A 72,089-nucleotide genomic window follows, 5' to 3' on the forward strand; every position below is an offset into this window, starting at 1 on the left:
TGCAAAAATCATTTGTAGTTCAAAAAAAATTGTTCATTACACTTTAAAAAAAAATGTGACAGATAATCAGACAAAAAAATTGTTCATAAAATCGTTGGTAACAAAATCATCTGTGTATGCAGCTTTAGTGTTTTGTTTTTTTAGTTTTTTTTTTTAAATTAAATTTGTAAAAATCTCAAAAAAAAAAATAAAAAATATTTACACGTTGTCATTATGGGGTATTGTGTGTAGAATTTTGAGGACAAAAATGAATTTATTCCATTTTGGAATAAGGCTGTAACATAACAAAATGTGAAAAAAAGTGAAGCGTTGTGAATACTTTCTGGATGCACTGTAACAGAGTGACATCACAACTGGACCATATACATATGGTACATGTGAAATTCCCCCATTCATATGGTGCATTACAATGTAATATCCCACAGATACATAGTACATTGCAGTGTCACATCCCCCCATACATATATTGTCTATAGCCCAAACACTCAAATAAATTCTTATAATTCTTAGTACTTGAAGGAACCAAAAGAAAACGACCTATCAGATACATTACCAATTTTATTCTAAATCCATTTATAATACCGCAAAGATCAATTTTATAGGTAAGAGAACACCAGCAAGAGAACAGGGATCTCCCAGTGACAGTCTCAGGGATTAGCTGATGCAGGATTCCAGATATTAACCAACGACCTGGAAAACCCCTAACCAGAGAAAGGAGTCCCCTCTAGGGACACGCCATGTGACCCTGTCTATAGTGAATGAGGCGGGGATAGTAGGACAGTCTACAGGCAGTGGGCAAAGCCTAAACGTGGCGGCAGAGGAACGTCTCCATGTAACAGTGCAGGTATCGAGACACCTATTCCCTGCAGTAAGAGGGGCTACAGCTGTAGTATCGCACTTTTCGGACATCAATTTAATGTCTGGAGAATACTTCATATATAACACAGAACAAAGCTCCAGAGTATGGTGCAATCCCAGCCGGAGAGGGTTAAATAAGGAAAGAACTTCGAGACAGCGACATTCCCGACATTCTGCAAAGAAACAGGAGGATGATGTTCCCAAGCTGTATAACATCGCAAATACACACAATCGAACTTTACTGTGCACACACACTATAGATTATATTAAATACATGTACGTGTAATATAAAAACAATACAAATTACTGGAACTCATATACAGTAGAATAATGTTACATAGCTATACATGAGTGTTAATAGATACAAGCTTAAGTCTTTTGTGGCTTTGTGCCAAAATAAATTAAAAACATGCTTATATGACACAAGTCAAGGGGTCTTCCCAATATAATTCCCCCCGAAGGAACACACCATTTCCAAACAAGCGTCCTCGGTTTTGTGTTCAAGAACAAAGAAAAGAAATGTATGCAAATGTCATCACAGCGGCTATCCCGTACGCAGCTGCTGTGCGAACATATATCGCAGACGGTGAGGAATGCATTGAGGCGCCCACCTGCGGCTTTGTAAATTCCAGCACAAAGACGCAGCATCGGTGGCAGAACATTCAATTAACGACCTTCTGAGTAACACACTATGGTCACGCACAATGGCCGAGGCAACTGACACGGAGCCAGTTTTATGGCTTCCGGAATCGCAGATGCAGGCTGGGACACACCCCGAAAACTGTTACCTCTCCCATATTCTCCCTTATATCACACCGAGTAAAAGGTCGCTGCAAGAGGCTACGGTTATGCACGTTGACGAATGCGCAGTTTATTGATAATCGCTCATCTGCATAAATATCGGCATTGTGTACATCTCCGGATCAGGCCCCAAACTGTTACATTCATGATGTACCATCCACATTACTTGTTGAGCTGAAACGCGTCGGGAAGGTTTTCCTCTGATCGGAGGCCTGACTGCTGAAGTAACTACACTGATCAACATTTCTTCTAAAGTCAGGAATGGAATATTATGGGCCGGCTCTCTTAATAAAATGTGTGTACTAGCATTACTTGATTACTTTATATGATATAGTGTAGTGTAGTATATACTCTCTTTTTCAGTATTCTGTATTATATACAGTACCGGAGGAGAGATATATATATATATATATATGAGAGAATTGAAAAAGAGGGGGTGAAGATACATGGGAGAGGGAGGTAGATAGATAAGTGCTACTTACCACTAAATGACATAAAATTCACATATCATCCAGCGATTCGGTTTTGTCGGGGCAGGGCTCATACAAGTAGCACCCCACGTCTCCAATATTCACCCCTGTGAGAGGAGGTAGAGTTGTAAAATTAATCCTCAGATCTCCCCCACTACTCACAGCTCTAAGATTCATTGCTCCTTGTATTGCTGTCAATGACCCAATACTGTATATATCATGGTCTCCTACAGAACTGCACAGCAACTCCCATCTATCTAGAGCAATGGTTCTCACGTACCTCCAACAGGTCATGTTTTGTGGATGTCTTTAATTATGCACAGGTTAATCTATTTAGCTGGGTCAGTAATTCTTCCACTAACTGAAATCCTCAAAACATAACCTGTTGGGAAACTTGAGGGCTGAGGTTGGGAATCGCTGATCTAGAAGAGTCTGCAATTGACCCCTCACTCACTTATACATACTAACATAGGCAAGCATTCACAAGACTGAAACAGAAAAGGTCTGATAAAAGACCTTCCAATAATCATTTAACAGCTCATATTCCACCATAGAGGGCGCTCATACAAGCCTGCAAAGTCACATCAGCCTGGTAACTGTAGAACGGATTGCAATTACTCATTATACAGATGCACCAGGGAGAATATGAATTACACTCACTATACAGAGATGGAGAAGCAGTACTGTGCACGTGTACAGAAAGGCCTGTAAACACAATGCACTTTAACACTTCATGATGGGAATAAGCCCATTATATGAAATATGATGCACCTGCTATAAGAAAGAATGTATTCTAATTAAACCCCTTTACATCTGATTTGTATATATTATTATATAGATCAAGCAGATTAGTAGCACATGGCTGGAAATCGGCCATTGCTTTGGGGTGTCTGATCCGGACTGTGAGATTAGGGTGGAGGGGGGACACTCCTATATACGAGTGATGGGCACAAGATGAACACACGAGACTACTAACCTTTTGGCCCAAAGAGATGTCCATAGCAGGGTACATGGCAGTACGGCAGCCCATCGTGCTGTAAAGAGACTTCAATATTAATATATAGCCATTTGCCCCACAGATGAAGCTCAGCAGCTTACAGCAGTTACCACAAATATTGGCGCCCCTGCATTTTTATAAAAATAGTCACAATTTCCTCTACGCAAAATTTGACAGGAACAACAGTATTTGGTCAGAATAATGCTATTACACAACCTTTGTTTAAGATACAGGATAGACTTAATGTTGGGTAGCACAGACAGTGGTCAATATAACTACAATCAGCAGCTTCCTATAACCATGGAGGAGCTGCCTACACCCCTCTACTGGTGGTTTGCCTGCTCTTCATGTGCAAACTGCCCCAGGGTGCGGTTTGCCATAGGGTTTAGATCTGTACTCATTGCTGGCCACTTCAGAAGGGTTCCTGTTCTTTTCCCGGACCACTCCTGGGTGCTTTATAAAGTGTGTTTGGCAATTGCAATGGATGTCACAGATTTAAATGGCCGCACCTTGCGCCTGAAGGTCAGCATGGTTGTGTTTGGCAGCTGATTATTTCTGACTAGTTTCAAACAGGTGTATAATAACCCAACAATCTACTGGAAGGAAAGGGTCATAATTAGAAAAGACGGCAATAACACTGACACTGACACACACACTCTTTAGAGCACAGGTTCTCAAACTCGGTCCTTAGTACCCCCAAACAGTGAATGTTTGCCAGGTCCACAGAATCACAAGTGAACTAATTAGTTCCACCTGTGGATCTTTAAAAATGTGTCAGTGAGTAATGAGCACACCTGTGCTGGTGACCTGGAAAACATGAACTGCGTGGGGTCCTGATGAGAGTTTGAGAACCACTGCTTTAGAGCAGTGGTTCTCAAACTCGGTCCTCAGGACCCCCACACAGGTCATGTTTTGCAGGTCACCCAGCAGGTGCACAGGTGTAATCATTACTCACTGACACAATTTTAAAAGGTCCACAGGTTGAGCTAATTATTTAACTTGATTTAGTGTGGAGACATGGAAAACATGCACCGTTTGGGGGTCCTGAGGATCGAGTTTGAGAACCTGTGCTTTAGAGGAATGTAAGCAGTATATACACACACTTCTACAAATACTACAAAACATTACTGATATTACTAATAAATGTTAGTAATGTTTTGTAGAACCTGTAATGTTCTGTAGGATTAGTAAGGCTACAAATACTACAAACATTACTGCCACCAGAGAACGTTACTCATACCCCTTTTACACCTAAATTCCGGGTCTGACCTGGAGTTGGAACAGGGTTCCAATCCAGATCAGACTCGGAATTTAGCCGGCGCCGACCCAGGATATTCCAGAGTCGGCGCCATTCACACCGGAGTCGGGTCTGCATAGACCCAGCTTTTCCGACGTTGAAGTGGACGCTTGGAGATGACGTAATCTCCAAGCGCCACTGTAGCCGGACCAATCGGCTGGCATGCGGCGCACTCCAGGTCATCGTCACCCGGAGCGCCCCGTTCACACAGCAGGGTTTCACGGGTTACTCCCGTGTTAAACCCTGCAAGTTACCTGGGTTGGATTGCCTGGTCACTCGACCCGGCGATCCAACCCTCTCCCCTTTTACACCAAGGAGCTGCCCGGGTTAACCCTGCAATAATCCAGGTTTTAGCTCCGGTGTAGAAGGCTGCTGCTACTACATTTTACTAATACTACTACTAAAAGATACTAAAGGCGCATACACATTTAACGATTCGCTCCATGAGCGATATCGTTAAGTGTTAGTCGGGCTCAATGTCTTTACACTGAACGATATCGTTCAATAACGTCACCAGCAGCATCCCTGAAAATGCACAACCTGATGATAACGTCATGTTGGCCTGCATGTTCAGGCGATGAAAGATATAGTTAACGATCCGCGGGAGCACGCATCTTTAACGATATCTTGCATACACTCTGGACGATATTGTGAACGATATCTTTCACAATATCATCCAGTCTGTACGCGGCATAAGAGCTTTACTAGTGGTGCTGTTAATGCTACACATTACTAATACTACAGAACATTTTAGATACTACAAAACGTTTCTACTGATACAAATACCATTGCTACCAATACTACAATTACTACTAATAAATTATACTTATAATACAGAACATTACTGACATCACAAAATTTTACTAACGTTACAAACACTAAACAAACACTACTAGCAAACAGATGTGGTATATTTGGTTGACATTCATAACGTCGACAGTCTGCATGTAGACATTGACCATGTCGCTTGGACACCTGTGGAGGAATTTTGCTTGAAGTCTATCTCAGCAGTAGGGAACCTGTGGCACTATGGGGTCTATTTACTAAGCTGTGTTAGGAGATAAAGTGAACAGTGATAAGGTACCAGCCAATCAGCTCCTGTCATTTTGTCAAACACAGCCTGACATGGCATTTAGGAGCCGATTGGCTGGTACCTTATCACCGTTCACTTTATCTCCTAACAAAGCTTAGTAAATAGACCCCTATAGCAGTTGTGGAACACCACATCTTAGCATGTCATAATGCTCTAACGTACAACTGTTAGAAGGCATGCTGGGATGTGTGGTTCCACAGCAGCTGGAGCACCATAACAGTTTGCCTACCCTTACAGTCTATCCCTTGGCCAGGGAATGTGGTCCAAGGATCTCAGATAAGCTTAATAATAATTTCCTTCCCCTGTGCATTTGCCTTGACTGACTGACTCATCGTGGCTGTAGCACAGTTCAGAAATCAAACACCAACTGTCACCCCAAATGCTGCCAAACATCACTGGCACTTGGTGTGGCTCCCGTATATTTGAATAGTGAGGGAAGGGAATGTGTTACTACAGAGGTGAGACGAAAATGTGTTACTACAGGCAGGGCCGGCGCTAGGCTTTGCTGCGCCCAGCGCCGTCCTGTGTTGCCGCCCTTTCCCTCCCCCGCTCCCTCCCCCTGAAGCTACATAATCACTATAGCGCCAGGAGGGAGGGTGGGCGTTTCCAGTGCCTGCCGGATACCATGGCACTCCGGGCGACGGCCTGGCTTGCCCGGGCCTAGAGCAGCTACTGACTACAGGGGTGAGCGGGGGTAATGTGCTACTCCATATATAGTCCAGCTTTTGGTATGCACAAATGCAATTGTTACTTTAAAATAGTTTTATCATGTTTAATGTATTTTGGGCGTTCCCTCTTTTCTTTTTGTAATTTTCCAGATATATCTGCACTGAACAGGTGTCCTGTCCAAGTGTATAATACCATATATTATGTGTCATAATTTGACTGGCACCGAGCTTATTGTACCTAAACGCTATTTTGCGCTTATTCCTTGTACAATATAGATTATATACAGAATTTTACCTCATCTGAATGCCTGACAGTAATCATACTGAAGAACACAGTAGCTAGACTCTAAGAAGAAATAAAGACTGATACCAGAGAACAGTAGGCTGTAGTAGTTTGTAACTGCAGAGTAAATGTAAACAGAATGTCAATCAGCTTGCTCTTTTTTAACTTCTGATTGGTTAATGGACATCAATCAGAGTCTATTATTTTATTATGTGCGCCCCGCCCGCCATGCACACAGTGTTGTCTTTCCTCTTACCTCTGCGTGACCGCCTGCACTCAGCGTCTTGTTACAGCGCTGGCATCGGAGGCATGGGCGGTGCCAGCTCCTCCCCAGGGACATCACCTTTTCAGCTGCAAGACCAAGCAAACATCAGACTTCCGCAGCGGCACGTCAGTCTATACCTCAATGTAGCCCACTTACCAAAGAAAACGGCTTTTCCACAGCCTAGACACAGGGCCGTCTCGCCCGCAAATGTTCTGGTGGGGGTCACGACTACAACAATGACAACAACAATGAGACATTGCCCAATAGTTCCATCCTCTATCAGATAGTTATCACGTTCATCTTACTTACCTCTAGTGACCGGCTTTGGGGAACGGTTAATGGGATGGGCTGTAGTGCTGGAGAATGGAGGCATCTCTCTCTCTGGGGCTCTAGGTGTAGTATCATAAATATAGGAACCGACTCCACCAATGTTCACCCCTACAAAAGACAAAAGAGAATGGGTAAGGAACAAACATAGGGCCCAACTCCTCCAATGTTCACTACTAGGGGTAAATTTACTAAAGTGAGAATTTTTAGAAGTGCATTTTAGAAGTGATGTTGCCCATAGCAACCAATCAGATTCTACTTAACATTTAACTAGCACCATCTAGAAGATAATAGCTAGAATCTGATTGGTTGCTATGGGCAACATCACTTCTAAAACTCACTTCTAAAAACTCTCACTTTAGTAAATTTACCCCCTAGAGCAGACAATAGAGAATCGGTGAAGAAGGAGCCATATATGTCCCAACTCCACTAATGTTAACCCTCTATACTGAACAGAGAATGGGTAAGGAACGGGCAATATAGGTCACAACTCCGCCATTGCTCCCTCATAGGGGGGATTCAATTAGGGACGATTCAGCTCGCCCCATTAGCCATTTGCTGCACTTACAGTAGCTCCAGACTTGCTGACTTTTTTTCACAGCCCCATAGGGCCGTGTATATAAATATGTAAATCTGGGGCAAGATCGGGCACCATAGGTGCAAGATGAGGTGTGTGGCATGTGTCACTGGTCATCATTAGCTTATGTCCAGGTCTGCACTGCATGAACACACTATTACTACAGTATCCCTACATGACACCACAGTACCGCCTCTTTGTTCATACGTGTAGATACAACTGAGTATAACTCTGCTTTCCCCGTACTTGCATACACCCATTTCTGCTGCATGCATAATGAGAACTCACAGGAGGTTCGCTCTATAGACGGGGGTACATTTAATTCTGCGTCAGCCCCAAAGTCTTGTACAAGGGCATTTTGATGGTTAACAGAAGGAGCCATAAAGCCTTTCTTTCCTGCAAACGTGCCCCATCTACCCCTAGAAGCTTATTTCGAAACACTAAATCTGTTTTTCTTGTGTGTTGGTGCTATACCAGGTACATAAGTGCCCCAATCTCTCAGCTTTACCCATAAAATGCAAACTTTGCACTGACTCCTGCAGGTGCCATCACCCCATTTAGGTGCATGTGCTTGGTACCACAATTTGTGGGGCAGGTCTGCAATTTTCCACTGTGCATCCAAACTCCATTTCAGCAGGATTTAGCCCCAATATCTCATTATCATTTCCGAATAGTAATGGAGTTACCACTGATTACTGCAAATGGGGGGGAGGGGGGCAGAATTTATACATCTGGGAGGATGTATTGATTGGATATATATTGGAGCTTGGCTGTTTTGTAGCCATCCCCTCCATTCTTTGGATAGGAGTGCTGTACAGCCTTGGATCGGCCACTGAAGGTACCAGAGCCATGTAATCCTACACAGTACATCAAACATGACTATGTGGTAGAGGACACAGGGCCTGATTCAGACCAAGTCGCTAAGCTGCGCTCGCTAGGGGCGATAATTGCACATCTGTGCATGCGTATAATTCGCAGTGCACGTGCGCTAGCCAGTCACTGCGATCGGGAGGCGGGCGCTTGCTGTACACAGACGGAGTGCTACTTTGAGTGACAGATAGTGCCGTTTGTGGGTGGTAACAGGGGGAAGGTGCTTGTGAACGGGGGAGTGGTGGTCCGAACGCAGGCGTGTCAGCTTCAAAACGGAGTTTAATGGGTGTGCATAATTAGCAAAGTAGTGTCATTGAACACGTCACTTGGTTGTTTTTTACCCTGAAGTGATCGCAGTGCTTGCGGTGGGGTAGGGTCTACCTCAAGGGCTGTGAGCTGCTCCGATGGCTCTCGATGTTACCGATGATTCATACACTTCCTGGAGATGACGTGGGTTAAGAATGAAAAGTGGGCGTCTTGAAACACCAGCGTACAATCGCTGCCGTCGTGCTCTAAGACATAGAGGGCGTCCTTAAGCCAGACAATGCGAGCATGGGATTTGCATAACCGGCCCCTTTTGGAAACGAGCGAGCGCAGCTTAGCGACCGGGTCTGAATCAGGCCCACAGTGCGGTTAACCAGCATGAAAATGCCAGATCACTGCCAACAGTATGAACAGCGAATGATAAGTGTTCACTGCCAACGTACAACTCAACACTAGTGTGCGTAATACCAACTATGGTTTCAGAACTCAGGACACAACATTAAACAGCCGAACTACACATCTGACATTAACGGCATCAGTTTACTCTACAACATACACACATTATTCTGTATAATAATACTGCACAGATACATACACAAGATTACAGAGCTGGAAATTATTTTGGGTGTAAACAGACCGAGACTCCGGTTTCCCAGTGGAGACATCCAGATTCCACCTAACTTGGGGTCTCATACAGCGATTACAGAACACTAACGATAACTGGCTTTGGTAATGAGCCGTCTCCTTAACATGTCAAAGGTTACAGATATATTGTTCTGACGAAAGACTATTGTAAATTGCCGTCATCTTCAAAATAAATAGAGTGCATAAAAGTTACGGAGAAATATGACCCTCAAGCTACAGATGTGTCCACATACATATATCCTCCGTGCGCTACAAGTCGCATTACACATAACGCTTCACTGCCGCGCGACTCGGTAGCGCAGAGTGTATTTTCATGCAACTCTTCCACTTAAAATGCGTCTTATTTGCAAAGTGATGTGAATAGGACTTATAAGCAGCTAATGCTCATTACAATGGATATGCGGCATGCCCATGTTCTGTGCGTGGCTGCGGCTGTATCTGCATGCAAAATGCTAAATTAGAGTGTCAGCGGCTGCGACGCGTAGTATTTCACACGCACATACAAACGCAGCTGCACACAGAATTTAGGCATTCCTGTTTAATGTACAAGGAGGCTGGATGTATGAGGACACCGGTAAATCTATCCTCTGGATCAATGAGGATGAAGACAAAAACATCATAAAAAAAAGCATGGTCTAGCAACAGTGCGGTCTGGAGTGTAAGGACGGTCAGAATGCGGAGCCGCTCTCTGCGGCAAGAAAACTGTCACTGTGCGGAGCCGCTCTCTGCAGCGCAAAGACTGTCACTGTGCGGAGCCGCTCTCTGCAGCGCAAAGACTGTCACTGTGCGGAGCCGCTCTCTGCAGCGCAAAGACTGTCACTGTGCGGAGCCGCTCTCTGCAGCGCAAAGACTGTCACTGTGCGGAGCCGCTGTATGGTGGCTGGGGAAGGGAATTAAGATGACCCTGCAAGGTTAAATAGGCAGCTGACTTTGTCAGGAGGAACGGCAACAAAGTCCTGCTATACATGCTTAAGAGACGAAACGCGTTGAGGATGCGGTGACCCCCGCTATTTGAACTTGCTGCACTTTCTTAGATAAGCCTATTGAAATGTTTTTAATGTAATTATTCACTTTAATGTTTTTTTTTTTTGTGCGAGATGTATAATAAATTGCATTTAATTGCTACACTATGAGAGCGCTGGACAAAAGCATTCCATATGCGGAAAAGGTGCCGATTGTGTGGATCAAGAAGACACCACCACATGCCTATATATAAGGTGCATACGGTACACATTTAATTGTATCGCAGTCTGCCAAGAACCTTTGAACTCATAGTATACTATAAGGCGCTTGTTCACACCTTTTATAATATATACTCAGGTTGGACCTTTCACAGTGTAACTGGCATCTGTGATGAGTGTCAGCACTAGATAAGCAATACATTCCTTCCATCTGACACCAGTGTCACCCAGCATTGCAGGAATATTATACACAAGGATGTGTTAACAGAAGGTCAAGAGGCCCCTTCTTAGATTAATTATTAGAAAAACAATGTACAGTATATTAAAGAGCTCAGTGACAGCAGAGATTCAGATGAGCCTTCCTCATATTAACACAGCAGAACGTGACACAGTACGGCAGTCACCAACATGGGAAAATATCACTTTTGTTAGCTCCAGGAGCAGACATAGGGGTTCGGTGATCAGAAATCAGATGGTGCCCAAGAGAATGCTACCCTGAGCCTGTACAGTTACCATGTGCTTTTCACCATGGAAAAAGACAGAATAGTTTTGGTTGTCTAACGCCTTTAGGGAATCAGCAGAATAGACATAACACAAATAGGAGGATGATACAGAGCTGAATGCAGGTGTGGCCACACTGTCCCCAACTATCCGCTTGTGAGTGTAGGAGTCGTCACTACCAGCGCCAGCCCTACACATGATCCTTATAGTGCCATGGGGAGGTTTCTGGGGTATCTCCTAGGTGAGTCAGCTCTCAGCTTATACGTGTGCTGTTATTATGTAGTACACTAATTTGTAATTATATGACCCAGAGTGGGGGCTACTATTATGTAGCAATAATTATTTTGGGGTGAGCGTTTGGGAGTGGGGCCCCCGAAGTTGTTCTGGCTGGACCTTTTCAGGGCATCACCACTTAATTCACATAGATATATTTTTCATCACTTTTCTAATTGTTTGTTTATTATTCATGTCATTTTAATTCTAATTATTTCTAATTTCATTAACACTTATTGATTTAGCCTTACACATCTATCCTTTACACTTCACTATCACCTTTTTTCCCCCTGTTCGTGTGATGCCCTGGGGATGGTCCTTGGCTGGAATTTATTGGGGTACCTTGCTTCTCGGGCGTGAACCCCTTAATGTTAGGGATGCCAGTATAGAGGAGCCTTGACGATGGCCTGGCGCTTATTCATATACCTGCAAATGTATGTAACTAATACCTCTGGATCTTTATTATCATGTAGGATTTAAGTATTTTTTGTTGACATTTCTGCAGTGTGCTGGAGGGAATCTTTTTTTCTATGGTACATGATGCAAGAGACCTGACCGAAATCACACAGATCTCTGAAAACGGTCAACTCAATTCGCCCTGCCCTCAGAACGCTCAGCCTACATGCCAACGCCCCTGTTGCACTCATTCAGCCACAGGTGGAGACGCAATTAAAAAAAACAGTCTAAGACTCTGACCCTTCCATAGCTGCGGAGCATACGCCGTGCTAAAAATCGCAGGATATGTCTGCAAAACAGAGCTGTGCGCGCAACTATGAATCAGCTCCAGGGGCTTTGCTGACAGTCATGGCAAGAACCCTCCGAGGGTTCCGCCGCTACTACTGCCACCCATGAGAAAGCAGCTGTTCTCTTACATCAGCTTTCACACCTGTATGTTTTATTTCACAGACAGATTTTAATGTATTTATAGAGCTTTTGGTGGAGCAGTTGGCTACGCCCCGGGTGTGTCTCCCAGTCTCCTGACACAATGTGGCATGTCCGTCTGCCGCAGGTTGTCAGACACTGTGGGGGGGGGGGGGGGGTAAGGTTTTCCAGTAACCTAGAACCATCACATGTGAGGAACAGATCATAAAGGTTGCGTCGCCTCAGTAACTGGAGTCGGTATTAATCTGCTGGTCTTATGAGCACTTCTCTTCACCTTAGTACAGCACATTCTGCACCCCGTGTTCACACATAAGTGATCCTCAAAAGATTGACACATGCCTAATGTTAGGATGAGGCTATGTGTGAAGAAACCCACTCTCTTTTAAGCCACCGAAACAGCCATATTGCTAGGTGTACATATGCTGATTACAGCAACATCTATTTCCAATATACACGCACATTGGCACGCTCCTGACTGTACTCTGCAACACAGCTTCCGCATGCTGAAACAGCATTACCAGTCTTTAAAAGCCATCAGTAAAGTAGGGCTCCTACCTTTCGGACCAAAGAGGACTGCGTAGCAGGGTTTGTGGCAATAAGGCCGTCCATCGTGCTAGAGAAGACAAAAAGAGGTTACTACAGCATATTCTCACAGACATCTACACAGTGACATAGGAGAAGGGGATCCCCATCACTTTAGTGCATCATAATCAAGGTTTACAGACGAGGCGATTCAGCGGCACCTGGAGCGGATACGATCACTGTTGGGATGGACCCTGCACTCTACGTCTGTATTTGTTACGATTTTTGGTTAGAGACTAATATTTATTTCAACAAGCCCCAGTTTAACAACAGTTATAGTTCTGAATTTAGGAATTCTATTTCTAAAATATTGACAGTAGATCTAGATTGCAAGCTCTCATGAGTCTTACCCTCCTCATTTATGCCAACATCTCTTCCCCAATGCCAACAAGGGCACTAAACCTTGGTGTTCAGACAGGGCTGCTTTCGAGAGTATTACAAATGTGCAGCATGGTTTATATAGCTTATATCCCATGATCTGCGATGTTTATATAGTTTGTAGTCCATGCTCTGCAATGTTTTGTACTGTAACTTTCTTGCACTTTTTTCTTGTATTGTTTGCAATGTCTCTGCCTATGTCCTTTGAAAGGCACCGCGGGCAATTGTGGGGCTATATACAAGAACAACAGTAATTCTTTAAATAGTGAAAATAAAGTGTTATTTTAAGTACAAAAAAAAAAAAAAAAAAAAAAAGAGAGACAAGCTACTGGCAGACACTAGACAGTAACACAGAGAGACATATGTTACACCGCACAACAATGAAAAGTTTCCGATGTGAGAATAGTTACTTCTAAGTGATTTCAGCATGCAGAGAATGAATATGACATGTAAAACGCTCAGTTAGCTCTGAGTTCCGAGATATAGCCCATTTATGACGATGTAGGGGTATTCCTAGTGAAGTGGGCAGAATGGAGAGAATCTTACCAGCAATCTGCGTTCCGCGCAGAGGGGGCGGGGCCTAATGACCCAATTAAATGAATCAGTTTTTTGTCCCCTCCCCTATTCAAATATATGCGATTCATGGGATTACCCACACAAGATAACTGTGGTGCACTGAGTGACAAGCATAGTGAGCCATTCCACCAAGACACTTCAGCAATGAAACAAAGATATCAGGGTAGGTGATCACTACTGTTGGACAGTGACAAGAGATGCCCCAGAAGAGGAGTACAAGCGACAAGCAAAGAGAAAGCACCCCCATGAATAGGCCACTATATTACATAGTACTTTCCTATGCTGCATGTATGTTTCGTATGCTGTATCTTTGTTTCGTTTTGTGTTCTTATTTGTGCTAGAAAAATAAATAACAGTTGTTTTAATTCAATCAAGAAATTATCAGATTTTAAAATAGCTTTTCACCATGACTATTTTACTAATGTACATACAGTATAGTGCAAGTAGTGTAGCTAAAAATATATAGCTAGTAAAAACATTCTGAAATTATTTTAGTTTTTCTTGACCTAAAGTTAGTAATGTATGACTATTTTTAGAAAGGAAACAAATTAAAAAAGTATTAATTTGTTGTACAGTGTATTATCAGCAGGCAATGAACAGTACAGGCAGAAACAGATGCCACTGGCAGGCGCTGGATGGTAGAGTTCTGAGACTGAAGCTACTGGAAGGCACTGGATGGTACAGCAGAGACAGATGCTATTGGCAGGTGCTGGACGGTACAGTACAGAGACACAAGCCACTATTAGGCATTGGATGATACATTAGAGACATCAGCTATTAGCAGGTGCTGGAGTACAGCACAGAAACACAAGCTACTGATAGACGCTGGACGGCACAGCACATAGACGTTAGCTATTAGAGGGCACTGGTAGGTACAGCACAGAGAAACAATCCAAAGGCAGGCACTGGAGGGTATAGCACAGAGAAACAATCCAAAGGCAGTCACTGGAGGGTATAACACAGAGGCACAAGCTAAAGGCAGGCACTGGAGGGTATAACACAGAGGCACAAGCTAAAGGCAGGCACTGGAGGGTATAACACAGAGGCACAAGCTAAAGGCAGGCACTGGAGGGTATAACACAGAGGCACAAGCTAAAGGCAGGCACTGGAGGGTATAACACAGAGGCACAAGCTAAAGGCAGGCACTGGAGGGTATAACAGAGGGACAAGCTAAAGGCAGGCACTGGAGGGTATAACACAGAGGGACAAGCTAAAGGCAGACACTGGAGGGTATAACACAGAGGCACAAGCTAAAGGCAGGCACTGGAGGGTATAACACAGAGGGACAAGCTAAAGGCAGGCACTGGAGGGTATAACACAGAGGGACAAGCTAAAGGCAGGCACTGGAGGGTATAACACAGAGGGACAAGCTAAAGGCAGGCACTGGAGGGTATAACACAGAGGCACAAGCTAAAGGCAGGCACTGGAGGGTATAACACAGAGGCACAAGCTAAAGGCAGGCACTGGAGGGTATAGCACAGAGGCACAAGCTAAAGGCAGGCACTGGAGGGTACAGCTGAGACAAGCTAAAAGCAGGCACTGTACAGTACAGCACAGAGACACAAACTGGACAGGTGCTGGACATTAAAAACACAGACACAAATTACTGAGAGGTGTTGGACAGAGGCATTAGGAATGGTTTTCCTGGACAGAAAGTCTAGTTGAATGGTGAATGGCAAAGGGGTTAAGTGAAGTGAATGTAACACTGTTTATACAGCAAGTTCATATAACTGCTGCAGAGCGTGGGACAGACTATGTGAATTAATGATCCCATCTATTTGGGACTGCATTACATTCCACACGTTACTTGTATAGGAGCCCCCACAGAGGCCCACGCTTCAACAAACATCAACAATAAATTGCATTACCAGCTCCTACTGTAACACAGCAATCCCACATTTCCTGTGCTCATCTATTCCAAGCCGCAGAAAATTAGGTCACTGTCAGGTTCTGTCAGCTGACCTAGGGCTTTGCCAAGACCCAGCAAGAGGGCTGTTGGGGTTATTTTATATTAGGTAAAGGTATATGAACAATGGCATGTCTGATACCTGACATTACAATGATTCCCAACGTCTGTTTCCACGTGTGACCTTTAGAAATAGATGTCCTGCCACCAGGAACATCATACTGACATTGTGCGGTCTATTTACTAAGCCGTGTTAGGAGACAGAGTGAAAAGTGGTGAGAAAGTGATAAGGTGCCAGCCAATCAGCTCCCAACTGTCATTTTTCAAACACAGCCTGTGAGATGACAGTTGGGAGCTGATTGGCTGGCACCTTATCACTTTCTTATCACTTTTTACTCTGTCTCCTAACACGGCTTAGTAAATAGACCCCTATGTTTGTCTGCCCCCATTCTCGGCTATCATGTACAATCTCATGTGTAATGGTTAGCATTACTGCCTCACAGCACTGAAGTCTTGGGTTCAATTCCCACCACAACCCTATGTGGCGTTTGTATGTTCTCCCCATGCTTGAGTGGGTATCCCCTGGGTACCGCATTTTCCTCTCACATCCAAAAATATACTGTTACATTAATTGGCTCTCAACAAAATAATTAGTAATAACTAGTGTGTATGTGTGTACATGCAGTAGGTAGATTGTAAGCTCCACTGGGGCAGGGACTGATGTGAATGGCCAAATATTCTCAGTAAATGCAGCTACATAAATGTATTGTGCTTCATAAATAACTTATAATAAATAAATAGGCACTCCGCATACAGTAGTCTCCCACTTCCACACAACAAGGCCACAGGCATACAACATTCAACCCCCCCCCCATGCAAAACAGCCAACCCTCTTTTCCACACAACCAAAACACAGGCATCCAGCAATCTTCATTTTCCTAGTGCAATACATTTAGCCACAATGCATGTAGTATGATGGCACAGTGGTTAGCAGTGATGCCTCGCAATACTGGGTCATGTGGTCCATTCTGTGTGAAGAGTGTAAGGCGTCCCCAGGGGAGGTGTTTAGTGGTCCGGTTTCCTCCCAAAGTCCAAAAACATACTTTATGGGTAGGTTGGTTGCAGACTAAATGACCCTAGTGTGCTTATGTTAGAGTATGAGAGAGTGCGCAAGCCTGTGTGTTAGTAGGGAATATGGATTGGAAGCTCCGAAGAAGCAGGATGTGATGTGTGTGTGTGTGTAACATTATATCTTGTGACATAAGCACTGGGGAAGTTGTTGTTGGGAGGTATATTTGCCCCAGGTTCTTAACTTGTGTGATAATTATTCGAGTAATGAGCAGCCTTAATTGAAAGACCAACTTAGTGTTCCCGCAAAGCTGGTTTCGCAAATCGCAGCACCCTGGCTGATTTTAAAGTGTCAAAATGCGCCTTGCCCTTATAGCAGCGCCACCGCTAAAGCAACTTGCCCTGTGTCGTCCCTATACGCAGGACCGCAGGTGGGAAAAGTTGAGGTTTCCGATCGTTGCCGGGTGAATAGATGCGCATGGCATCTATTCACAGTAAGGGGAGAGCTTGGGGGAAGCCCAACACTTTCATAAGTGCTGGGCATGCCCTCTAGAGTGAAAAATTGTGGACACACCCCCTTTCTGGGAGCATGCACGCAGAGAAGCCCCAGTCTGGTAGGACCACTACACCTTTGAGAGGCTGATACTCAGATATACCTTTCTTCCCCTGACCACTCCCCCTTTCTACTCGCTCATATTTTCAACTGTCTCTCTGCTATCTCTTCATGGATGTTCCAGCGATCTCTTAAACTTAATATGTCTAAGCTGATCATCTTCCCACCCTCCCACATAACCTCACTTCCCACTATTTCTTTATCAATTGATGGCACAACTATCCCAAAGTGAGCTGTCTGGACTCTTCCCTCTCGTTCAAACCACACATTCAGCACCTCTCACAGTCCTGTCGTTTCCATTTCAAAAATATTTCCAAAATCAGACCCTTTATCACCATAGAGGCAACTAAGACCCTCATCCACTCACTGGTCATCTCCAGATTGGACTACTGTAACCTCCTCCTATCTGGCCTCCCCAACTCCATTCTCTTTCCTCTCTAGTCTGTTCTGAATGCTGCTGCTCGGCTCATCTTCCTCTCCAAACGTTCTACATCTGTCTCTCCTACAAGCTCTCCACTGTCTCCCCTTCCCCTTCAGAACCAAATTTTAGGTTCTCACACTCACTTACAAAGCCCTCACCAATTCCTCTCCCATTTACATCTCTGACCTAATCTACCTTCACTCTCCCGCCCGCTTCGTTCAACAAATGAATGCCGCCTCTCATGCCAACTGATTACTTCCTCCCACTCCTGCCGCCAAGATTTTGCCCTTGCTGCTCCCCACCTTTGGAACTCTCCCTCTCACCATCAGACTCTCCACCAGTCTACAATCATTCAAACGAGTTCTCAAGAGCCACTACTTCATCAAAGCCTTCCAGTGCTCATCCTAACTTACTGCTACATGCTCCTTCCTCCCTGTCTACCCCATCTAATGTCACGCCTGCCTGTCTGCCCCTCCCCTTTAGAATGTAAACTTTTGTCATCAGGGCCCTCTACCCTCTTGTGCTTTTCATCTACTTCTTACTCCCAACTAGGACACCTAACACTTGGTTGCTTATGCTCTGTTGCATATTTGGGTGTTATGGTAACTAATGTAGCAATGTATATTACCAATATCCTTGTGGCGCCATATAAATAAACGATAATAAAAATAAAAGGTGTGTCAGTTTCTCTGGGCAGTCTCTCACTACCTGGGGAGCAGGTTGACAGACACAATCTGGCTTTATGCAAGTGCTGTATTTAAATGCTGTTTTGCGTGAGTTGGACATTAGGTCCTCCCATCCTTAGAGAAGGAGACTTCCGTTTAGTTAGAGCTGGACAGATTAGGATTCATTTTTAGGATTTTGTTTATTTTACAACACAAATAAAAATAGCTGCAGTTACTTATACCAAGGCCCTGAACTGGCTGCTGCATGCAGAGTGCGGCCGTTTACCCCAGGAAACAGCACTCCTTAACCTAATCTTACCTCACTCTCTCTTTATATCTATGGATAATTATTTTAAAACTACATTCCCACATATAACTGCTGGCCTCCCACCACCCCCTGATCTGTTCCTCCTCCCCCAGCCACTTAAACATGAACATTCTCCTGCATTCCAGCTGGTGGAGGAGCTCTGGGTTATTTTTAAGTTTTCTTCCTGAGATGTCAGATTGACCAAATGCCAACCTCAGGAATTTCCTCCATCTCACAGCAGAATTGTGTGTTCACTCACAGAGAGGCCGTCTCCTTCCAGGGATATACAATGTACAGATTCATAGATAGAAATATACACCACATACAGATATACTGTAATACTGTAGGGCCACACGATGTGCTGATTTACACACACCTTGCAAAATATTTAATTATATATATATATATATATATATACATATACATACACACACACACACATATATTACAGACTCAAAGATTATCCATATGTACAGATGCTTTAAATACACACATATCCTGTCCATTCACATCTCACAGGCTACAGGAAACCATGCTTGTAAAGTGACCCTGTCTATATTACACGGCAGGTTGCAAAGTGCAGGCAGTATTACAGACATCCCTTTATTTCTCATGCTTTAAGCTGCAATGTGCTCTAATGATCTCTTGTTAGTTCTAAAATAAATGACTGTTACGAGTCTGACCGTACTGCACACAGCAAGCAGGAGATCATTGTGTGGAGACAATGGGCATGAAGTCCACGTGTTGGTTGATTTACGGTTTCATCCTGGAATTTGCCAGCTAATCGCAAACAGAGTAATGAAAATGCAAGATCATTTGCCGGAAACCCTTCATTTGTCAGTTTACACTAAAGTTATATTACCAGAAACAAGTCACAGCGTGGGAACCAGTTGATTTTACGGGATCATGTACGTTTATCACTGGAAGAGGTCACTGCTGCCACTAATTGTGAATAACACGGTACATTGAGGATTTGTGGGATGGTAATCAGCCTCGAATAACAAAGAACAATATGGATGCGAGGACTCAAGTACATCAGATAAAAAATAAATAATAAAAAAAATCTCTTCCTAGCTTAATACCCAAAGAACTACTGTATCAGCTCTCCTCAAAGTAGAACATGGACTGTATGATACAACATAAGCGCTGGGTGTATTTCTGGGATACTGGTGGAACTATGAAGCCGAGATGTATCCAGACCAAGCGTAGGTCAGTGAAGTCAGTGAAGTCTGGCTTTGTGTGTGCTGAACACTGAACTGGGCAGTGGCAACATGAAGACAACCATGCCCATGCCAGGGGAAAGGATCACTATCCTGATGTCCAAACTGGACTGTGATTCTGTCACTTAGGACAAGCAGCTGATAAAGGGACTGATAACACAAGACTGACAGACATGACAGCACTTCTGTGTAATCGTCTGCAGACCTAAACAGATACGTGCCACGATGAAGAGTAACAACGTTGTGCTGAGTGAGGGACACCGCTTCCCACGTTGTGCAGCCTGTGTGCATGTATTCCCTAATCTCATCCTGTCTGTACATATCCCGTCTTTATGGGACAATATTGTTGTCCCGTCTGTCTTCAGTGCTCACACAGGTCTAAACACGTCTGACGCTCTCCCTAGACATTCACTCTCAAGCATCGGATTCCAAACCATCTCAGCACCTCTATGCAGCCAGCACTTATAAGGTGTGGGAAGAAGAATTCTTGGCGTCTCCTCCAGACAGTCGCGATACCTAGAAAATAAGCCTAGGCATCACTAGAATGATGTACCACTGATTGGTAATAAGTCAGGTTCCTAGAATAAAAGTATGTACAGTGCAGGTTAATGGGTGAAGGAGAAAGGTGTTGGACCAGGTAAGGAAGATAGAGAGTCTGGGACACCCAGCTATTCCGGCACTGATCTGATAACAGAAAGCAGGTCAGTGCCTCTCACCTGATGCGGGTCTTACCTCAGCATGGCCGCCAGCAGACAGGATCTTGTTGCAGAGCTCACATTTCAAGCAGAAACGGTGCCAGTTTTTCCCCAATGAGCTCACTTTCTCCGCTGTGTGAAAACAGAGACACAGAACATGCTGAATTATTTCTCTCGCAATCCTCTTATGTTTTATTTATATATAGTAAAATTGATGTGCGCTGATTACTCAGACAGTAACCACAAAACATGACGATTCTTTGAGAGAGCAAGTTCTCCTACATGTCCGCAAAGCGTGCTTCAAGATGGCTGCCCACTTTAGTCTGTGGACATACAGCCAGGTCTGTCTCTATTACGTGTGTCCTGAGAGTGAGGGGACATTGAGACAGCCTGTATTACGTGTGTCCTGAGAGTGAGGGGACATTGAGACAGCCTGTATTACGTGTGTCCTGAGAGTGAGGGGACATTGAGACAGCCTGTATTACGTGTGTCCTGAGAGTGAGGGGACATTATCTATATTACACGTGCAACTGAAAGGTGCAAAACTGGTCCAATAATAAGTATGGGGATGAGACATTATCCAGAACTGTCCATTTTACACCCTTTAATACATCAATATAATCCTGCCCTGCTATATTTAGTGCTGACTCTGTACTGGTGTGCCTAACCTGCACTTAGCAAGGCACACCCTCAGCCTATGCAACTCCTCCCCACAGCCAATACAAACTTTTGCAGACACTGCCAACAATTCTCAGGACAGGAATGATATAAAGCAACTGGAGTCCCATGGGTCATTATTCCATATCTGGTCATCTTTTGTTAGAATATGTAACAGAGTAAGAGCAATCCAGTCACGCAGTATATGGACTCAATCCAATTAGGTGTGAACTCCCTCGCGGCACAAGAGTGGCTGTACTCTTAGATTTTTCTTTGCAGCCCTACATATAAAAATGTGCAAGTCCGGTGGGAGATCGGCCGCATGCGGGGGTAGGGGGTGAATTGCGGTGCTGTTTCAGGAGTTTGTACACCGTTGCAACGGCAACTTGCCCCCTTCTCGGTTAATTGGATTGAGCCCTAATGTGTGATTGGATACTGAGTTAACGCAATGCAGTCTCACTGCCTATGTAGCAAGGTAGACTGATTCAATGGTGATGCAAGAGAGTGAGTGTCACACAGTCTTTGTAGCAAGTTAGTCTGTGATTGGATGGTGATGTCACAGAGTGAGCATAGTGCAGTCACACAGTTTATGTAGCAGGTTAGTCTGATTGGATGGTGATGTCACAGAGTGAGCATAGTGCAGTCACACAGTTTATGTAGCAGGTTAGTCTGATTGGATGGTGATGTCAGAGTGAGCACAATGCAGTCACACAGTCTGTGTAGCAGGTTAGTCTGTGATTGGATGGAGATGAGTGAGCGCATAGCAGATACAGTCTACATAGCAGGTTAGTCTGAGTGGATGGCATGCCACAGAGTGTGCACAGTACAGTGAAACAGTCTATGTAGCAGGGTAGTGTGTGACTGGATGGTTAAGCCACAGAGTGAGTGCAGACACAGCCTGTATTAAGTTAGTCGGTGATTGTATGGCAGCGATGAGCAACAGGCGGTCCACCAGTTCCTCACTGGAATGCACATTTTCAACAGTATCCAAAATATAGAGACTCCGTCGCAGACAATCTCTGCTAAAAACTAGAGAAAAAAAAGTAAAAAATGGCAAAGACCCAAATACCTGCACACACGTGGCTATGCCATAATAAGCAGAAACCGTACTCATAGCCCAAGAGGCTTCCACCGATCCGTCCCTACCAAGGTGCGCCAGATAGGAATAGGTTCAGAATCGAAATAAGCAGAAACCACCTGCACTGTAGCGGCAATCCCACTCATCGGGGGCAAATGGAAAGTATTAAATTAGAAAGTGATAAACTACCAGCCACTCAGCTCCCAATTGTCATCTTCCAGGCGGTGTTTGAAATATTACAGTTTATCACTATTCCAGAGCTTAGTACATCTGCCCCACATTAATGAACTCTCACAGTCTCCGACTATTTTACAGCCGCCAGAATAACACGACTTTAACGCAATATACAAGGATAATGTCTGCTGTTATCAAATGACACGGCATAATACATTAAGAAACACTTGAGACTGGGGCAGATGCTTACTAAGTAACAGGCATCACCAAATCGTGGTAACTAATTACAGAGTAACAGCATTATGGGACCTGGTCAGATGATGGGCAATTGACGCAATAGTACTGGATTATCTGGATCCATGACTGATAAAACATTTGATAAACTTTCATGAAAAAAAAAAAAAAATCATCCTTAAAATTGTGCATAATTCTATTTAAACACAGATATGCGACCTAGGGTCGCTGTCTATTTAATGTGTTAAAATGTTTTGCAATAGATACATATACTGTACATCTTGGGGTTAAAAAAAAACACCATGTCATATGTGCAGTAAGGGGCAGGATTACTAGTGACTGGCTGGAAGTTACGAGTGAGAGCTGGATTGCCTGATGTGCAGGGCTCTCATAGTAACACTGATCACAGCGATTACCAATAAATAATAAACTTATACACCGACGTGATACATCACAGCATGAGAGCTTGCGTGCATGGAACTGCCGGCTATCAGGCAGAATAGAGACGCAGAGTAATATGATTGAATAACAAGATATGTTGACATTACACGTTGCTAGAAATTTAGAAGATGGAATATTAAATATAAGAACATGCATATCATCAGCTTTAATGGCTGCATGAGCAAATGATATTTCACTGTTTCTGCCCCAACATGTCACGAGATCTGTTCAAGATGTAGAAACAGAGAATGTGCAAGAAGAAGGGTTAAATGATAATCAATTTCTCAACCAACCTCACATATCAGAAAACAAATATGGTTCAGATATGACATTGAACAGAGGCCCTGATTCAGAGCCGGACGCTCTGACAGAACGCTCGCTCTGAATCAGGGACGTCCTTCTGAATTTTTAGAGTGGCCACCCGGCCGCTTGTATAGCTGTGGGTGACCACCCACAGCTATAGCGAGCGGCCAGGAAGATGGTCGCGATGGTCAAGACCATCGCGACCATCGGGCTTGCGACGAGACCCTTGTGGTAGGGTGTCGTTGCCACAAGCCCTGGAGTGCTTTTGGCTCTATCAGAGCCGAAAGCACTCCCACTGACATCACTTGTGATGTCAGTGGGACCGGCCCCAGACGGTAGGCGTGGGAACGCCTCCGTCTGGGCAGGCACGCCCCCAGCACGCCCACCAAAGGGGGCGTGCTGTCACTCACCATTGACAGCACGCCCCCTTTGTAGCGAGACCCATAGCGACGGCTTGCCCGTCGCTATCCGGGTCTCGCGCATGCGCACAACGGCGCCGCCTCCGTCGTGTGCATGCACACTGGGCCAACATCGACCCGCTTGCAAGCGCTCAGCACTCGCAAGCGGGTCTGAATTAGGCCCAGATTACCAAACCGCAGCACAGGAACATCGTCTGCCTCCAGAAACTGCTTCACCCCCAAGATCCTCAAAGCAGCCAAACTGTGGAAGGCTGACGATGAGGTGTGAGGTACAGGTGTAATAATAGGAAGTAGTGGTATACAGTATACCTGATTGTAAGAAAAGGGATGCAGGTATATGTTAGGAATGGATGTCGTATATATTTGTCTGTAAGAAGGGTGCAGGTATATGTTAGGATGTAATAACACACAGTACGATTTTCTTCAGTCCTGTAACTTAGCTGTATTACAAGCACAACACTATACCAGTAGAGTCTTCTCCTTTTCATCTCCCTTGGATTGGGATAATCAGTTGGATACTGCTTTCTTGTCCGCTGGATATTCGTATAGGGCTATATCTCTTTTTATCGCATACTAAGACTTCCATACTTTACGGGAACATTCACCACCGGCATTACTAAATGGCAGACCTGCTTTCCAAAACTAACGGGAGTCTAATATTTTGCGCACGCTAGAATATTCCCTTCGAACATTGACTGATACGACCTATAGAGAGATGTTCTACAGACTATTTTATAGGGGTTATCTTTCTCCCAAGCGTTGTCACCTAATCTGTATCACAACCTCCTCTGTGTCCAAAATGTACCCATTTGGAGGCATCTTTAGAGCACTGCCTATGGGACTGTAGGGCCATATTCAATCAGATGCCTGTTTTTTTGCGAAAATTTTGCCTAAAAAAAAAAAAATTAGCCAAATTCATTTCAAGGACAATTTTGCCTAAGCGGAAATTGGATGCATTGAATTCTCCAATCAATAGCAGGTGAAAAGATGTGCAAAATCTTTATTTTGGGGTGCAAACGTGGGGAAATGACTCAGAACCCTTGGGACAGCCCCCCAAAAAGACATCTGAAAAAAAAAAAAACCCCTAAGAACACCCTAAAAAAAACCATGTCATTTTTGGGGTAAAAATTAAAAAAAAAGAAAAAAGTGCAACAGGTGGATTTTTCACGTTTTTTTAAAAGTTCACTTTAGAGACATAAAAACATGCTAGCACCCATTTTCAAGTACCTCAAATTTGACTGGACTACTTATTTCCCCCCAAAAATACTGCGTAATGCTATTCTTCACCACTTTTACAAAGACGCTAATAGCAAGCAATTTACACAACTTAAGTACCCCAAACACATTTATTAGGGCTATTAGTACACATCTACATTGATTCCCTATGTTAGTGCATCTGTAAGAAGGGTGCAGATATATGGAAAGGTGTAATAACGGGAATTACAGTATCTACTTGAGTGTACGAAGAAGGGTCCAGGTATATGGTGGAGTGTAATATGTGTGATGCAGATGTATGATAAGGTGTATTGTGGGGGGGTCCAGGTATATGTTAGTGTATAGTAACTGGAAAAGACAGTATATACTGGGGTATAAGAATAGGGGGTAGATATATGTTAGGGTGTAATATGGAGAGCACAGGTATATGTTCGGGTAGAATAATGAGAACTGATGGTATATATTGGGGTATAATACAGCAGATACATGTATGGTTCTAATAAAGAGGTATAGATTCATATTATGGTGAATTAATGGGGTGCAGTTACTTACAGTGTAAAAGGGGGTACAGGGTGTAACAATTGGAGAACCAGTACATATGAGTGTGTAACAGGTACAGTAGGACACAATCACATATCATGGTGTAATAGGTGGGTGCAGTTAGGGTGTAATAATGGAATCTCTGGTACTCATCAGGGTGAAATAATGGAGGTATTGGTACATATTGGGGGTAATATTAGAGTGTGAGTACTTAGGGCCTGATTCATTAAGGATCGCTATTGCAACAGCGTATGCAGTTGGCCAATTGTTGCGTACTGTGCATGCCTATGCTTCGCAGTGCACGAAGGCACCACTGCGATCACACAGACCACGTAGAGCCATCAGGTCAGTCTGCTGTAATTCTGCGTGAGAGGCTGATGTTACTTGATGGTACCGATGTATACGCAGGACTGCAAGGTATTACAGATGTGAGATAGCGGTAGTGGGCGTCTCTATGCTGGCTGTACGACGGCATCACGATTGCATTCATTAGTACATTTTTGCTGCAGACCTGCGTGCGATTACGGAGCTGCGATCACAATAGCAATCCTTAATGAATCAAGCCCTTAGTCTGTAATAGGGTGGGAACAGGTACTTATCAGGCGTAATAAGCAGGTGCAGGCATTCATCAGGGGGTAATTAGGGGTGTAGGTACTTTTCAGTGGGTAATAAGTAGTAGCAGATACTTAGGAGGGGAACAATGTAATTACCAACCAATTTGGCAATTTTCCTAATGATTGATAGCACACGATATACAGTAGTGCATACACACTAAAAAAAAAAATCACTGTTCCTATCTGAACGAGATGTCTGTTCAGGAGATCTTGAGCTACCAATCATGTCCCTGTACACACTACACATTATCAATAACATATCCTTCAAATATATCGCATCGGCTGTGCAACACGGCCACAATATATCTGTACTGCAAGTCGTTGATAGATGAATTGGGTGCCTGTACACAATTAGGGGCATATTTACTAAAGTGTGGGTTTTTAGAAGTGGAGATGTTGCCCATAGCAATCAATCATATTCTTCTTACCTAGCACCTTCTAGAAGATAACAACTAGAATCTGGATGCTATGGTCAACAGCTCCACTTCTAAAAACCTGCACCTTAGTAAATATACCCCTTAAAGATAGTCGGGACAAAATAGAGTTGATGGTCTCTAGACACAGTGTATCATCAAGTGTGTACCCACCATTAGAGTGGAACAAGTGGGTGCAGATACGAAGTGTGTAATAAGGGGGGTGTAGTAACTAGGTACTTATCAAAATGTAATAATGAAGTGTTGATACTAGTTACCTAATTGAATGTAATATGGGGGTGCAGATAAATAAAGGGACATAAGGATTGGAGAGGGCATAGCAGGGAGTAATGATGTGGGAGAGGGCTCAGGGAAATAGCAGGGTGTAAAGATGTGGGGGTACTCAGACATGCTGGAGTTTGGGGGGGGGGGGTAAGAGACATACCACAGTGTAAAGATGTTGAAGGGCTCAGGTACACACTGGGGTGTAATGGTGTGGGGGTTGTCAGAGGCAGCAGGGTGTAAAGATGTGGGGGCATAGACTAACTGGGGTATAATGGCGGGGGGCTCAGGAAGATACTGGTGAGTAATGGTGGGGGGTCTCATGGACGTAGCTGGGTGTAATCATGTTGGGGGGGCTCAGGGACATAGTGGGTTGTCATGGTATGGAGGCTCTGGCATACTGGGGTGTAATGGAAAAGGGGGGGCTTAAATACATAACGGGGTGTAATGATGTGGGGGGAGCTCAGTGACATACCAGAGTGTGATGTTATATATATATATATATGTGTGTGTGTGTGTGTGTGTGTGTGTGTGTGTGTGTGTGTGTGAGGGGGGGGGGGAAGGGGGGGTTCAGGGATATAAAAGAGTGCAATGATGTTGGTGGTCTCAGGGACATAGTGAGGTGTAATGATGGGGGAGGGGTGCCTCAGGGCCACAGCCGGGTGTAATGATGTGGGGGGCTCAGGGCCACGGCCGGGTGTAATTATGTGGGGGGCTCAGGGCCACGGCCGGGTGTAATTATGTGGGGGGCTCAGGGCCACGGCCGGGTGTAATTATGTGGGGGGCTCAGGGCCACGGCCGGGTGTAATTATGTGGGGGGCTCAGGGCCACGGCCGGGTGTAATTATGTGGGGGGCTCAGGGCCACGGCCGGGTGTAATTATGTGGGGGGCTCAGGGCCACGGCCGGGTGTAATTATGTGGGGGGCTCAGGGCCACGGCCGGGTGTAATTATGTGGGGGGCTCAGGGCCACGGCCGGGTGTAATGATGTAGGGGCTCAGGGACATAGCGTGGTGTAATGATGTAGGGGCTCAGGGACATAGCGTGGTGTAATGATGTAGGGGCTCAGGGACATAGCGTGGTGTAATGATGTAGGGGCTCAGGGACATAGCGTGGTGTAATGATGTTGGGGCTCAGGGACATAGCGTGGTGTAATGATGTTGGGGCTCAGGGACATAGCGTGGTGTAATGATGTTGGGGCTCAGGGACATAGCAGGGTGTAATGATGTGGGGGGCTCAGGGACATAGCGTGGTGTAATGATGTTGGGGCTCAGGGACATAGCGTGGTATAATGATGTTGGGGCTCAGGGACATAGCGTGGTGTAATGATGTTGGGGCTCAGGCACATAGCGTGGTGTAATGATGTTGGGGCTCAGGGACATAGCAGGGTGTAATGATGTAGGGGCTCAGGGACATAGCGTGGTGTAATGATGTAGGGGCTCAGGGACATAGCCGGGTGTAATGATGTGGGGGGCTCAGGGACATAGCAAGGGTGTAATGATGTGGGGGGCTCAGGGACATAGCAAGGGTGTAATGATGTTGGGGCTCAGGGACATAGCGTGGTGTAATGATGTTGGGGCTCAGGGACATAGCGTGGTGTAATGATGTGGGGGGCTCAGGGACATAGCAGGGTGTAATGATGTGGGGGGCTCAGGGACATAGCGTGGTGTAATGATGTTGGGGCTCAGGCACATAGCGTGGTGTAATGATGTTGGGGCTCAGGGACATAACACATCTCACTCACCGAAGTAGACAGCAGTGTGACAACGCGGACAAACCGAACTCATGGCGGCGTCTGGTCCGAGATGGAAGATGTACCCGTCTCACTGTGGATGTGTCTGTGTGACCGGCCGTCACTGTGATGTGAGTGCACTATACACACCGCACATATACACAGACACAGCCTGACTGTCTGACTTATTTAGACGGGACCAGCAGACCGCGCCCACCTCATGTAACTCCGCCTGTGACACGCCCCCTCCTCCCACGGACACGCTTTCATTGTTCTCCCGCCCATTCTCTTCTTCAGTGGCACTATATTATATATACATTCAACATTTAGCACACTATACAAAACTAAACATGACTATGCACAATACAGAGATATTTTTTATATCTATCTATATATATATATATATATATATACACACACACACACACACACATAAATATACAGTATATACAGATATGTCCTTCCTCGTCAATCCTCCACGCGTTATGAGTCGCGTCTCACAGGACGCATAAGGCTGCTGGCTCCTGTGCTACTTGGCTGTCTTATTCGCAGTACGAACACATCAATCTAATTATCTTTAAAATCAATGACTAACCCCCTGGACCTAGAAACATGAAAATCGGGGAGTATATTCCTTCCATGATGTAAGTGATACACTAAGAAGGGATTTTTTCTAAATTGAACTCCTAGGGGGGTGAAAAAGGATAAAATGTTTCCCTCCCATGTGCAATGTCCTGACTGACTGTCTCATCGTGGCTACAGCACAGTTCATATTCAAACACCAACTGTCATCCCAAGTGCTGCCACACATCACTCACTGGCAGTTGGTGCGGCTCCTCTATTTGAATGGTGAGGGAGGTGAATGTGTTACTACAGAGGTGAGAAAGGAAAATGTATTACTACACAGGGAGGGGAATGTCAAATGTGTAACTATGGGGTGAAGGAAGGGAATGTGTTACAACACGGGTGAGGGAAGGGAATGTGTTACTACAGGGGTGAGCAGGGGTACTGTGTTACAACTGAATTGAGGGAAGGGTATTATATATATATAAACTAATGTCTTAACCTACTCATCAATGTCCAGCCCAAACCCCTGGACCTAGAAAATTGTAATTCAAGGAGTATATGCCTTCCATGATGTAGGCACCCACTAAGCAGGGATATTTGGAAGTTCGACTCCTAAGGGGGTGAAAAGGGATAAAATGTTTTTTCTTGACCAAGGTGATTGGGTGACAAAGCAACAAGACTCAAGTGGTGTTGGTCTGTAAGCTCATTGTCTGGGTCAAGTGGCAGCTTCATAGATGGGGCTGTAGTGTAGTCCAATATTCAAGTAGGGCAGCCACACTGCTTCACAATGCCGGTAATCTCTGCATTGTGTAGCAGGGCAAAGATGATACAATCGCGCGGTAATGCCCCTGCTCGGCCCCCAAAGCTGCATTATGTCCCCGTTACGCCCCTCCCATGCTGCACCAAGCACTCCCCCACAATGCCGGGGGCGGCAGCCAGAATGTCGGCAAGTATGGTGTGTGTATATATACAGTAAACATAGATAAATATACTTACCATACTATTCCTTTAAACTGGTACACTCATGAATTACACAGGTTCTGTGGCTGGCTGACTTCAAGCCTGCATTTCACCTGGATTTATTCAGCCACAGAACCTGTGTAATTAATGATTGTCCCGGTTTAAAGGCAGAGGGGCCTATTCATTAACACTAAAATAAAGTTTTTAAGGACATTTTCCTTAATTACCGTTATTTTAGTAGTCATGAAGATACATAATGCAGGAGATATCACTGATATCTCCTGGTGTTAATTTCCACACTCCCCGTACATTAGTATGGGGATATGGAAATTATGCTATTCATCAAATTACGAAAATTATGTATTTTCGGAATTTGATGGTATCATATGCCACTGTGAGGTGGCGTATAGTAGGTGACACCTGCTTTCAGCTGGGCAGGTCCCCCGACGTCTCTCTCCATTGGTCTAGTCCGTTCTCTGGCTCCGGTGGCTGTGCTGACACTGTTATTCTCCCAAAAGAACACAAAAAATTTAGAAAAAAAAAACTTATTTTTATTTTTTTTCTAAACTGTACTGTGGGCCTGATTCAGAGCCGCTCGTAAGCGGCCGCTCGTTCGCGCCGAGCGATGTTCGCACAACTGCGCATGCGTATGGGTTGTAATACGCATGCGCGAACCAGTCATTGCGGTCGGAAATTGTGTGCTCGCAAAATAGCGAATGCCTGATAATTTGAGTGACAGAATGAGGTGTTTGTGGGTGGTAACAGGGGAAGGTGCTTGAAAATGAGGAGTGGAGATCCGAACGCAGGCGTGCCAAAAGGTCAAAACGGGCGTTTTAAGGGTGTGCATAATTAACAAAGCAGCGTCATCAACCACGTCACTTGGTTGTTTCTTAGCCTGAACTGCTCGCATGATTGCGGTAGGAAAATCCAACCACAAGCACTGCGAGCAGTTCAGATGCCTTTCGATGTACTCGATTAATCAAATAGCGGAGATGACGTAGGATGTGAGCGGCCAGGGGGCGTCTTTACAAAATAGCGAGCGCATATTTCGTTCACTCGCTCAGATATAGAGGCGTCAACAGACCGCAAAGAGCGAGCGCTCAATTTAAATAGCCGGCCTCTTTTTCTGAATGACTGTTCCAAATAGCGTCCGGCTCTGAATCAGGCCCTGTGTTCTGCCGGGAGTACACAGTGTCAGCACAGCAGACGGAGCCGCGGGCAGCTAAGTTGGGAACTGGGGGGGGGGTGAGCGGAGAGGGGAGAAGGAGTTGGGGACACATACACACAAAATTACTGCAGCTGTAGGCAGTGGTTTTACAGATGTAACAGCGCATGTGCAGCACTGATTACCACTGTGATAAGGTAGAGTAGAGAGGGAAAACTATCTATTACCTGAAAAGCTGTCCTCGCAAAAATGGCAGCTTTTCGGAATAGATAGTTATGGGGAGGAGGAATGATGAATTCCTCCGGTAATTAGGTAGAACTCCATGCCAGTTCTAAACCTAATTACCTCCAGAGAAAGTTTAGTTATGATGAATAGGCCTCATAGTATGGTAAGCAGCCAATCTACTGACTTGCCAAACTTTTGGCTTTGTGGCAGCCAGGTCGACACTGCGGGGGGAGTAGTGGAGCTTGTCGAAGGTTGGCGGGTCTGGGGGTGGGGGGGTGATAGGGCTTAAGAGAGTGGGTCTGGGGGCGTGGTGAAGGAACTGCATCATCGTAGCCCCGCCCCCGCAATGCTGAGATTACCAGCTTTGTGGTACGTAGGGCCAGAGCTACAATAACATGATTAAATGCAAATTTCATCACCGGCCGCATGTGCCGCCCACTTCACTGGGGAAGTTGGTGGCCGGGTGGCCCCAGCTGCTGGGGGACTGAGGACCTCATTCAGAGTCGGTCGAAGCGGCCGCTCGATCGTACGGGAAAAGGGGCCGGATATGCAAATGATTCCCTAAGTTGCGTCCCTAAGTTCGGATCGGTAGCTGGCCGACCAAGGGAAGGAAGCGGCCGGAAGACAAAAAAATACGCCCCCTTCTCGTACGCATTACACGTCATCTCCGGGCATATAAGGATTAATCGAGACCATCGGGAACCATCGGAACTGGTCGTAGAGCTTAAGGTTGACCATACCCTCTCTTAAGGTCTACGATCATGTCAGTGTAAAAACCTCCCATGTCACATGTGCCATGACACTACTTTGTTAATTATGCACTCCCATAAACCATATGCACTCCCATAAAACGCCGTTCGCATAATTAGGCACGCCTGCGTTCGGATCTCCACTCCCCCGTTTTCAAGCACCTTCCCCTGTTACCACCCACAAATGCCTCAATCTGTCACTCAAACTACCGACCTGGCTGTGTTCAAGGAGAGAGAAATTTCTGATCGTATCGGCTCGTTTGCGCACGCGCATTGCGAACTTTACGCATGCGCAGTATAGCGAACATCGGTGGCGTACGACCGTGCGGCCGCTTCGACCGACTCTGAATGAGGTCCTGAGTTTCACCAGAGAGGGCATAGGGAGCATGTTAGGCTATTTTGAGGTGGAAGAACTAATCTTAAATGGTATATATACTCTCTTATGCTGTATAATACATGCACAAAACTTATTAGTGTTTAATCAGTTTTATATTTTGTACGTTTTATGAGTGAGACCAGTTCACATACCGATTATAAAAATATAGGTTGCACTTTTACATTCCCAAATGTAGGACCTTGCAAAAGAATAATACGTTCTAGGATTTATGTCATTGCTCCTAATATGCCATCACACCAGTGGCGGTTGCTCAGTAGGGGCTGCAGTGCAGACCAAAAATAGAAGTGGGGGTCCGGATGAAACATAACCCTAACTGTACCTTTAAACTTGTCTTTTATATTGCCGGGTGTCTGTCTTGAAGGTAAGCTACCTGGGTATAAGTGCTGTGTATCACAGCCGCTGCAGCATTGACACAGCAAGCAGCAACCCCCTCCTGTATCTGCCCGCCCCCCGCAACTCCTGTTGGCTAGTTACACAGGAATCTGGCAGGCGGGCAGATACAGGCCCCCCCCCTTCCCTCGGCTATTTTCGATCTGCGCTGCAGACCCCAATGGGCAACCGCCACTGCATCACCACACTACTCAATATGCTCCTCTTATGCCTTCAGAACCCTTGACATGTCCCTTTTAGGCCACCAGACCCCTTCGCGTGCCCCTTTTATGCCATCAGACTCCTCTACATGCCCTTTTCATGCCAGCAGTCTACTCCACGTGCCCCTTTTAGGCCACAGCTCTTAGTCAGCTATCACACTTCTCTACATGCCCCTTTTTTTCCACCCAAATCCTCCACATGCCCCTGTTATGCCATGAGATCTTTCCACAAGCTCTTTGTATGTCATCACATCTATCCACATACCCCTTTTATGACACAATATGCCATTTTTATGCCATCTCTCCCCCTTTTGTATTCTGCAGTATTGTCTCTCCCACCTATTTTGTATTATGTAGTATTCTTTTTGCCCCCCCACCCATTTTGGATTATGTAGCATTCTCTCCTCTCCTCCATTTTGTATTATAGTATACCTCCTCATTTTGTATTTCGTAGTATTCCCCCCTCCTATTTTGTATTGCACTGTATTTTCCCTCTTCCACCAACATTTTTCCAAACGTATTTAGTGCTTCCGTGGCACTCTGTGACAGGCGGCATTGCGTGGTGTCATTAAAATACGCCCACGCCCAGGCATCACTAAGGATGTATTAGGGTCATCTAAAATGTAAATAGAGGCAATAGTAAGTGTACAAAGTCCCCAATACTAGTGTTCATTAAGATTGCGCTGAATGTTGTATTCACTTGCAAATGCGGCAGATTTTTTTAATAGTTCCGAAGTGATTGACATACCCCTGTGTTATAGTTATACATGCCTACCCTGCCGATTTTCGCTGGTTGTTTCCGATTTTTTGGGTAACCCCCGCACCCCCGGAAGGGTAGGCATTTCTCCCGCATTATGCCCACTTCCTAGTGAAGTGGGCAGAATGGGGAGAATTTCCGAGGTGATCACGGGTCCCCGTGTACGGGGCGAGGCTTAATGTCATAATTCTCCATGAATCGCGTCATTTAGCCACACCCTCTATTTAAATTTAAGCCAATCACGGCAATTTGCCGTGAAGGGGGCGGGGCTTAATGTTGTGACCCGTCAGGCCCCGCCCCCTCACAGCCCACCTGCTTGTCCACCCCAGGCTTCTCCCGGGGAGGACAAGCAAAAGGTAGGCAAGTATGGATTAAGTTTACTTGATTATGGATCGCTGTATCTAAATTGCTAGTCTTATATTGGGAAATTTGTTGTACTGTATATCTCTATTTATACTTCATTATGTACATTATGATTATCCTACAGCCCACCATGTTATTGCGGTTTCCTTGGTGATAGTTTATTTACTAGCATCATGTGGTGTACGCTTCATCATTGCGTCTTCGCGTGATGACGTTACTGACATATGACGGCGAATGGGTGCCGGGTCCCGGAGGCGCCTCCGCTCCGGAACGTGGTGGTAATGGTAGGTAAAACATGTTTGCATTTTTTTATTATCCTGAAGACAGTTAATACAACTGAAACGTTGATAAGTATATTGGTTTGCTTGTATATTGTGCCGATTGCCGCACCTTTTTTTGGCTGATTGTTCCCTATGTGAGGGCATTGGACCAAATAATTCAGTATACGGGAGTGCCGGATCTATGAATTGTATATATGCAAACGGATCAATACGTTTGCAGTTGCGATCTCCGTCAGTAAGCGCAAATTTGCAAACGTATCTGCAAATTCGTGTGATTCAGAATCAGACCTTATTCATAGATGTCACTGAGGGAGCTGACATATCAGCAAAACCGGTCGAATAGTGTTTGATTTCTGAAACCCCTGGGACCAAGATTTTTTATTGAGGGCACAGAGCAGCCTTTCTCAAGAATCCATTTTCTCAAGGAGCAATTTCAGTAACTATGTGATATGCTGAAAATGCTCGATTCAAACTTTATTACCAGCACATCCTCTAAATTGCTCTCAGAGCTTCTTTTCAGTTCCCAGTCTTTACTTGGGCTTTAAGCTTCAAGTTTAGTTGTATTTATTCTCATGGAGCAATATGTTGGGGAAATAAAATAAATGGCCAATCTAGCACATTACCCTTTATAAATATAATTTATTGTATATACCATTCACATTTTAAAAGGTTTATAATGTACATATTGATATATATCTCTAGCATTTACTTTTTTTTTATAACTGTATTGATTCAGAAACATATCAATAAAGAAAAAGAATGATAAAAATGTAGTGGTGCATACATCGAAATAGATACGTCTTGTGAATATCCAAAACAACATAGTTAAACTACCTAATTAGTGGCGGAACTAGAGAGTGGTGGGCCCAGGTGCAAGAATATGCTTTGCCCCCCTAAGCAGTGCCCCCAGTAGTGGTCCCCCTATGCAGTGCCCCCAGTAGTGCCCCATATACAGTGCCCCCCGTAGTGGTCCCCCTATGCAGTGCTCCTTATACAGTGCCCCCAGAAGTGGTCCCCCCTATGCAGTGCCCCCAGTAGTAGTCCCCCCTATGCACTGCCCCCAGTAGTAGTCCCCCCTATGCAGTGCCCCCAGTAGTAGTCCCCTCTATGCATTGCCCCCAGTAGTAATCTACCCTATGCATTGCCCCCAGTAGTAGTCCCCCCTATGCATTGCCCCCAGTAGTAGTCCCCCCTATTCAGTGCCTCCAGTAGTAATTATCCCTATGTTTTGCCCCCAGTAGTAGACCCCCCATTGCATTGTCCCCAGTAGTAACCCCCCCATGCATTGTCCCCAGTTCTAATCCTCCCTATGTATTGCCCCTAGTAGTAGTGCCCCTTATGCAGGTGCCCCCAGTAGTAGTCCCCCCTATGCAATGCCCCCAGTAGTAGTCCCCCATATGCATTGCCCCCAGTAGTAGTCCCCCCTATGCAGTGCCCCCAGTAGTAGTCCTCCCTATGCATTGCCCCATTAGTAATCCCCCCTATACATTGCCCCAGTATTAATCCACCCTATGCATTGCCCCCAGTAGTAGTCTCTCCTGTGCGTGCCTCCAGTAGTAGCCCCCCCTGCATTGCCCCCAGTAGTAGTCCCCCTATACAGTGCCCCCAGTAGCGGCCACCACCCCCCATACAGTGACCCCAGTAGTGCTCCCCCTATACAGTGCCCCTAGCAGCGGCCACCCCCCATACAGTGCCCCCCTATGCTGTGCCAGTTCCTGTACCCTCTTACACACACACACAAAAAAACAAAAAAAAAACAACTTACCTGAATCCCCGCTCCTGCCGTGACCGTCGCTGTCCGCTCCTCCCAGCCCGCTCTTCTGCACTATGGGAGAGACGTCATGACGTCTCTCCCATCACCCGCTGCGGGGGGAGTCGGAAGGCGGAGCTCATGAGTGAGCTACAGCCGACTCCCTCCGTGGACGCAGCAGCCAATGAGAGCCTTTCTGACTTTCATTGGCTGCTATAGCAAACACACAGCCACCGCTGGCAGCTGTGTGTTTGTTACTGAGTAGTGCTGACCGCACTCACTGCGAGCTGCACTACACTTGTGGGGCCCGGGGGACACTAGCAGTGGGTGCAGCGGCAGCTTTGGGCCTCTGCACCACAGCGGGCCCCAGTGCAAGCCACCGACTGCACCGCCGCTAGTTCCGCCACTGTACCTAATCCAATAATGAAAGACATGCTTTGCGAATAAAATAAAAAAAGGGAAAAAGGGGGAAAGTACATTAAACTATAGGGGGATCATCATCCACCAGTCTCATTAGATACCATAAGGTATTCGAAAAGCACTGAATAAGCAATTACTGTGTCTGTGTAGGGAGTATGGAGATGTAACTCTCCCAAACCCCCCCAAAATTGGCAACTCTAGATTCCTTGGTCAATGAAGCCTCCAACCAATCCATTCGGTATAAAAAGAACAATTTTTTTTTAAATAAAGAAAAAGGTATGGATTCCTGCCTGCCTATACCTTCTAAAATTGTCGCTATATAGCGTTATGAGTCGCACAATAAATAAATGCTTTCAGACTGAGTGTGGTTCCAAAGCACAAAAAGTTATTATTCAATATAAAAATAGATGGTTAGAAGCTGTGATCTAAATACAATTAGCGCAAATAAATCATACAGACCCAAGGTACAGTTGTTACGCACGCACTTCTGGACCCAGATCCCGGCATCAAAATAGAAACCTCCGTCAACAGCAAAGCAAGCAGACTGGCATCCCATTTCAGAGAGCATACATATATACTCTAGCAGAGATAGGCAATACAATAGAACAGTTTGGCATGATTCCATTGGTTCTTCTTCATGGGTCTTCTGTTACAGGATAGTTCATAGGTCAGTTCGTATGGACACAAACTAGCCTCCAACAGCCCTTTGTGTCCTTTTTCCCGCTGCATAATAAATTAGACTGACTGCATTACAGGAAACATTTCAATCCCTAACTCTCCAAGTTCCATAACTTGCAGACACATGTTGCGATCTTCTCACCGATGATACCGGAAATCTGTGGAGACACAGTGGATCAGTACAACACCAAACACGGTCTGCTTACCATGTACTAAACCTTAGATATCAAATAACCTTTATTTCACAATATTAATAATACTGAATAAACCTTGAATATTGCACTCTAATGCTAGGGAACCTTTTCATGTAAGTGTGCAGTGTGTAAGTATTGGGGAATTGAGAAAAGACGCTAGTTAGTGTTGTGTGACTTCGTGTTTGTGGAGTACACCATGGTACGTGTTTTTCTTAGCAGCTGCTCTTAATTACAATAAAAGTTTACGACCTCCATTGGATACCCTCTGACCCTGAGGTAAGACCCCCAATATGGACCACGCAGGGTCAAAAGGCAAATAATTTACCAGATGATCCAGGGCATACCTGCAAACCCGGAGCCAGAAAGTTCTGACCAGAGAACAGGACCATAAACAATTAAATAAATCGGCGCTACTTTCCCGACATCGGGGACACATATGTGAAGAAGAGGAACCCATTAGAAAGCCCCTGTGAGGACTGATATATGTTCTGTGATATATATTTAGAAATAACTCTCTATAGGAACTAGTGGGAATAATGCAACACGAGTCATGTAAGGTTTTAAGCAATACATGAGGAGACGAATGAGGCAAGTGGCAAATCCACTGAGGTAAACCTGTGTGGAGTGTGTTACAATCTAAATTGCTGCGTAAAAACAGATAGTGACGAGAAATCGCTCCGTATATTGGTGGAGGATCAGACAAAAGTATATCTAGAGCATTGTCCCAATCTTGGTCAGAGAAACTTCTAATAATCTGACTCACATAATGTTGTACTTGGAAGTAGGCAACGGGGAACGGGGATAAGAAATCATATTTCTCAACCGCCTGGCTGAATGTGAGAGGCCTCTTAAGGTTCCTACCCACCAAACTACCAACATATTGGAGACCCCGAGCTGCCCACATTGGAAAAGGATTTGCAGCTAGTCCCTGTGAAATTATGGATTGCCTAATAAAGAAAGAAATTTAGCTTTATTTATTTATTATTTATTTATTAACAGTTTTTTATATAGCGCAGCATATTCCGTTGCTCTTTACAATTGTAAAAATTAATTGAACAAAATTGGGTAATAACAGACAGATATATAGGTAGGAAGGCCCTGCTCGCAAGCTTACAATCTATAGGGAAATAGGCATTGATACACAAGGATAGGTGCTGTAGATTGCATTTTGGTCCAGCCAGAATGCACAGTTTCTTGGTGCGCTGCATGATCCAGTCACACCGGAATGTCGGCCAAATGTCATGAGGATAAGAGAGACAATGTGTGAGGTTGTTGTAATTAGATATGGCAGCTATGAAGGTTATGTGGGCGGTTCTGGAATCTGATAACCTTGCCTGAAGAGCTGAGTTTTCAGGGAACGCTTGAAGGATTGGAGACTAGAGGAAAATCTTATTGTGCGTGGTAAGGCATTCCATAGAATGGGTACAGCCTGCAGAAAGTCCTGTAACCATGAATGGGAGCAAGTAATGCATGGGGATGAGAGATGCAGATTTTGTGCTGAGCGGAGAGGTCGGGTTGGGAGATATTTTGAGATGAGTGAAGAGATGTATGTTGGTGTGGTTTTGTTAATAGTCTTATGTGTAAGTAAAAGTATTTTGTATTGAATACGGTAGAAAACCGGCAACCAATGGAGGGACTGACAGAGCGGGGCAGCAGACGATGAACGTTTGGCAAAGAAGATAAGCCTTGCAGCTGCATTCATAATGTATTGTAATGGCGATAGCCTGTTTTTAGGAAGACCAGTAAGGAGGCTATTGCAATAGTCAATGCAGAAAATAATAAGTGCATGGCTTAGAGTTTTTGCAGTGTCTTGTGTGAGATATGGTAGAAGTTTGGATATGTTTTTTAGATGTATGTAACATGATTTTGAGACAGATTGAATGTGAGGAACAAAGAACAGTTCAGAGTCAAGAATGACACCAAGGAACCAAGCTTGTGGGGCAGGGTGGATTGGCCGGTGGAAATATAATTAATTCTGTTATTGAAATATTAAGTTTCAGGTGGCGAGATGACATCCAAGATGAAATGGCAGAAAGACATTCAGTGACATGGACCAATACAGATGGCGATAAATCTGGGGAAGATAGGTAGATTTGAGTATCATCTGCATACATATGGTACTGAAATCCAAAAGAACGGATTAGTTTGCCAAGAGAGGTGGTATAGATTGAGAATAGCAGAGGACCTAAGACAGAGCCTTGCGGTACTAATAGAGGTAGCGAAGAGGAGGCAGAATCAGAAAAACGAACAGTAAAAGAGCGATCAGATAGGTAGAAAGAGAACCAAGTAAGAGCTGTGTCCTTAAGACCTAGGAACTGTAGTGTTTGTATGAGAAGAGAGTGGTCAATAGTGTCAAAAGCAGCAGAGAGATCTAGAAGAATTAGGAGTGAGTAATGGCCTTTAGCCTTGGCAGTGACCAGATAATTTACTACCTTAGTCAGTGCTGTCTCTGTGGAGTGTTGGGGACGAAAGCCGGACTGAAGTGGGTCTAATAAATTGTGTGAGTTAAGAAAGTGTGTGAGACGGTTGTAGACAAATCTCTCAGGTAGCTTGGAGGGGCATGGGAGCTGGGAGATAGGATGGTAATTTGAGAGTGTTAGGGTCCAAATTTTTTTTTTTTCAGAATGGGAGTAATCACTGCATGCTTGAACAGTGATGGAAAGTTGCCAGTAGAGAGAGAGACATTACAGATTTTAGTTAGGGTTGGGATGAGCACAGGAGACAGAGCTTTACTGATTTGTGAGGGTATAGGATCTAGAGGAGAGGTAATAGAGTAGGAGGATGAGAAGAGTGTAGCTCAAATGAAGAGAATGTGCCAGAGGGTTCAGGTAGGGAATTGAGCAGGTCACTAGCTGAGGAAGAGCATTCCATTTAATTTCGGATCTCATCAATCTTGTCCCTAAAATAGGAAGCAAGATCTTGCGCACAGATAGTAGCAGGTGGTTTGGGTGAGGGAGGGGTAAGAAGCAGTTTAAATGTATTAAAAAGTCACTTGGGGTTAGAGGCTTGAGCAGAGATTAGAGTTTGGAAATATGTTTGTTTGGCAGCGTCCAGAGCAGTACGATAAGAGATGTAGATAGCCTTATATGTGAGGAAGTCATATGGAGTACGAGACTTTCGGCACTGACGTTCAACTTTACGTGAGAGTTTTTGTAGATGCCTTGTTAAGTTAGAATGCCACGGTTGATGTCTAACTCTACGTGGTGTGTGATGGGTAGCTGAAGCTACTTCATCGAGAACTTTTTCTAGAATCTGGTTTAGGTGTGATGCAACAGTCTCAGGAGAAGTGAATGTAGAAATTGGTGAGAGTCGTTGCTGTAGAGAGGTATATAGTTGTTGAAAGTTAATAGCATTAATATTTCTGCGGGTTTTAGGTTTAGGTTTGGTTAATTTCAATGACGTTGATGTAATGGAGGAGAGTGTGCAGGTGATAAGGTTGTGATCTGAGAGAGGGAAAGGAGCATTAGTGAAATCAGAAACTGAGCATAGTTTGGTAAATACAAGATCAAGGCAGTGGCCCTCCTGATGAGTAGCGGAGTCAGTCAATTGGGAGAGGCCAAGAGAGGAGGTTAGAGAGAGTAGTTTGGAGGCATGAGGAGATTGTGGACTGTCAATGGGGACATTGAAATCACCCATAATGATGGTGGATATGTCTGTATAGGAAGTGACGGAGCCAGGCAGAAACATTTTCCAGAAATTGTTGAGGTGGCCCAGGTGGGCGATAGATAACAGCAACTCGCAGAGAGAAAGTGGTGAAAGTCCTGATAGAATGTACTGTACTTCAAATTATGTAAATGTGAGTGAAGGTACCTGTGGGAGAACTGTGTATGTAAAAGATTGGGACAGGAATATCCCTACCCCACCTCCTTTACTATTACCAGGCCTGGAGGTGTGTGAGAAGTGTAGGTTACCATGTGAAAGTGCAGCAGGGGAGACAGTGGGCCTGATTCAGACCCGCTCGCGAGCGCTGAGCGCTTGCAAGCGGGTCGATGGTGCCCAAGTACGCATGTGCACGACGGAGGCGGCTCCGTCGTGCGCATGCGCGAGACCCGAATAATGACGGCCAAGCCGTCGTTAAGGGTCTCGCACCAAATGGGGCGTGCTGTCAATGGTGATTGACAGCACGCCCCCTTTGGTGGGCGTGCCCGGGGCGTGGCTGCCCAGACGGAGGCGTTCCCATGGGTCCGTCTGGTGATGTCAGTGGGAGTGCTTTTGGCTCTGATAGAGCCAAAAGCACTCCTGGGCTTGCGGCAGCGAGACCCTACCGCAGGGTCTCGTCGCAAGCCCGATGGTCGCGATGGTCTTGACCATCGCGACCATCATTTTGGCCGCTCGCTATAGCTGTGGGTGGTCACCCACAGCTATGCGAGCGGCCAGGAGGCCGCTCCAAAAGGTAGGAGGGACGGCCCTGATTCAGAGCGAGCGCTCTGTCAGAGTGTCCGGCTCTGAATCAGGCCCGGTGTTTGATTGTGTAAGCCATGTTTCTGTTATTGCCAGAAGGTTGAGGTTAGTTTTATGCCCATTTAGATTGATGACGTAAAAATATGCCATAAACGAAATGTGTTGCAGAGAAGGGGATTAACCCGTATATCTGCGGGAATCGCCAAATCCTGGAGGTGTAAAATAAAGACTAAATTGTAACCTGTTAGTAAATTTTCTTTGAGGGATTAATCTGTATAAACATCCATCCTATACAGCCAGTCACGAAGATGACGTAGTAAAGCCGCATGGTTGTAAAGTATTATATTGTGGAAATTAATTCCAATTAGCCGCGAAACGTCGGAATCCGCGGAAAAGTATCGTGGATGACGTCATTTCGCCTGGCGGAAACTTATCTCCGTATTCAATCGCAAACACTTTATGTGTCCATGGAAAGTCAATGCAATGTAATAGGCCTCTGAATAGGTGGTGAAAAAAAGTACAAAATCATTATTTTGGAGTGCAATGGTGGGGAAAACATTCAGAACCCCTGGGACAGTCTCCCAAAGGATAACAGTGTCAAATAAATCCCTAAAAAAAAAACCTAAGAACACCCCAAAAAAGTACTTTCATTTTGGGGGTGAAAAAGTGCAAAGCTGGGGTACAGGCATAAAAACTAGCGAAATAGACTTTTGGGGGGGTCTGCAAGGATGAGTCAGGTGTTTTTTTGATAATGTGCTTGCAGCTGGGGGGTTTTTCACGATGTTTTAAACTTCACTTTTGAGACTTTAAAATATGCTAGCACCCATTTTCAAGTACCCCAAATTTAACAGGACTACTTAAGTTTCAACAAAAAATACTGCTTAATGCCATTCTTCACCACTTGTGCAAAGACTCTAATTAGTGACTATTGATACAACTTAAGTACCCCAAATAGCTTTATTAGGGCTATTCGGGGACCTCTACATTGATCCCCAATGTTAGTGCATCTTTTTGGGGTGTTCTGGCTGGTTTCCCCATTTCTGATAGCACTTTCCGCCTGTTACGACTTCATTGGTTGCCGTTTTTGCGTGATTTGGAATTGAATAAGGCAAATAGCGGGGGACGCCCGATAAGTTTCCGCGACCAAAACACGTGATGTCTGCGGAAAGTCCAGCAGGCGAAACTTTATCGCGGGTGCGAAAGTAATTGAATACGGGCCTATGTCGTTTATGAACTTAACAAAAGCTGAGTTAAGTTTTTTTGTATCTTCTAGCGAAAGCAGAAGTGGCAAGGATTCTGGGCCCCAAATTGGTAAACCTCCCCTTTGCATGCCAATGAGGACGGGCAAAGCCAGGACGAAGATACAAGGCTGTAGATTTTTAACATGGAGGCCTGAAATATCTCCAAAATCCTTAAGTAAAACCATCATATAGGGTATGGTGGCCCTGTTTGAGGTTCTGGTTTTGTTGTGGACCCGGGGTGGTAATAGGAGAAGACAATGAAGCAGATTTAAAAATAAACGTGGAGTTTTTAAAGAGTGGCTTAACAAACATGAATGTGGTAATACAGAAAGTCCGGGTATAGCACTAAAGTGCACTTGGGAACTGTAGTGAAGCAATGGGAAAAAGTCCAGGTAGTGATAACAGAAGGTAGTCCAGTATTCCAGGTCTTGTGAGGCTGAAATGAATTGTGGCTGAAGAAATAATGTCCAGAGGAAGGTGCAAGTGGAGGCAAGGTGCAGGGTAACAGCTGACACAGGTACTCAGGCAATGGGGAAGGCAAAAGGAGGAGGCAGTGGGAGAAAGCAGTGGAAGTCCAGCAGGGTAAGGAGCAGGTTAGGTGAAGCAGGCTTAGGCAGAGATCCAACAGGCAGGCGGACAAGCTCAGGAACTCTCTCTCAGCTTGCGCTGAGAAACATGTTGCACTGGCAAGGCAAGTGCAAGGGAGCTCTGAACTCCCTTTTATACCCAGCGCCCAGCCGTGAGTGGTCAGAGAGTGAGCATGTGATACGCCAGGATTGGGGAACTAGGTCACATGGCCGAAAGCAAGATGCCGGAGCGGAAACACCACCAGGCCTACCCAGCACAGAGTGACAATATGCCCACACAGGACCGCGCACAGCCAATGCTCCCCGCCAGGCATCAGCACCACCACCAGACGCCCCCCGCCATAACATCCGCACAGGTAACACCCGCCGATCACCATGCCGAGAAACCCTGGTCGTGACAGTCTTTATGGGTGGCCTCAGGACACTCACCAGGCTTTTCAGGATGAGCAGTATGGAACTTCCTGATGAGTGCGGGAGCATGGAAGTCCCGGGCATCGGTCCAGCAACGTTCTTCCGGGCCGTAACCCCTCCAATCCAGGAGGTATTGCAAACGACCCCTACGGACACGGGAATCCAGGACCTGGGAGACCTCACATTCCACGCCTCTTTCGGTCTGGATACGAGGAGGAACAGGGAGAATCTTACGGAACTTGTTCAGGATCAGAGGTTTGAGTAGGGAAATATGGAAAGAATTTGGGACTTTCAAATATGAAGGCAGCTGAAGGCGATATGCCACAGGATTGATTATTTCAATAATAGAGAAGGGTCCAATGAAACGTGGAGCAAATTTCATTGAGGGTACTCTGAGCCGTAGGTTCCGGGTAGACAACCACACCTGATCTCCAACTTGCATACAGGGCACCTTTCTCCGTTTCTTGTCTGCCTGAAGTTTGTAACGAGGGAACACCTTCTCTAAATCAGCACGTACCTGAGCCCAATTTGACGCAAACGTCCGTACAGTATCATCCATGGCTGGAACATCAAAGACAGGTAGGCTTTGGAACTCAGGGACTCGGGGATGGAGAGCATATACAATCTGGAACGGGGTTTGGTGTGTGGAAGAATGATCTGAAGCATTGTGTGCAAATTTAGCCCAGGGCAATAATTCCGACCAATTGTCTCGAGAGGATGACATATAGATCCTTAGGAAAGTCTCAAGGTCTTGATTAACCCTTTCTGTAGATCCATTACTTTGCGGGTGGTAAGCTGTCGAGAAATTCAATTTAACTTGTAGAACGGAACTCAGAGCTCTCCAGAACCTTGCCACGAATTGAGCTCCACAATCAGAGACTATCTCTGTAGGAAGACAGTGGAGACCGAATATATATTGGACGAACAGATGAGCCAAATCCGAAGCAGTAGGAAGTTTCTTTAGGGGAACATAATGGACCATTTTCAAAAATCGGTTTACCACGACCCAGATGGTAGTATATCCCTGGTAACTTGGCAAATCAGTCACAAAGTCCATGGAGAGATGCGTCCATGGACGCAATGCGATAGGCAGGGGTGTTAACTCACCAGCTGGGGCTTGATGCGAGGATTTGTGCTGGGCACATGAGGTACATGATGAGATGAACTCCAATACATCGGCTTTCATCGATGGCCACCAATAGGCTCTCTTCAAAAGCTCCAGAGTCCTCCGAGTATCAGAATGGCCTGCAAAGCGTGAGGAGTGTGCCCAGGTGAGAAGCTGCTTCCTTAACTCCGGGGCCACAAAGGTTTTCCCAGTAGGTGGTTGCAATTGTATGGTGGTAAACACCCTTGACTCCACCACAGGAGTGCTGCGTAGAATTTCAGAATTATTATTACAGGAGAGGGACCTTGATAAAGCATCTGCTTTTTGATTAAGAGCTCCAGAATGGAAGGTCAGAGTAAATTTGAAGCGAGCTAGAATATTGCCCACCGGGCTAGACGAGGACTTACACACTGGATATTCTTATTTTGCTAATTATTTTTTATTGAAAACAACAACAATATACAGTCAGTGCAGTGTATCAGGTTCAGCAAATACAGGGAAAACATACACTGACCAAGTAACAAATCATCACAGTCAATTCGTATTATTGACATTATTGAGAATACACAAAAACCAAAACATAAAATACAATAAAAAAAATAAAGAACAATTTAACAATACACGGAAAAGGAAAAGAGGGGGAAGAGAGAAAAAGCCACTATACCAGGGAAATGAATAATAGGAAGAAAGAAAAAAACTACCATATAATAGAAGGAAGAAAAGTCTAGACCATAAACTGTTTCTCATACTGATATGGGGAGGTGTCTTAGCTAGCAACCATACTGGTGTCTCCACTAGCCCTACCCTCATTTCTCCACAGTGATTTATAGTGGTCTGATTCCCTGTAAGTCATCCATGGGTACCATATAGCTGTAAAATCTTGGTGAGAGTTTGATAAGGACAGTATAAGGTCATCCATAGACATACAGAGATCTAAACGAGCACACCATTCAGTCATAGTGGGTATAGAAACCGATCTCCAGTGCACTGGAATGACCGCCTTTGAGGCACTTAAGATATGTCTGAGTAGTGTATTTTTATACTGTGCCTGAGGTCTCCGAAGGAGATTTAATAGCCAAAAACTTGGGCATGAGGGTAAATCTTCTTGGAGAATAAGACTGGCTGTTTCTATCACCCCATTCCAGAAGGGCCGGAGCAGGGGACAATCCCATCAAATATGCGAAAGTGTTCCCACCTCCTTGCTGCATCTCCAGCACGTGTTCGGGACTCCTGGGTACATTTTAGCGAGTAGGCTAGGAAAACGGTACAAGTGGGAGAGAACTTTATAATGTGTTTCCATCACCAACATATTTGAGGAGCTAGAAAATGTATTTCTTAAGATCTCTGGCCAATCGTCCTCACCTACCAGACCTTGCAGATCCCTCTCCCAGTCACGAGTAAACTTAGGTCTAGTGGAATAGGTATTATCCACCAACATCCTATAGATAGAGGACAAAGGGTGGGAGGGGTATGATTGAGAGGTGCACATGTTTTCAAAAGGGGTAGTTCCCCTATGATAACCCATGAGGGGGCCTAGGCTCTGTAAAAAAATGCTTGATCTGGAGATATCTCCAAATCTCTTTACATGGTAAGTCCCAATTAGCTTGATTCAAAGGGAAGCTCAACACACTTGGTGCATCTACTAATTGGTTTACCTTAGAGATACCAGACGCCCGCCAAATCTGGAATGTGGTACTTGGTACTCCCGTAGGGAAACTAGGATTTCCAAATAAAGGAGTGAGAGGGGAGGGGGTGGGAGAAAAAAGATGTTGCTCACGTAGACGACGCCAACAAGAAACAGTAGGGCCCAAAAGGGGGTGAGATATGGATGGAAGAACTGAGAGCCAGGGTAGTTCCAGACTGGGAGTAGGTAGAGATGCAGCCTCAATATAAACCCACTGTTTCTTATCCAAGGACCTGCCCCATTCCATAATTCTTGTCAGTAAAACTGCATGGTAATATGAGGGAAAATGGGGCAATTGATGGCCACCCCTGAGCTTATTTCTATACAATATTTTGTGCTTAAAACGAGGCCTACGACCTGCCCAAATAAAGTCTCTAACTATACGATGGAGTGCAGTGAACCAAGAGTGGGGGATTGCAATAGGGAGGGTTTGCAGGAGATATAGCACCCTAGGGAGTACGTTCATTTTTGTAACTGCTGTCCTCCCCGTCCAAGAAATCTTCTTATTACGCCAAGTAAGAAGATCTGCCCGAAGTCTGGCTAGTAATGGGGGAAAATTAGAATGAAAAGTCTGGGAAAGATCTTTATGCAACATTACTCCAAGGTATTTAATTTGTGTCGGGTGCCACGAAAATTGGGAAGCAGACTTCACGTCTCGGAGGCCTGTTTGATTCATTGTGAGGTTAAGAGCCATTGATTTAGATAAATTAACCTTAAAGTTTGACAAATTTCCAAAACGCCCAAATTCAGCCAGCAGACTGGGGACAGATGTCAGAGGATTTGTCACTATAGCGAAAGGTCGTCTGCAAACAGCGCTATTTTATGTTCCTTCGCACCCACAGTCAACCCAGTAATCTGGCTGTTCTGTCGAATGGCCCTCGCCAAGGTCTCCATACATAGCATGAATGCCAATGATGATAAAGGGCAACCCTGACGAGTGCCATTCGAAATCTGAACAGGCTCAGAGAGATCCCCATTAATCTCCACATGAGCTGAGGGGGTAGAATAGAGAGCCCGGATCTTCTGGAATGCCATCGGACCCATGCCCAGATGCTCCAGCACACCTAATAAGAAGTCCCAGTCTACCCTGTTAAAAGCCTTCTCCGCGTCCGTTGAGAGAAGAATGGCAGGAATCTTCTGACGGGAGGCTTCATGAATTAAGTCTAAGACCTTTGTGGTATTATCCCTGGCTTCGCGACCAGGGACCAATCCCGGCTGATCCGAATGAATAAGTCTGGGGAGGAACAACTTGAGACGATTGGCCATTAATTTGGCAAAAAGCTTCAAATCGACATTCAACAGGGAGATTGGCCTATAACTGGAACATAAGGCTGGGTCCTTCCCTTCTTTAGGGATTACTGAAATGTGGGCCAGGAGAGACTGGGAAGAAAAAGGCGAAATATCAGAAACTGCATTGAAGCCCCTGAGTAATAGGGGTGATAAAGCTTCACGAAATGTCTTATAGTACCCAACAGAGAATCCATCCGGACCCGGGCTCTTACCATTCGGAGTTGATTTAATAGCCCCCTCAAGCTCAAGCAAAGTAAACGGTTCCTCTAATGTCGCTATCTCCCCTTCTGAGAGAGTAGGGAAACCAACCTCTGCCAGGTATGCTTTAATAGAGGCCCTCCGAGACGTGACATCCAGGCCTGCCACCGGGTCTTTTACATTATATAATTTGGAGTAGTAGGATCAAAAAGCCGCGACTATATCTTTCGTAGAACTGCAAACTGATCCAGAGTGAGACTTTACTTGGGCGATATATGTAATAGCACGTTGGGCTCGCAATGCTTTAGCTAACATCCTGCCCGGTTTATTACCCCAAAGAAAATAGCGGCTACGACATTTACGGGCGTTTAGTTTGATATTATCTGACATAAGAGTATTTAGTTCCTTGCGAGCATTTATGAGAGATTGGAGAATGTCAGTGGAAAGTGAGGTCTTGTGTTGGAGTTCCAAGGTCTGTATCTTCTGTAATAAGGCACCTCTGGCAGCCAGACGCTGTTTTTTTTAGTAACGCACCTAATTGTATAAGTTTTCCCCTTATAACGCACTTATGCGCCTCCCAGACTGTAGTGGTAGGTGTGTCAGGGATTTCGTTTATACTAATATAGTCATAAATTGCTTCCTTAATCGGTTGTCTGCAATATGAGTCTTGAAGTATCAGTTCGTTTAACCTGCAAATATAAGTTTTAGAATTGGTAGTTGGTATATCAATCTTAAGCGAAATCAGGGCATGATCTGACCATGAAATATGGCCTATGGTAGAAGAGACGGCCAGCTGAAGAAATCTATGGGAAATAGAAAGATAGTCTATTCTTGTATATACCTTGTGGGGGTGCAAGTAGAAGGAGTAGTCTCGTGTGGAGGGATGTTGAATGCGCCAAACGTCAGTCAATTGGTGTTCATGAAAAAATTTCTTAACCCTACGGTGATATTTATCTGAGTATCTAGGTGCCGGACTAGAGGAATCAAAAAAGGGTTCTAGCGACCAGTTTAGATCGCCGTCAAAGATCAATATACCCTCGGCCCGTGCCTGGACCAAATTGAGGACCCTGTCAAAAAGGCTGGTTGAGCTGTATTTGGGGCATATATATTAACAAAAGTAAATACCTGGTTGGAAATTTTACAATTGAGTAAGAGGGTCCGACCTGGAATCAGATGGTGACAAACAGCATCAGAGACAGAGAGATGCCTAGCTAGCAAAATTGCTACTCCCAAAGTTTTACCAACATGACTATTAGAGAAATATCCATTATGGAAGTCTCTATTATGGAGAGATGGGGCTGCGCCTTCCTTAAAATGCGTTTCTTGTAGAAAGGCAATATCCGCCTTTTCCGCCTTTAATTCGCGTAACGCACGCGACCGTCTCTCCGGAATATTGAGGCCCTTTACATTAACAGAAACAATATTCAAAGTAGCCATTACATATGAATAAATTGGTCAAATGGCAAGACATATTAACGCAGTAATTTATATCAACTGCGAGTCTGAAAAAACTAAATAATAAATTAGAATGGTAGATTGTAATATAGTCGACCTTCAAAACCCTGGCATGTAAAGCACTTACAAAAAAAGAAAAAAGGGAAAAAAGGAGCTAGGAAAAACATAGAAACACAAAGATACAAAAAACACGAATATAGAATCAGGAACACACCGCTCCTAAGCAGCATCGTGGTAAGGAAACCAGTCCCACCAAGAGGCTCAAGACCCCAGTAGGCGGTGTAGGGGGGCAACAGGAGAAAGATAGACCAAACACCGACACATAGAAAAATCTAACAATATATAGTTATAAAAAGCTGCATAAAGAAACACAATTACAATAACATGTGCAAACTTGTGTCCCCACTTAGCGAGGCATAAAACTCCAGATTAACGTATAAGGAGCTCCTGCATATATTACTTAATGAGAAAAGACAAAACAAAACAATATATATTTGTGACCCGGGGGCATTAATATCTTTGACAAAGGGTAACTGTCTAGTTATAATGAAACCCCATAAAACAGATAATAACTTCCGTAGTAGCACAGTTACTGCTGATAGTTAATGGTTAAACAGGAGCATATGACATATAGACACTCAATATGCATACCTCAAACGTAGAATAATGCTAGATGCAGGAGTCAAATAGCTCAGGAAACAACCAATGTGGGGAGTATATTCACATGGCCAACCAAAGAAAAGCAGTGAATGCGAGTCAATTACTCAACAAAATATGTTGCAATATCTTGGGACACTTAGGGGGTCATTCAGACCCACTCGCGAGCGGCAAAGGGGGTGTGCTGTCGATGTTGATTGACAGCACGCCCCCTTTGGTGGGCGTGCCGGGGGCGTGGCGGCCAGACGGAGACATGGGAACGCCTACCGTCTGAAGCCGGCCCCACTGACATCACTAGTGATGTCAGTGGGAGTGATTTTGGCTCTGATAGAGCCAAAATCACTCTAGGGCTTGTGGCAGGGAGACCCTACCGCAGGGTCTCCGTCGCAAGTCCGATGGTCGCGATGGTCAAGACCATCGCGACCATCTTTTTGGGCGCTCGCATATGCTGAGGGTGGTCACCCACAGCTATGCGAGCGGCCAGGAGGCCGCTCCATTTTCATGGAGGAGGGCCCTGATTCAGAGCGAGCGCTCTTGTCAGAGCGTCCGGCTCTGAATCAGGCCCTTAGTGCGCAAGTGATACATTTTCTGGATTATTAGACACACAAGAAGAATTGAAAATCCTGGTATATCAACATTCAAGTCACTGTTTCCGGAGAGACTGTAGAAGAGGGTGAGGAGGGGTGATGATGTCTCCGGGATCCAGGAGAAGACCCCGCAACTTGAAAAGGAGGAATTCTTGGAGGGGCTTGCGGTGGTAGAACAAGGGCCTGCAAAGACTGCCACTCCGGGATTTGAACAAGCGGGATATCCAAGTGTGAGCAGAAGGGGGAAATATCTTCTGGGGAACGTAGAGTGAACGTTTTCCCTCCATTCGTAGCTGTGAGGCTAAATGGGTAACTCCATCTATATTTGATGTTACGGGATCTTAACGCATCCGTTAATGGCTTTAGGTGTCGCCTTGTTTGCAGAGTTTGCCAGGAAAGATCAGGAAACACCTGAATGGCCCGATCATCTAACTTCAGGCCATCAGTGCCTCGCAGTTTGCGTAGTATCTCTTCTTTTTGGACGAAGTAATGCAAACGACAGATGATGTCACGTGGGTGATCAGACCGTAGACCCCTAGGACAAAGCGCCCTATGTGCTCTATCAAAGATTATGGACTCATTAGGAGAGAACATTTTGAAGACCTTGAGAGGGGATATCTTCAGGTATGCCTCTAATCCTCATATTGTTCCTGCGGCCTCTATTGTCAAGATCTTCCAAGTGGTCCCGGAGGTTCTGAATCTCAATGGCTTGTAACTTCAGAGTGTCGACTAAAGCATGTTAAAAATCGTTAGTTGCCTCTCCACGCTCTTCTAGAGAGACAATGCGAGACCCTAGGTGTGTCAATTCAGTCTTAAGTGTGGCCACCTCAGAGTGCATTACATCAAATAGCTTGTCCTTTAAAGAAGCAAAATCAGCCTTGGTAGGTATGTCCGCTTTAGTAGGCAGAGACTTGAGAAGGTGAAGAACTGTACGGATATCTTGTTGCTCACCTGAAGCTGAGATCATCCATTTCAGCAGGAGCCTCAGAGCTAGTCGATTTAGCAGGTGAGGCAGGGCCCGGCGATGCACACATGTCTGAGTCTCCTTGAGGGCGGAGAAAACGGCGGAGGTCCATGCAGAACGAGGCTTCCGAAGTCGCAGAAATGTCCTTCGGTCCCTTTCGCCCTCTTTGACTCATGAAAAAATAATAAAAGCCCTCTTGAGGATATCTTGGAGTCCCAGAGGCACCAGAAGGTAGGCCCTTTCCAGGCGGTGAGAAGGGTCAGTAAAGAGTAATTATATCATGGTTTGTGTGTAGATATTTCTGTGAGAGATCTCAGGAACCAATATAAGCGAAGTCGGCATTTGGGTGTTCAAATATTAGTAGCAGCAATATAGATAAATGTGTCGGTTGTCTTAGTCGTCAATCCCCATAGAGGCTTTAGGAAGCCCTCATGGGAGCCATAGACCCCAACAGCATACTCAAACTGTAGAGGGAATAATAATAGCAGAGGGCGTGTAAATTTTCTGCAGCTGTGTAGTCCCGCATATAGCAGACAATGCAGCAATGCAATTCGCTGCAAGTTGTAGATCATGACATATTGCTCTGCAAAATCTCAATAAGATGTAATTAGTGAGACATACCACAGGAGGGAGCTCTTGCACTGTAGATGAATATAGTAATTGGAGTTTGTAGTCGAATAGTGTAGGCACCTCTTATTTCACTTTTGGGGGATCCCCAGTTCAAGCAAATCCAGTGGATTCAAGAGGTGAATGGAAATATATGTATATATATAGTGCTCACAGCAGATGGGTTCTCACAGATAGGCACGAGAGTCCTCTTTCAGAGATTATAGCCCAGCTCTTTCACATCAGTGGCCACAACAAACAGGAGGGCAGAGGGAGATCAAGCTGACCACTCAACGAGCTTCTGCATGGGAGGGAGCTAGTCAGGAGCAAACTGCGCAGTATAGTGTAGTGGCCGGTGAAATCAACAGCGGCCGGCGGGTGGCATCAACGACCCAACTTGCGGATCTGAAGGAGCCAGGTAGTAGAAGTCCTCACTGCACAGCTGTCAGCGGGATCTGCAGCGGCCAACGGATGACGTCATCAACCCGACTCACGTGTCTGAGGGAACCACAGAGACGAGCCGGGCAGCCGCCGAGGACCCCGGGCCCAAGTCGGAGCACAGGTGAGACTGCTTGGGCACAGGGGAGCTGCAGGGGACAGGCGCCGAGGCCAGTCAGCCGAGGAGAGTAGGCCGCGTGATGGACGCTACCCCAGGCGCCAAACAACAGCGGGAGGCTGGACCCGAATGCCTCCCCGGCACCCACAGGGCTCTAGGGGCCGATAGGAAGTGTGTAGGGAGATGCAGAGATCCTAACAGGGCCAAAACTGCAGGGGCAGACACGGAGCTCCACAGAAACAAGTCCGTCCACAATGGCTGCCAAGCCACGCCCCCCACACTGGATATTCTTAAGGAAGAGGAGGTTTCTGTGGTCGGTAAAGACAGTAAAGGGAAACTTAGCCCCTTCTAGCAGGTATCTCCATTCCTTCAGTGTGAATTTTACTGCCAAGAGCTCTTGTTCTCCTATGGCATAGTTCTTCTCTGCAGGAGAAAATTTCTTGGAAAAGAATCCACAGGGATGGACTCGGTTGTCTTCGTAGCTCTAGGATAGGACGGCTCCCACTGTCTCTGATGATGCGTCAACCTCATACAAGAAGGGTCTATCCAGGTCTGGTTGTGTTAAAACAGGAGCTGTAATAAATGCCTGCTTTAGAAGCTGGAAGGCTGTCTCTGCTTCAGGTGACTATAGAGCAGGATTAGCACCTATACGAGTCAGGGTCGTGATGGGAGCCAGCAAAGAGGAAAATCCTTTGATAAAACATCTGTAGTAGTTAGCAAATCTGAGCTATCTCTGAATGGCTTTCAAAGTCTGAGGTCAGGACCAATCCAGGATTGCCTGAACTTTCTTGGGGTCCATATGTAAACTGGAGCCCGAGATAACATAGCCAAGGAATGGCACACTGCATACACTAAAACCACATTTTTCCAGTTTGCAGTAAAGATGATTTTTCCTTAGTCGGCCTAACACTTCCTTCACGTGTTTATAATGTTCCTCTGGAGAAGACGAGAAAATCAATATATCGTCCAAATAGACAACTACTGAAACATATAGTAGATCTCGAAAAAATTTAATTTACAAAGCCTTGAAAGACAGCAGGGGCATTACATAATCTGAATTACATAATCTGAAGGGCATCACAAGATATTCAAAATGACCATCCCTGGTATTAAAAGCAGTTTTCCATTCATTGCCTGCATGGATACGAATTAGATTATAGGCCCCTAGCAAATCTAATTTTGAGAATATGACGGATCCTTTGACTCTGTCGAACAACTCTGTGATTAAAGGGAGTGGATACCGATTCTTGATCATTATATCATTAAGACCCCGATAGTCTATACATGGTCTCAGGCCACCATCCTTCTTAGCAACAAAAAAGAACCCTGCTCCGGCAGGAGAGGTGGAAGGACGGATGAACCCCTTCTCCAAATTCTCCTGGATGTATTCAGACATAGCTTTGGTCTCTGGCAAGGACAGAGGATAGGTGCGACCACTAGGAGGCATCTTGTCTGGCAATAAATTGATTGGGCAATCCCATTCTCTATGAGGAGGTAAGATATTTGCCTGTTGTTCAGAGAAAACATTGGTAAACATTTGATACTCTTTGGGAATTGCTGATGGTTTTAATGAGACTGTTTTCCTTACAGGTTGTATCTTAGGAAGACAGGATTTCTGACATTCAGCCCCCCATGAAAGGATCTGCATTGAGCACCAATCTGTCCTGGGATTGTGCTGGCGTAACCAGGGTAGCCCTAAAATTATGTCTTGGGAGGCTTCAGTAATCACTAGGAATCTCAGAGACTCGGAATGCAGTGCTCCAATGCGGACCAATACTGGCTGAGTTACCTTGGTGATGATTCCATTAGTCAGAGGCCGTCCATCTACAGCGGTCAAGGAAATTGAGTGGTCGAGGAGAGTACAAGGAATCTGTAGTTTGTCAATTAAACTGGAAGTCATGAAATTTCCGGCTGCTCCAGAATCTAATAGTGCAGCAACAAAGACAGGTTTCAACTTGAAATCTAAGGCTAGGTTTAATACGAAATCTTTACAGGTTGGGGACGGACCCATTACTCCTAATTTGATGTCCCTGGGGTCAGTTAGGAATGAACGTTTCCCGATTTACGGGAACAGGAGGCCACCAGGTGACCCGCGTCTCCACAGTATAGGCAGTGGTTTTTTAATATTCTTCTCTGGCGTTCCTCTTTGGAGAGATAGGTATGATTCACCTGCATAGGCTCTTCATCTGTAGAAGGAGGGGATGGACGGGAAGTAGAGATAGGAGTAAATGACCTTTGCCGATCAGTTCTATGTTTTTCAGCTTGACGTTCTCTAAAGCACAGATCGATCTTGTTACAGAGAGAAATCATATCGTCCAAATTAGTGGGTAGTTCACGGGTGACCATATCATCTTTCAGTCAATCAGAAAGCCCATGCCAAAAAGCTGAGGTGAGGGCTTTCGCATTCCACTTGAGCTCTGATTCTAAAATCTGAAACTGTACGGCATACTGGCTGACAGGACGGGTTCCTTGTTTCAGTGTCATGATACTGGATGAAGCCGATATGGTACGCCCAGGCTCATCGAAAATCCTCCTGAATGATGACACAAAGTTGGTATAGTTGTTCAGCAAAGAATCTGAATGCTCCCAGAGTGGGGAAGCCCAATCCAAGGCTGAGCCAGACAACAGTGATATGATATAGGCCATTTTAGTTCTTGCAGTGGGAAAATTATCAGGCTGTAGGGTAAAATGTATATCACACTGATTCAGGATCCCCTGACAAAGCTTGGGGTTGCCATCAAATTTACTTGGCATAAGAAGATGTAACCGAGGGGATGTCCTGTACCCCGTATTTTCAGACAGAAGCGGGTGTAACTACTGTTACATTAGGGGAGGGCAGAGAGGTTTGCATGTTATCCTGTCGTTTAGTCATTTCTTGCAGTAACTGGGCCATTTGGTGCTGCATAGCTTCCAGGTTTTCCAAACGGCCTGCGATGCACTGGAATAAATCCACTCCAGACTCCTGTCCAGTGGCCGAGTCCATTGGGCCAGGGCAAACTGTGAGGTTCTGGTTTTGTTGTGGACCCGGGGTGGTAATAGGAGCAGACACTGAAGCAGATTTAAAAATAAACGTGGAGTTTTTAATGAGCGGCTTAACAGACATGAATGTGGTAAAACAGAAAGTCCAGGTATAGCACTAAAGTGCACTTGGGAACTGTAGTGAGGCAATGGGAAAAAGTCCAGGTAGTGATAACAGAAGGTAGTCCAGTATTCCAGGTCTTGTGAGGCTGAAATGAATTGTGGCTGAAGAAATAATGTCCAGAGGAAGGTGCAAGTGGAGGCAAGGTACAGGGTAACAGCTGACACAGGTACTCAGGCAATGGGGAAGGCAAAAGGAGGAGGCAGTGGAAGTGTAGCAGGGTAAGGAGCAGGTTAGGTGAAGCAGGTTTAGGCAGAGATCCAACAGGCAGGCGGACAAGCTCAGGAACTCTCTCTCAGCTTGCACTGAGAAACACGTTGCACTGGCAATGCAAGGGAGCTCTGAACTCCCTTTTATACCCAGCGCTCAGCCGTGAGTGGTCAGAGAGTGAGCATGTGACACGCTAGGATTGGGGAACTAGGTCACATGGCCGAAAGCAAGATGGCGGCGCCCATGCCGGAGCGGAACCGAAACACCGCCAGGCCTACCCAGCACAGAGTGACAATATGCCCACACAGGACCGCACACAGCCAATGCTCCCCGCTAGGCACCAGCACCACCACCAGACGCCCCCCACCATAACATCCGCACAGGTAACACCCGCCGACCACCATGCCGAGAAACCCTGGTCGTGACAGCCCTGGACAGAGATAAGTAAAGAAGCACATCGGCAGCAAATGCTGTTGCCCTAACTTCCCTGGAGCCCACTCGAATTCCCTGAATATTTGTGGCCTGTTGTATTAAACGGAGAAGTAGATCTAAAGATAGATTAAAAAGGAGGGGGTACCCTGTCGAGTACTCCTATACATTATCACCTCCCCTCCCCGAAATCCGTTCAACAACAGAGTAGAGAATCGTACAATTATCGAATAAGTCCAATTAAGTCTTGCCTAAATGATCTGCACGATAATATGTCATAGAGATGTGACCACAGGACAGTATCGAAAGCTTTATGGGTATCGAGGCTAAGCAACATATTGGAAGAGGGGTCCTGAGAAGAAGTCACTGTAGCCGCAATAGCCAGACGAATCCCCTTTACCGAGCAGGCATTAGCCAGCAAACTGCATCCCCTGATGCAGTTTCTCTGGCCCTGGCAGCTTAGGAGTGGTGGGCATTATCTAGAGAAGTCGGAATACTGTGGACTCCAGGGGCTATGAAATAGGTTCCGATTTTATTGAAAATATGGGATTTCAGCAAAATTTAAATGGAAATCAATTATAAGAAGTCTGAACACCTTTCATCTTAATTAACCAATATAATTGTACCATCAATAAATACACATACACATACTCTTAACATGGTATTAAAAGCCATCTTACTGTATGTCATTATAATTGCTAGTTATTTCTATAGTCGTATTCTTTAAATCTAGAATATATAACGGAATGCAGATGTGTCCATATTTACCTATCCAAAAAATTTCTGTGCTACAGCAAATCCGGGATTTATTAATAAATGCTGGGGCACATTCATCTGAAATTAATCTTAAGGGGGTGTGTGTATGTTGGTGGGCGGAGATGGGAGTGGGCTGGACTTTTTCCATCATTAAGCCCCCCTCGCAGTAAATCGCTGTGAATAATCCCTCAGAAAAGCAGCTGTCCCCTTGGTTAGTATCGCAGCTACAGATGTATCTGCTTTACTTACCTCCTAACCTTCGACCTCAGGTCACTCATGTGCAAAGCTGCAGGGGAGGTAGTGAGAAGGTGGCGGAGGGATCCGCTTGGATTCCTGTTGCGTCCCCGGAACTCTTTCCCATAGGAAAGAGCGGGGATCCAAGAACAAGCGCCATCTGAAGATGGTGCTTGTTCTCACGAGCAAACTCCGAAAACTTTCAGTTTTTGGAGTTTGCTGAATATCAGGTGGTCCATTTGGGACCCCTGATGATGAATGGCCCGGTAACTAAAATATGCAGAAACTAGTGTTTCCGTATGGTTATCGGGCCATTTATCGATGATGAATAGGACCCTATATGAGCGAGATGGTTTATCCAGTTTCTGCTCTCACCTGTGGGTGTGACTATCACAGGAAATGGCCAGAACCTGATGTCTGAGATCTAAGTAAGTTCCCATGTGTGCTTGTATCTGAGGGCTTGATTCAGCAAGGAACACAGGGGGTCATTCAGACCCGCTCGCGAGCACAGGATGCTCGCAAGCGGGTCGATGTTCCCCCACTGCGCATGCGCACAACGGAGGGAGATCCGTCGTGCGCATGCGCAAGACCCGGCGAGCGACGGGGTCTCCATCGCTCCGGGTCTCGCACCAAAGGGGGAGTGCTGTCGATGTTGATTACCGGGGCGTGCCTGCCAGACGGAGGCGTTCCCATGGGAACGCCTACCGTCTGAAGTCGACCCCACTGACATCACTAGTGATGTCACTAGTGATGTCAGTGGGAGTGATTTTGGCTCTGATAGAGCCAAAATCACTCCAGGGCTTGCGGCAGCGAGACCCTACCGCAGGGTCTCCATCGCAAGCCAGATGGTCGCGATGGTCTTGACCATCGCGACCATCATCATGGACGCTCGCATATGCTGTGGGTGGTCACCCACAGCTATGCGAGCTGCCAGGAGGCCGCTCCATTTTCATGGAGGAGGGCCCTGATTCAGAGCGAGCACTCTGGTCAGAGCGTTCGGCTCTGAATCAGGCCCACAGTTGCTTATACGCACGCAATCGATTAATTCGCACTGTGCATGCGTATGCATCGCAGTGCACGTGTGCAAACTTAAAATTGCGATGGGAACGCAGACCCAGAGCAGAGTGATTGACAGGAAGTGCCGTTTGTGGGTGGTGACCGGGGGTGGTTGGGCAAATGCAGGCGTGCCAGTGCATTTAAACGCCGTTGCATGAGAATGCATAAATTAGCCACTGCATTACCTGACGCCTCCTGAGGTATCATAGTGTGCGCAGAAGTTAGCAATTCCTGAGTGTGGTCTGGGCTTCCTTAACTGTGCATCTTAACTTAACAGTCTTGCTTCCTTTCTCTCCACTCCATTGAAACTGCCCTCACAAAGTCAGCAACGACCTCCTTGCTGCCAAATCCAAGGGCCACTACTCCCTGCTCATTCTCCTTGACCTCTCTTCTGCTTTCAACACTGTTGACCACCCTCTCCTGCTGCAAATCCTACACTCCCTTGGTCTACGTGACACTGCCCTCTCCTGGCTGTCCTCTTACCTCTCTGAACGATCCTTCTCTGTCTCCTCTTATGACTCCTCTTCCCCCCCACATCCTCTTACAGTAGGTGTTCCCCAAGGTTCTGTTCTTGGACCTCTCCTATTCTCTCTCTATACGTCTTCTCTAGGTGAACTCATCAGCTCTTTTGACCTCCATTATCATCTCTATGCTGATGATACTCAGATCTACCTTTCCTCCCCTGATCTCTCCCCCTTTCTCCTCAATCGTATCTCCAACTGTCTCTGCTATATCTTCCTGGATGTCCCAGCAATTTCTTAAACTTAATATATCTGACTGAGCTGATCGTCTTCCCACCCTCCAAAATAACCTCACTTCCCACTATTTCTTTATCAATTGATGGCACAACTATCTTCTATAGCCTCAAAGTGTGCTGTCTTGGAGTTATCCTGACACCTCTCTCTCCTTCAAACCACATATCCAGAACCTCTCACAGTCCTGTCATTTCCATCTCAAAAATATTTTTCCAGGATCAGACCCTTTCTCATCCAGGATGCTACTAAGACCCTAATACACTCACTGGTCATCTCCAGATTTGACTGCTGTAACCTCTTCCTTTCTGGCCTCCCCAAATCCATTCTCCCTCCTCTCCAGTCTGTCCTCAATGCTGCTGCTCGACTCATCTTTCTCTCCAAACGCTCTACATCTGCCTACCCTCTCCTACAAGCCCTCCACTGGCTCCCCTTCAGAACCCAATTCAAGGTTCTCACACTCGCTTACAAAGCCCTCACACATTCCTCTCCCATATACATTTCTGACCTCATCTCCCTTAACTTTCCTGCTCGCCCTCTTCATTCCAACAAATGCACGCTGCCTCTCATGCCAACTGATTACTTTCTCTCCCGCCTCCAAGATTTTGCCCGTGCTGCTCGCCACCTTTGGAACTCTCTCCCACTCCCCATCAGACTCTCCACCTCTCTGCAATCCTTCAAACGGGCTCTCAAGACCCACTACTTCATCAATGCCTTCCAGCTCTCATCCTAACTTGCTGCTACATGCTCCCTTATCCGTTTACCCCATCTGTGTCATGCCTGTTTGTCTGCCCCTCCCCTTTAGAATGTAAGCTCTTGTCATCAGGACCCTCTACCCTCTTGTGCTTTTCCTTACTTTCTTTTCATCTACTTCTTACTCCCAACTAGGGCACCTAACACTTGGTTGCTTATGCTCTGTTGCTTATTTGGGTGTTATGGTCACCAATGTAGCAATGTATATTATACATGTCCTTGTCCTGAATTGTATTGTATTGTACTGTTAGTCACTTTTTGGTTATGTACTTTGTAAGGTGCTGCGTAACACTAGTGGCACCATATAAATAAATGATAATAATGATAATAATGGATCCGATGTTACTGATTGTTTCGCTATGTTGCCCTAGTATACGGATGTGAGTAAGGGGAAGTGGGCGTCCTTATGTCAGGTGCGTACGCAATGTGAATGCACACTTTTAAATAGCACTGCTGATATTAGCAATGCAGTTGCGTGTGTATAAGCAGAATAGCGTTCATTGCTGAATCAGACCCTGAGTGTAAAACCTGGTGATCTCATGCCCAGGTCTGTTGATATGGTAATCAAAAGCTTTGTGTGTGAGTTGGCTGTGTGTCTTCTAATGCTAATAGACCATCCAAACTGGTTTCTGGGCAATGATTTGATAAGGGAATATAAATAATATTTATATATAATAATAATTAATAATAAGTAGTCTAAAATTATATTATGTGACAAATATATATAATTGATTAAATACCCTCTAACACATACATTATAAATAGATAAATAACATTAGCAAAATGCATTCAGGATACTGACCATGTGACTTGTTACATCATAAACAGCCTTTGTGATGTCACTCAGTTTGTTTGAAAGGTCACCATTATCTAGAGAGCAGTCAGTGATGATCTATATCTGCTGATATGGCATGTAACAATGTAAGGAATGCTTAAATGTTATACAGTATATGAAAATGTTAGATAGATAGATAGATAGATAGACAGACAGACAGACAGACAGACAGACAGACAGACAGACAGACAGACAGACAGACAGACAGACAGATAGATAGATAGATAGATAGATAGATAGATAGATAGATAGATAGATAGCAATGGTGAAATGTAGGTAGGATGTGATTTATAACCTTTTTAGACTGATCATGTGACTTGCTATTGAGCTGTCAGTTATCAAATGTGTCTGTTAATATGTCTACTGACCTTGTAATGTAAGCTTATTTCAACCTAAATGATATATATACAATATATATATATATATATATATATATATATATATATATATAATCAATTGCAATAGCAAAATGTTTGCATGAAGTTATTTTTTACTCTACTAAACTGACCATGTGACATGTTACATCATAAACAGCCTTTGTGATGTCACTCAGCTTTGGTAGAAATGTCACCATTTTGTAAAAAGCTGTCAGTTATCAGCTGTATCTACTGATATGAGATGTCAAAATGTAAGGTATGCTTGTTTTAACCTAAATGTTATAAAAAAATGATAGATAGATAGATAGCAATGGTGAAATGTAGGTAGGATTTCATTTATAACCTGAATAGACTGATCATGTGACTTTCTATAGAGCTGTCAGTTATGGTGGGTGAGGAAGGATTGGAGTTGAGTGGGCCTCCATGATACAGTAGTCCTGAGAATCCGACCATCACCAACAGAGAAAGGCAGGGGCCGTGTATAGAAGTAATTGGCTGCACGGCCAGTACTAAGTAGTGGTGTAATGTACGTAATCTCACCCGCCCCCTCTCCTGCCTATCTGCCCTCCCCACCTTGGCTCCTGCGTTCCTCCGAACTATTTAGTATGTTGCCACTTACCAGCAAGAAGGTGATCTCCCTCCGGGCAACCGCCCTCTGCATAGTCTGGCGCCCCTCTCAAATGTTTAGGAGAAGTGAGCCGCCCCCCCTGTCCCGACACCCATGTTTCCACTTGGTACCACATAATCTAGTGGTCAGTTGGCATTAGCTGTTACCATCCATCCAGATACCCAGTAATAACCATTCTCTGGTGCAGGAGCTTGTTGGTGGCAGCGACTTAACCTCATATGATGCGGTGGGAGTCTGTACCAGGCAGTTACAGAGGGTGATGCCTATAAGCCACCGGTGGCAAAGTAAGCCCATCCAATTGTGGTGGAGTAAGCCCATCCGGCCACAATCACCTGCGTGACTGTGGAAGCCATGGCAATGGCCTGTAAGCTTAAATGTTTAGATCAAAATATGAACTAATTCCCCATGCTTTCACTTTGTTTGTCTACATATTTACATTACATTGACCATAAATAACATGATTTACTGCTTGTAAACTTGAAGCACCCCTGCAACTGTCCTGAGGCACCACAGGGTGCCACGGCACACAGTTTGGGAACCACTGGGTTACACCAAGCACTGGCATGTTTCTCTTATGTCATACGTGACTTATTTTATGTTTCCTAACAACTGCTTCCGATATGCAGATAATATCAATTACAAAACACCTCCTCACCAGGATTTCTAGAGGGGGGTTTCCAAATGCTTGATTTTAGAGTGAGTGCGGCCAGTCCATGAAGAGGTCATAATTAGCACTTAATATGTGTCATACAAAGTGTATTGTGTGTCATAATTCCAGCTTATACAGGCCCTGATTCAGAGCCGGACGCTCTGACAGAGCGCTCGCTCTGAATCAGGGCCGTTTTTTTTTTTTTTAGAACGGCCTCCTGGCCGCTCGCATAGCTGTGTGTGACCACCCACAGCTATAGCGAGCATCCAGGAAGATGGTCGCGATGGTCAAGACCATCGCGACCATCGGGCTTGCGACGAGACCCTTGTGGTATGGTCTCGTTGCCGCAAGCCCCAGAGAGCTTCCGGCTCAAACAGAGCTGAAAGCTCTACCACTGACATCACTTGTGATGTCAGTGGGTCCGCCCCCAGACAGTAGGCGTTCTCATGGGAATGCCTCCATCTGGGCAGCCACCCCCCCGGCCCGCCCACCAAAGGGGGCGTGCTGTCACTCAACATCGACAGCACGCCCCCTTTGGTACGAGACCCGGAGCAACGGCTTGCCCTTTACTATCCGGGTCTCGCGCATGTGCACGATGGAGCCGGCTCCGTCGTGCGCATGCGCTCTGGGCCACCATCGACCCGGTTGCGAGCGCTCAGCTCTTGCGACCGGGTCTGAATCAGGCCCACAGATCCAGCAATCACAGTAATGGTGCATACACATGGTCAGATTTGTCAGATGAACGATTTGAACGATCTGAACGATTTGATGAATGATTTGTCCAACGATTTGTACGATTTGAACTACCAACGATTTTTGACTGCATTAAAATGAATGGAATCGTCCAAATCTGACTGCAAACACATCAGATGTCAGATATCGTTATCTGACCATCGGGAACGCGCATCGTTCATCTGACAAACATGTCAGATATGTCAGATTTTCCTTCAGATATATGAAGGATTGAACAATTTTTAAAATCGTTATCGTTCAGATCTGAAGAAAAATCTGACCATGTGTATGCACCATGAGACACTAAATGTGGCAGTATGGCCATCCTGCCTGAGTTGAATGTTTTCATTTCAGATGTGGGCACCAATCCAGAGCATTGGAGCAAGTATAGGAGTCTGGGGGAGCAGCAGAATAACATATCACTGCCCTGGACATATATGTACATACTGGTCTCCTTATGCACCGGTTAGTGTATTATTACACAGTATTAATAATTAACCCTATTGATGGTCTATAGCAGTGCACCCCTAACAGTGAATGTTTTCCTGATCTCCTAGTTGGTGCACAGGTATATTTATACTGGCTGACACATTATAAAAGATCCACAGGTGGTGCTACTTATTTAATTTGTGATACTGAGAACATGCAGCACTAGTAAAATTCTATTATATTACTATTTCTATTGTGGTCATGGTGTGGGCTGGGGAGGGGGGTTTCCAAGCAACCAGAACACCCCCCCCCTGCGTTTGCCTATGCCCACCTCCTAGTATACTTACCTTACTATGGGCCTGATTCAGCCCATAGTGATGCTGTAGACGCAGACATTTGCCTCGGGGTGCCCAGAAATGGGGCCGACGCACCCACGTTATCTGAGAAGCTGGCTGTCTCCGCCCCTTCCCCACCTCAAATGGCCGCAGCCTGTCAGCCACGATGTCAGTCAATGCTGCGGCTTATGGAACACTGCGAGCGATCTCGCAGACACTGATCGGCATGTGCGCATTACAGATCCTGTGCATGCACAGATCAAAAACCACCGGAGCTGTAGGCAAACCATCGGGTTTGCGTACAACTCTGCATCAGGCTCTATGACATCTCCAGTTTTCATCTGTTGTAGGGGCGTATCTATAGGTGCAGGGTGTGCGGGGAACACGGGCCCCTGGGTACACCCTGCACCCATAATCCATAATATTACTTACCTTTTCGGAGTCCCACCTTGGCGCGGGGGTTCAGCGCTGTAAAACGACTGGAAAATGTCCGCGGCAGCCATTTTCCCGTCGTTCACTCATGTGCAGTACAGGGAAAATGGCCGCTGAGGCCATTTTCCCAGTGACGTATGCATACACTATAGACTCTGGGCACAATCTAGTGCCCAGAGTCTATAACTCCGGCACTGGCCGCGCACAGCTTAGTGCGCTGCCTGCCGCAGTGGAGGGGGCCTGTGCCAGTGCCCCCTCCTTTCTAGAAATGCCCCCGATCGGTTGCCTAGCAACAGGCAATTTCTGATAACATCACACAAACATACTGATCAGCCATAACATTTAAAACCACTTACAGCTGAATTGAATAACATTGATTATCTCATTACAATGGCACCTGTCAAGGCAGCAAGTGAACAGTTTCCCATCGCATTTCTTCAACGCAACAATCCGTCGCAGATGTATGGGCAGCTTACGGATCTGAGCGAAGTTGACGTGATGGCTAGATGAATAGGTCACAGCATCTCCAACATGGCAGGTATTATCTGTGTTCTCGGGAAAGTGGTTAGTACCTACCAAAGTGATCCATGGAGGGGCAAGTGGAGAACCGGCGACAGGGTCATGGGCAGGCGCGCCGATAGCTGCGCCTGGCCCGGGTAAAGTAGGCTTGGCCTAATCACGGGCGACGTGGACACGCCCCCTTAGGAGGGAAAAAAGTTGAAGGGGGGGCGCTGTGAGCCCCTCAGCCCGGCGCATAGCCAGTGGGGGGCGTGATCAGTGTGATCACTCCACAAACAGGCATGGGAGACTGCCCACCCTTACCTGTCACTGGCGGCCCATGTGTGTCCTCAGCTCAGCACACTGTCTAGGCTGTGTGGAGAGGGGGGGGGGGGGTGTTAGTGATCACACTGATCGTGCCCACCCCTGGATTTGCACCTTGTGGTGGGGCACTAGGCGTCCCCCCTGTGGAGCGCTCTGCGGCACAGCAATTACCATTTTCCTATTTACTTATGTTTTTGAAAGAGGTGTGCTAACAGCTCTTTAAATTAGCCATGCCTCACAAAATTACCCGAGCCCGCCACAGCTCTCTATAAGTATGGCTGTCTGTGACATAGGGACCATGAAATAATATATCCCTATGCATAAAATGTTGACTGCTATTCTGTGTGCATGTCAGGAAAACTGTCATTAGCAAGCCAGGTAATTGTCTGTTAACTGTAAGCTAAGGGAAAGCTGGCCAGCTTTTCCCCTCCCAGATAACAAACGAATAGTATGAAGTCCTGTGTAAAGGTGACAAAACTTTTGAAGCCAAAGGAAGGTAAAGATAATGGGTTCTAAGGTGGTTTACACTCCTAAAGGAGAACAGTTATATACTTTTGCAGAGCAATGAATCTTAAATGTTTCCTGCCATACAGGTAATTTAGTCATATATCACTAGGCCAGAAGTTATCTTGTAACTTCTCTGTAGACCGTGCCAGTTTCACATGGTGACCCTGTATTAGAAGACTCAGGGGCTCCCTATTGCTCTTAGAGCCTGCTAGTTTGACCAGTAGAACCTGATTGAGAGGGAACAAAGGAGTTGGGTAACAATAAAAAGAAATGTTGGGTACACACCATACCGCTCATTCTTGTGAAACCCCCCACAGCAGAAGTTCCTAAAGGTGCCTACACTCTTGGCGATGTGCTCACGATCCGACATTGTGTTTCCGATTTCCCCTTGAACTCTCCCCAGCAGCTCCCCAGCAGTCGTGGGCACAATTTGGTGTTAAAAACTGTCCAATGTGACAAATGATCTATTGTGCCTCCTAACTATTCCAGTGCATCATGACTGAGATTTGTCAGATCTGCCCTACAGCACGGCAGATCTGAAGATGCGATGTACGACCTGCGGGGACGCACATCGGCATCGTGAGTGGACACTCACGATTTGGGCATATTTTACACGATTTGTCATCACAATGCATCGGAATCAGGCAAATTGTGTAAAATATCGCTAAGGGCTCTATTTACAATCCGCATTTTGAATGCAGGTTGTAGTGTGATATTACCGACTGAATTCGCATTGCGAATTCAGCCAATATCACAGGGATTTACTAAAAATCCCTTGCAGGGCAGAGCTTGCGATAAAGCTCTGTCCCTGCGAATCCCCTCAGCACACTTATCACGGTATTTTCATAAAAAATACAGTGACAAATGCCCGCGCATGCGCTGACCGCTGCTAAGCCCTGCCCCCGGCGATCGCGACCCCCCACTCCGACTCCCCCCCCTCACTTAATTGCACTTACCTCTGGTGATCAGGCTCCGGTAATGACCTCCATGGCTCCAGTCAGCTGACATCCCATCCTGCACTGGGACCCGGTCACCTGATGAACGGGTCCCAGTGCAGGATGGGAGACCTGCTGACCGGAGGGAGGACATCACCGGAGCCCCGAACTCCGGTCCCTGGAAACAGGTATGGTTTTTTTTTTGCAGTGTATCAGCTTGCGGTCTGTTTAGACCACACAGCTGATCACTGGGGCCGGCTCCGGGCTCTGCTCTGCCTGTTAGAGCGAAGCAGGAGTCCGGTAACCAGGGGCTCCCTTAGGGCTCTATTTATTAACATTATTTTTACTAAAATAAAGTGAAACAGGGTGTTTTCACACCCTTTTCACATTATTTTAGTATCACCTATAGTTATTACAGGGCAATTGGAGTAGCATTAGTAAAATTCTACTCCAACCCCTAGTATCACTTATTTTTAGTAAAGCAGATCGCATTTCCCATAATTGTAATGGGAAATGTGATCCGACCAGAGTTACTAAAAATAAATTGTAAAAAAATACCGGGCAAAGCCCTGTGATAATAACGCCACCTGGAGGTGGCGTTATCCAGGGTCTCCCCCGGTTACCGGGCTCCCACTCTGCTCTAACGGGAAGAGCAGAGGCGGGAGCCGGTACCAGTAATCAGCTATGTGGTCTAAACAGACCGCAAGCTGATTGCTGTAAAAAAAAATAAAAAAAAATTGAAACACTTTTTTTACTTACCTGAATCCAGGGACCGGTGATCGGGCCTCCGGTGATGGCTCCTCTCCGGTCAGCTGGTCTCCCATAGTGCACTGCGGCCCGGTCATCAGGTGATCGAGTCCCAGTGCAGTATGGGAGATCACCTGATCGAGAAGCCCGGAGAAGATCACCGGAGGCCAGGAGGATGCAGGTAAGTGTAATCAAGGGAGGGGGGGGTCGCGGGGGTCCACGATCGCGGGGGGCGGGGCTTAGCGTCGGTGGGGGGTAGCAGCGACGGTGGGTCGGCGCATGCGCGGGCTCTTAGTCGCGGTATTTTTTCCAAAAATACCGCGACTAGAGTGCGGATGGGATCCGCAGGGACAGAGCTTTATCACAAGCTCTGTCCCTGCAAGGGATTTATAGTAAATCCCTGTGATATTGCCTGAATTCGCAATGCGAATTCACTCGGTAATATCACACTACAATCCGCATTCAATATGCGGATTGTAGTGAATAGAGCCCTTAGTGAGTAGGCACCTTAAGGCCTCTGTTGTAAGTTTCCTGGATTTCTGTGTTATTGCTTTTATTCTATTTCTGAAACTATTTTGCATATATAACCTGTGTATCATTTTATTGCTTTTGTAATTAAGCCTTGGAAATATTTTTCAGATTAATACATTTAATTTAGCACATTCTCTGTGGTTCTTATTGAACTTGCGAGGATATGATGGCTATGCTACAGACAAATGTGTAATTAAATGTGAACGATTAATATTTGTTCAGAAAACATATGAATTCCGTAATCTTCCTTCGTGGTGGCAGAAGAATTGTGCATTATCGGTACAGTATGAGAAGTGCACACAGCCACAACCCAGCTGGTCCAGGTTGCTGTATCTGAGAGTCAGCCGAGTTCGTAACACTGTCAGTCACAACTGTAATTTCAATACAATGACTGAGCTCCAAGTGACATCTGTGCTACAAAGGGAGAGTGACGCAGACGAATGTCTAAAAGATGTATAAATATGCTCTTTAGCTAGTTGCCCTTCCTGTGTAGCTGTGACTGATCACTTCCAGTAGCAGGATAAAAAATACAAGATTTATTAGCATAAACAGCTGATACTGAATATCTGCAGTTGTTATAGGTAATGGCAGTTTCTACAGTGAGCAAGTTGATTTTACAAATCAAGGATTTACTAAAGGCAAAATCTACTATAAAATCGACTATAACATCAAATCTTGACCAAAATCGACCATCGACTAAACATCAGTACTTCACATATCCTCAGGCCCGGCGACAAGTGGGGTACAACGGGTACAACTGTCCCGTGCCCCAAGGCTCAGTGGAGCCCCAAGGGTCAGAGGAGTCGCGGTACCTTTTAGTTATTAAATAAATTAATTAACAGCCGCTCGTCGGGCTAAATGCAAATAAACCAAAAATAAATTTAGCAATCCCTCTTTCCAGTTAGTGACCCTCATCACCTGGTCTGGCCCGCCGTGACGTCGATGCGACATCTGAACGACACATGATGCTGCACCGGCCCTTCCCTGCCGCCGCGGTCACCGAGAGATGAGAGGAACAGGAACTGCCTGGCGTGCGTGAGCGGAACGGAACCGCTGCCAGCCGCCAGGTACAATGTCAACAGCATGGCATCGATGACTCTACAAACTCCCTCCCTAGTCCCACCTATTGTATGAGGCAGACTGGAAGTGACAGTGCACTTTTTGCTGCTTGCATATATATACTGTATATACATATATATATATGTGCATATATGTGTGTGTGTATATATATATATATATATGTCTGTGTGTGTATATATACCTCTGGTTGTTTTAGTGTTTCATCAGCTCAGTTATTTGATTGCCCTAGATCAGTGGTTCTCAAACTCAGTCCTCAGGACCCCACACAGGTCACATTTTCCAAGTCACCCAGCAGGTGCACAGGTGTATTCATTACTCACTGACACATTTAAAATATCCACAGGGGGAGCTAATTATTTCACTTGTGATTCTGTGAGGAGACCTGGAAAACATGCACTGTTTGGGGTCCTGAGGACTGAGTTTGAGAACCTGTGCCCTAGAGAATATTGTAAACTTTTTATTGTCTCTGGTTATAATCTTTTATTCAGCATTCGGTCTTACATGTATTTACTCACCTCTTCAGTGTTGATCTCTCTTTTATGTGTATTGGTCTCCCAGCGTTTTTTATTTGTATGTTTTCTAGTGTTTTCAGGTGCATTATTGTCTATCTTCCATTTGCTATAGTTTTTAAGTCACTTAAAAATGTTTTATTGTCATCATATATATAGTTTTTTTTTTGAACGGATGAACTCCAAACTTCTTTTCCGTTTGATTGGTATCCCAAATTATTTTGCACTTTTCAGATTAATTGTATTCATATTAATCTCATATTAATGTTTGTAATGTTTTGTCATTGATACTCTGTATGTTAATTGTATTCATTTGCACTATTTTGTTGTATGTGTTACCGTGACCACCCATTAGGGTTTATTTATATTACACATCTGTGCTCTGTGTGTTCTCAGCAAGGGTTCAGTTCACTGGAAGTTTGGGCGTGGTATTGTTACACTGCTCATTTGTTTTAACATTGACGAAGGTTTAATGGGTCGTTGCCACATGCAGCGGAGGGATGTGTGGGTGGGACCCCCCCAGAGCTTTCAGTGTACCGGGCCCCAAGTTTTCTGTTGCCACCCTGCATATCCTACTAAAGGACCCTCTCATATCCTACTAAAGGATCCTCTCATTTAGTAACGGTCGGATTGGAAATCGACTTCAAATCCGACTTTAAAGGCCCCAAACAACACAGCTGCCTGAGACAGGCGAGTTTGGGAGAATCATGCACAGATCGCTATAATCTGTGCATGCTATTATGCTTAAAATAGCCTAAAGAGTTCAAAAATGTAAAAACAAAAATGCAGTGGGGTTCCCCTCAAATACATAATCAGCCCTGGACCTTTTAAGGTGCCTGCGATTTTGCCGTGTTTCGACCGATTTGAACAACAAATCGTGTAAAATATGTGAAAGTGTCCACTCTTGATAACGATGCCGATGCGCGTACCCACGGGTCGTACAGCGTATCCTCAGATCTTACCTGCTGCAGGTAAGGTTTGCCGATCTCGTACATGATCCGGCGGCATATCATTCAGTGTTTATGCCTGAACGATATGTCGTTCGGATCTGCACCATGCTGCATGCAGGGATCAGGGAGATCCGTGATGCATGCATCAAGACACAGATGCACGCACGGATCAGTGCGATCCTTGCTGCAGGCAGCTGTGATAAAAGACACAGATGCATGGACGGACTTCTACGAAGTCCATAGGGTTCCACAGGATACCTTGGGGTATAGGTGTGACGTCAGTCATCGGGCACCATAGAGTTAAGCTTTCAGCCTCCCAGGATGCACTAGGGTCCCCCTCCTATACCCCGCCCCCGAGCCAAGGCACCTCAGTTAGTTACCAAGCCATAGGCCGGAGGAGGAGAAGGAAGAGAGAGAAAAAAGATCTGGACACACACAAGAATCACATTCTCACCAGAGGGAGACGGAAAAACCGGTGACCAGAGCAAAGCCCATCTGCAGCACAGGTGCGACAGGGCGGGAGTCCTGTGGAACCCTATGGACTTCGTAGAAATAGAGATAATATGAGATATGGTAAGAACTTACCCTTGTTTTCTACTTCAGGGTCCATATGGTATCCACAGGATACCTTGGGGATGTCC

General features: G+C 45.5%; 1 protein-coding gene across 1 annotated transcript; it reads right to left on the reverse strand.

The window, feature by feature from the left end:
* Positions 1 to 540: 540 nt before the first annotated feature.
* On the reverse strand, positions 541 to 28,982 carry CRIP3 (cysteine rich protein 3). The gene is made up of 9 exons (XM_088442976.1): positions 28,796 to 28,982; positions 20,721 to 20,815; positions 12,808 to 12,865; positions 7,042 to 7,170; positions 6,889 to 6,960; positions 6,724 to 6,818; positions 3,106 to 3,163; positions 2,142 to 2,236; positions 541 to 1,031 (listed from the first exon to the last, which is right to left on the reverse strand). The coding sequence occupies exons 1-8, from the start codon at positions 28,836 to 28,838 to the stop codon at positions 2,160 to 2,162; spliced, it is 627 nt and encodes a 208-aa protein (XP_088299102.1). The 5' UTR covers positions 28,839 to 28,982; the 3' UTR covers positions 541 to 1,031; positions 2,142 to 2,159.
* Positions 28,983 to 72,089: the final 43,107 nt, after the last annotated feature.

Source organism: Taudactylus pleione, unplaced genomic scaffold, assembly GCF_031769625.1.
Source record: "Taudactylus pleione unplaced genomic scaffold, aTauple2 ptg000320l, whole genome shotgun sequence".
NCBI classification, from domain to species: Eukaryota; Metazoa; Chordata; class Amphibia; order Anura; family Myobatrachidae; genus Taudactylus; species Taudactylus pleione.

Bases quoted from the DNA above. Each gene is read 5' to 3' on its own strand.
- CRIP3 (XM_088442976.1), bottom strand. From the start codon at position 28,838: ATGAGTTCGGTTTGTCCGCGTTGTCACACTGCTGTCTACTTCG. The intron at 6,961-7,041 runs GTAAGTAAGATG...TCATTGTTGTAG, and splicing joins CCCAAAGCCGGTCACTAGAG to TCGTGACCCCCACCAGAACA. The intron at 6,819-6,888 runs GTAAGTGGGCTA...TTGGTCTTGCAG, and splicing joins TGGAAAAGCCGTTTTCTTTG to CTGAAAAGGTGATGTCCCTG.